The sequence below is a fragment of the Peromyscus leucopus genome, chromosome 13 (genome assembly GCF_004664715.2).
Source record: "Peromyscus leucopus breed LL Stock chromosome 13, UCI_PerLeu_2.1, whole genome shotgun sequence".
In the NCBI taxonomy this organism is placed as follows: Eukaryota; Metazoa; Chordata; class Mammalia; order Rodentia; family Cricetidae; genus Peromyscus; species Peromyscus leucopus.
In genome coordinates, this window is record NC_051074.1 from 33,451,619 (window position 1) to 33,523,707 (window position 72,089).

At 41.7% G+C, this 72,089-nt stretch overlaps 1 protein-coding gene, 1 non-coding gene and 1 pseudogene across 3 annotated transcripts; 1 reads left to right on the plus strand and 2 right to left on the minus strand.

Annotated features, from left to right (window-relative positions):
- Positions 1-27,233: 27,233 nt before the first annotated feature.
- Positions 27,234-27,312, minus strand: LOC114703334. The gene has a single exon (XR_003736127.1).
- Positions 27,313-49,994: 22,682 nt separating this feature from the next.
- Scg2 (secretogranin II) lies at positions 49,995-55,392 on the plus strand. 2 transcript variants are annotated; one of them, XM_028884099.2, is made up of 3 exons: positions 49,995-50,175; positions 53,087-54,053; positions 54,174-55,392. In XM_028884099.2, exons 2-3 carry the CDS (start codon positions 53,101-53,103, stop codon positions 54,958-54,960), a joined length of 1,740 nt encoding a protein of 579 aa, XP_028739932.1. In that variant the 5' UTR covers positions 49,995-50,175; positions 53,087-53,100; the 3' UTR covers positions 54,961-55,392. The 2 variants fall into 2 exon arrangements, with proteins under 2 accessions (XP_028739932.1, XP_028739930.1); XM_028884097.2 differs by having other exon boundaries at positions 49,996-50,175; positions 53,087-55,392.
- Positions 55,393-57,169: 1,777 nt separating this feature from the next.
- Positions 57,170-59,056, minus strand: LOC114703324 (annotated as a pseudogene).
- Between the last annotated feature and the right edge of the window lie 13,033 nt (positions 59,057-72,089).

Sequence of the window (72,089 nt, forward strand, 5' to 3'; positions counted from 1 at the left end):
GTTTCAACTTAGTGAAGTGGTTCTGTGGTGATATTTTGTTGTACTCTAATAAAGCTTGCCTGAAGATCAGAGGACAGAGCCAGCCACAGAGTTAAACATAGAGCTCAGGCAGTGGTGGCACACACCTTTAATCCTAGCACTTGGGAGGCAGAGATCCATCTGGAGCTCTGTGAGTCAAGGCCACACTGGGCTACATGAGATTGATCCAGTCTAGGAGAGAAACAGAGTCAGGCAGTGGTGGCACACACCTTTAACCCCAGTATTTGGGAAGCACACGTGCCACTAATCACAGCGTTAGGAAGGCTGTGACAGGAAGTGAAATGTCTGGGGTGGGCATGGGGGGAATAAAGGCATATAAGGCATGAGGAGACAGGAACTAGAGCCTTTTGGCTGAGGACTCAGACATTCCGTCTGAGGATTCCTGAAGACAGGATCGATTGAGGAGTTGGCGAGGTGAGAAGTGGCCATGGCTTGTTTCCTCTGATCTTTCAGTATTTACCCCAATATCTGGCTCCGGGTTTTTTTTCTAAGACCGTTTAGAATTCGTGCAACATGGTTCAAATGAATTTTTTCTCTCATAGTTTGGAACCTTGTCTCAAAGCTTTTTTTTTTTTCTTAGAACACTTCTTTTTCGTAGAACAGCCCTGTGAATGTAGAAGGCATACACAATTGAGGTGAATGTGTGATAACCACGTGACAGTCCTGAAAGTTTGCTTCATTGGAGTCTACAATAACATATTTAAACTTTTAGCTTTCTTTAAAAATAGTATGTGTGACATAAAGCTTGCTTGCCTAAAATAGGAGATTAGTTCCTCTAAAATCAGTATTAAGTATTGTGTGCATAGCTTGAAACATCTAGTCTATCTTACATACATTAAGTTAAATAAATAAATGCAAGTTTTCTGAATTACCTAGCTTTGGATGACTTGGGATATAAAATGAAAAAAAAAATCTGAAATAGAAATTGACCAAGACCTTCATTTTGAACATGGGGAAATATATTATTTTCTTAATTGGGGGAACTTAGTGAGGTTTCTTCCACAGAATCACAACTTGGTAAAGATCTTTTCTTGCTGATCGTTGTGCTGGTTTTTCCTTTCTAATAGCCATCATGAGCTTCTCTGGTCACATGCAGATCCTGTCCAATCTCCAGACAGAAAGCATTAAGTTGTCCCTATGTCTGCTCCCACTGTTTGGGGTCAGGGCGTTTTTCTTTGGGGGTTGCCTGTGTAGCTTTGAGGAAGAAAGAATGGGTGCTGTGAAGATGATGGATGATAGTTATCCTCATCGAGGGGGGCTTTGATTCTATTAACATGCAGTGAATTGCAAAACGGTGCTAAGAGAAAGCTCGCTTTGAGCTTCAAATCCTTTGCGTTTTCAAAAATCAAACAAACATAACTACAAAATGAGATTTCCCCTTTCCAACTGTGCTAAATACACAACATATGTGAAGATGAAACAATACTGATGAAAGAGTTTTGATAGATTTTTTTAGGGGATACCCTGTCTAAAAATAAAAAGAAACTTAAAGAGTAGCCAACTCTGAGTGCCTTCCTTTACAACTGTAAATGATTTGGTCCATTCCTCTTGATCTTCCCTTTGTAGATTCATTCTCATTTTATTTTAAGGGTTTATCCTGGGGTCATTTGGGCCTCTTTGGTGGCGTTTTCATTGACTCATTTCTCAGTCATGGCATAGGAGCTAAAAACTACTGGCTTTTCCTGTAACCCTCTGAACTATTTTGTTTGACCACTGTTGACATGTAAACACTTGGAAAGCCAATGTCCTAGGATAGAACACAAAACAAAATCCTCCTAAACACCAACACACTGTAACTGGACCATGGCTCTCCAAACTGTCTCATGTGTGAGAACCAGAGGCATTTGAATTTGAAGCTCCTGTTACTCAGCATGGGATTAGTTCTTCCTGGCATATATTAAAATATGGAATTGGTAGAAGATTAAAAGTAAGAGATATCTTGCTAACGTAACTGATTCTGTTGGGGTATCTGGAGGAATCAGGTATAAGGGAAAGGAAGACCAGTTTGATCAATCACATTAACCACAGACCTCTTTATAACTTGCATTTCTAAAAGAAGACAATTGCTTTCCACCCTGAAGTTCTCATCTCACAAGTATAGCCATGATCATAAATTCATGTGGCAGCATCAAGCTGGATGCTCTTTCTGATCACCAAAGCAGTACACTGTGGTGTTTACATGTATGGCTGCTTGAACAAGATTGCCTAGTCAAAATATGGCCCCATCATGTACTATGTGTGGAAGCTTCCTGGTCATAGAGGAATAAAAGCCCCATTGGTTCTACATGGTTTTTGGAAGGACTGGCAGAATAAACAGAAACCAAGACTTTAGGACATTTTTTGCAACTCAGTACTGCTAACATCTGGCTATTACTATCAGCTTGTTAATGCATCAAACATAAATAAAACTTTATTTTCTAGGGATTGTGGTAGGACCTAAATATTCAGCTGTAAACAAAGTCTACAGTCACTTTCTAAGAAGGTAAGCATCTTGTGTCAGAGAATTTTCTGAGCCCACACTAACTTGAGACCATGAAGATCAATGGACCTTCTTGGGGCTGATCATCATTATAGAGCTGGAAGTCTGTGTCAGTTACCACTTTGCCTTGTTTTTGTAGTTTTACCACCCCTCATCCACACTCCTGAGTACAATTCTTTGTTTTTTTCTCTTATAGTGATTAGTCTGTCTCTACCACATAAAGAGACTGAATTGTGTTGAGTCTAAAATTATGACATTTTGTTTACTCACTTTGATCCAGTCCAGGACTGGTTTGGAAGGCCTCATAGGCAGATACACCTGAGACATGTACTTTCACACCCTCACTGTACATTAGAGCAAACGGGCCCAAGAACACTGATGAGCTCAAGATTGCACAGCCAGTCTCAGAGGACAAACTGGAAGAAGCTTCAGATGGGAAAGGGGGCCCATGATTATCCTTCAGGACTCTTCCCACTACATCCCTGCTTCCACGCCGAATGACTCAAATAGGGTCATGCTTCGTCTATGGTCTTTTCCATAAAAGGCAGGGTTATTTGCCTGGGCATCATATGGGAAAAGGAAAAATGCCAATGAGATTGACTCACATGTTATCTTTATGCCTGGTTTTGTTATTCTACCTGTGCCAGAAGTGAGATATTCTCCCTTTAAAGCTATAACTTTGAAACTGTATAGTGCTAGAAACAGAACTGGACCATGTGATATGGAGCTAAGGGCAAGGACCAGCATTTAACACAGGGAATGGAACTGTCTCTCTTCCTATCCAGGGTCATTCCTATACAAATATCATTGACAAACACTACTGTAAAGAAGACAACAAAATTTGGAAACGTGTTTGTTTTTATAATGAAATATTGTTTTCTTTGTTGATAAGACACTTGAAATTGATGTTTTAAAGATAACATTAGATAACTCAGTTCACACATTGAATTGATAAAGCTGTTAACTCTAGGGATATGGCCTCACTTTACATGTACATCAAGCTCTTCTTAACATGAGATCTCTTCAGTTCTTTGATATAGGCACTTACTCTCAGGAACTTATGTTTTAGAATTGCCTTCACTGTGCCCCTTAGATTTGGGTATATTGTACTTTTATTTTCATCCAGTTCTCAAAAGTTTTAAATCGCCTTCTTGATTTCTTTCTTGATCCAGTTTTCATTTAAGTAGTGAGTGGCTCAGTTTTCATAAGTTTGTACACTTCTTGTCATTTCTATGGTTGTTGATATCTAGCTTTAATCCATGATGGTCAGATAAAATGCAGGGTGTTATTTCAATTTTTGCATATCTGGTGACACTTGCTTTGTGTTCTAGTATAGTCAACCTTTTAGAAGGTTCCATTGGATGCTGAGAAGAAAGTATATTCTTCAGTGTTTGGGTGGAATGCTTTTTGATGTCTGTTAGGTCCATTTGATTTATGATGTTATTTCACCTCAGCATTTCTCGGCTTAGGTTTTGTCCATATAATGTCCATGGGTGAGGGTGGTGTATAGAAGTCTCCCACCATCACTGTGTTAGGATCAGTATGTGATTCTCCTGTAGCAGTATTTCTTTTATGAAATTGGTTGCTCCTGTGTTCAGTACACAAATGCTTAGTCTTGCGATATCCTTTTGGATTTTCCCTTCAATGGCTATGTTGTGCGCTTTCCTATATCTTCTGATTAGTTGCTTTGAATCTATTTTGTCTGATATTAATATATATAAGTCCACTTACTTCTTGGTTCCATTTGCTTGATTTCAGTACCCTAACATGATGTCTGTCCTTGATGGTGAGTTGTATTTCTTGAATTCAGCAGAAAGATGGATCCTATTTTCAAATCCAATATGGTTTTTATACTAAAAACCATTCATTCATTCATTCATTCATTTATTTATTTATTTATTTATTTATTTATTTATTTATTTATTTATATATAGGCATTTAAAATTTATTTTTCTCTCATATAATATATCCTGACCACAGTTTCTCCTTCCTTTACTCCTCCTAGTTCCTTCCTTCCCTCCCCTCTCCCCCAATTCACCCCCCCTCCATTTTTTTTCAGAAAAGAGCAGCCCTCCCAGGGCTATGAACCAAACAGGGCATAACAAAGATACAATAAGACTAGGCACAAACTCTCATATCAAGGCTGGGTGAATCAGCCCAGTAGGAGGAAAAGGGTTCCAAGACTAGGTGAAACAGTCAGAGACATTCCCATTCCCACTGTTAGGAGTCCCACAGAACACCAAACTAAAAATCCTAACATAAATGCAGAGAATCTGGTGCAGATCCATGCAGGCCCCATGACTGGTGCTCCAGTCTCTGAGAACCTCATGAGTCCTGCTTCTTTGATTCTGGGGGCCTGGGTCCTGCTATTCTTCCTCCCGATCTTCATAGGGTTCTTGGGGCTCCGAGGGGAGGGACCTAATGGAGAGCTCCAATTTGGGCTCCCTTTCCACCTAATGTTTGGCTATGGGTCTCTGCATCTGCTCCCATCAGCTGCTGGAGGAAGCCTCTTTGATGACATTAATCCAATATGTTAGTCTGTGTGCTTTATTGGGTATAATTGAGACCATATATTTTGAAAGTTAATGGTTCCTGCTATTTTGTTGTGGTGGTATTTTCCCCCCTCTTTTGGTTAAGAAAGATTCAAGGGCTCTATCAACTCACACCCTCTTATTTACGGAGTCTGGGATTTCTTTTGCAAGGCTATTCATTAGTAAGCCAAACAGAGGAAGATCTCAGTTGAGGCCAGCCCTCTTTTCATTAGTCCTGGTTTACTTAGGCTTCATTTGGCTCAAAGGTATTAACAGATTCAGTACTCAAAGGATATTTGACAACATTTTGAATTTGTTTACAAACATTTTCTTAACCTTGGGGAAAGTATTTCTCTAAAACTCATGGTCCTTATGGATGGTATTCATTCCCAAATGCAACTTTTTTTTTGTTATTTATTATTAGTTGGAGGAGGTATGTGTTCTACACATACATGTGTAACAGTCAGAGGACAACTATACATAGGTTTCAGGAGTTAGAGGACACTTTTACCCACTCACTTGCTCCCAAATGTACTTTCACATCAAATTCTGAAATTTTGATTTATTTTAAGATCTAACATTTAAGCTCACATATCCTTCTGCTTACTGGTGTCTCTTTTCTCTATTGCTGTCAAATTCTACTTTTTGTTTTGGTTTTTGAAACAGAATAAGGCACATGAGAAGCATGCAGAAGATATTTTTTAACAGTGTTATTTTGTTACTGTATTATGGTCAAAGTAAATAAGTTTTAGTAGGAACAGTAATTCTAAAACTCATCTAGTAAGATATAATTTGTGTTCATGCAACATACTGGTTTGAACTGCTTTTATGAAGTACACAGAAGTAAATGAATGTGTTTGTAATTAGCTTTTCACATTACATTTTTAAAATCATACTTGCATTTAAAGAGTTATGCATTGTAAATTGAAAATATGTCAAGAAGAATGTAAAATGATACTATGATTTTGATGTTGACAAATTATTCAAAAGTGGAATTGATTATTTTAACTAAATCAGTCTAGTTTTAGCTTTCATTGGTTGCTTGAATTGACTCTCTCAATGTTCAATTTACCATTCTACTATGTATGGAAGACAAAAAGGGAGACATGCTGACTCCCTTGCAGCTAATGCAATGTGCATTAGATTAGTAAACTGATGAACTTTCATGGTATCTGAAAAACAAAAGGACATTGGGTTCATCTCTCGTTAGAGTATAGATGGATAATTAGGTTCCAAAGAAGTGAATTTTTAACAGTGGCTAGATTTCACATGCCACTCTGGTCATTGTGACCACATTGGCTTTGTGGCTTGAAGCAGTTTTGAAAGTGACCATAGTGGTGATGGCTGTATTAACTGCTCAACCTTGTATTGCCTTTGCAGTGGAGGAAAGCTCCCCCAACCCTCAAATCAATTTTGTGGACATTCAATCTTCTCCCAATAAATACCCTTTTAACTGATTTAACTTTATTGACAAACAATAAACCATATGGTCAACACAACTACAATTCAGTGCTCTATCCTTCATTCATTGCTCCTACCCCATGATTTACATGGGCGGGACTTACCCAGCCATTGAAAATGCCATGAAGCATGGATAAAGCTGCTACTTATGGAATTCATTGGATATACTCTCCAATCTGCCTGTTTGGACTCATAAGACCCAGGCCTTTCACTTGTGATTTTTGCACAAACTTTGCACAAACTTAGTGCCTTATACCTTACTGGTGTTATTCAAAAGCTGATGATGAAGTGGTGAAAGATAACATCCTTTGGCTTCATACATCTTTTAATCTCATGGCAGAACATGGGGAGTGAATACTGCAAGTGACTGAGAATAAAAATAGGTGATAACAAGAACCCTCAGGAGATTCTGTTGCAGGTGGTTTATATAGTGCTTAACACATATAGAAGCTCTCAGGTAATTAATTAGCTCCATATGATCACCAATCTGCTGGCCATGGTGGATACAGAACAGGAAGACCCAGACAAGCCTCTTTCACATTGAGATCTGAAGTTGAGAAATAGCATATGGCTGGGACCTTTGCTGGAGGTATAGGATTTTTTATTTTTTGAGACATGATTTCTCTATGTGATAGCCCTGGCTGTCTTGGAACTCGATTTGTAGACCAGGCCTTGACCTCACAGAGATCCACCTGCCTCTGCCTGTCTGAGTGTTGAGATTAAAGGCATGCATCACCATGCCTGGCAAGGATTTTTTTTTTTTTAATTAAAACATTTTCGAGTATATGTTTCAAAATACTGTCCCCATAGACCCCTTGGTGCAAGTTTGTTGTAAGAGTTTTCAATAAATCATTTTACAATATTCTAAAAATGTTTTAACTTTAGTTTGAAGCATAGTTAAAAAATAGTATGTTTCATTTCTGACAATTTTGACGTTTATATTTACTACCCACAGTCGATATGTAGGGTAATTAAAGTAAAATGTATACCTGATTCTCATACTAAATACTAACACAGGTTGGTATATTTCTCACTAATTACTTGTTACTTATTTGTTTTTACCATTAAATATAATGTCTAAACATTGCTAAGCAAGTACTCTACCCCTGAGCATAACTCTTCTTTCTACTTTTTTCTGAAGCAGGGTCTCACTAAGTTGCCAAGGTTGACCTTGAACTCATGTTATAATGTAGGCTTGTGGTGTTCCTACCTCAGGCTCCTGAGTAATTAGCATTACAAGCCTGTACCAAGAGTATGTCTTATACCTTTTAATATAAACTATATAAATAGAGGCTCTGGGTATTTAAACTTAAAATTGTCTCATGCACACCTTTAGCATTACCTATTTTTAGAAACCCATGACTTGAAGGAAGACATTGATGGCCTGTCATCTGACCCTGTACATAGTAATTTACAACTTTGGGCCACTCTGAATGTTCCAATTCGGTACTATATCATACTATTTCACATATTTATTCATTTAATAAATAAATATTGATGACAGCAGTTCAAGGTTCAGGACGAAAAGTGACAAAGCTAATTCAGGTCTTAGAGTTCGCACACTAGTCCATGGGGACTAGATGACAGATGAATGAACAAGCAAGATGCGGTGTCAGGTAAGTGCTACAAGGTGACTCGAAGTGCTGGGTGTCCGGTCAGCTGGGGCCTTGGCAATGTGCTCTGGAGACAAACGTGTGCCCCTCTTTCTGTCTGCACAAATGATGTCATATCGGTCACCCAGCAGCTTGAGACTGGCCATAGTGAAGACCTTTATTGTGCAGAAATGGATGAATGCCATAAACTGGAATGCATTTTATCTGGGAAAAGCCAATACTTAAACATCTTCGAGCTGAGTGCACATGAGAGGGTCTGTGTTAGGGGAGGCCTCATTTGGAGAACCACGAAAAAGGTAAAGGTGTGGACCACACGGATATCAAAGATCAGGAGCAGGATCCTTCAAAGGAAGAACAAGACTCTTGACAGTGTAATCAAAGAAAGGAGAGCAACATATCAGAAGCAATGTGAAACAGAACTGTAGGGCGTAAGCGGGGAAGAGGGGTGGAGAGTATTGTAGGCATCGGGGAGGAATCTGATGCTCTGTCTCAGCTGTGGTGAAGTGAAGTGGCAAGATCTGCTTCCAGAAGGGGACCATTTTGCAGCCGTCTTCATAACGTCGCACTAAACCCACCTCCTTCCACTTCCAAGTTTCCCATTTGCCTCTTAGGGATCAGAGTGACCCTATTCAATAGCGATTTGCTTCAGCCTTGCGTGGTGGACTCTGTCTCTGTCTCTCTTTGAATAAGTTCAGTCCATTTAACTAAGTTAAAGCAAAAATTACCTTTTAAAATGTCTCTTTGTTGGAGTCCACTCGGCAAATAAAAATTGTATCTATTTAAGGAGTACGGCACATACACATATTGTAAAAATGATCACCACAATCAATCAGATCCGTAGTTGTTGAAGGTGGGCCTGGAATAGGGAGGCAGATAGCTCCGTGAGACTGGAAACAGCTGCTACCAAGCAAGCGGCACGGAAGCATTTCATTATTTTAAGACCTCGCCTGACCATACCCCTGAATACTGGGCCTGGCTGTTATTCTGATGATTATTCTGGCAGACAAGCTTTCTTCTGGAGGCAAGAATCTGCTTATCACATTAAATAACTTCTTTATGCTGATGATACATATTTATATCTGCGGGCCCCTTCTGCTCTACTGTTCTCTCAACATCTCCGCTTGCATGTCTTATTGTCACACTGAGCTGAACACTTCCAAAGCAGAATTCCCGCTATCTTCCCTGAGGTCCTGTTCTTCTGGTCTTGGCGGTATCAGATGCGTATGGCATATTGCTTTCTCTCTGGATAAGAGAGCCGTGCACTGTAGTAATTGATAAGTGGTACCTTACCACAAACGTAGCATCAACAGATATAGCCTTAAAGGGACCCGTTGTCATTTGCTGGACGTGGCCTTGAGTAAGTCATCAGATTTAATGGACATGTCACTTCCCTGTTTTGATGCGAATATTGCAGGATGACTGTGCACATTCAAAGTGGGATTCAGGAAGGGGTCAGCACACAGTAGGCACGCGAATGGGATGCTCACATTTGTTGGAACTATGTCGATGTTAGAGTCACTTAGATTAAAAAAAAAAAAAAGCCAGACAACTGTGGGGTGGGCCATGGAGCAGGAAGTGAGAACTCTCCTTTGTTTTCTCCTTCAGAAACACATCATCTCTAGTGTGACTGGCTCACGTAGCCCTTAATTCTTCGTGCTCAGGGCATCCCTCCTCCTGTGCCCCCAAAATTATTTGCAGGGTCTTAATTTACTCACTTTCAGAGAGAAACATAATTTTTTTTTTTTTTATTTACAAAGCTTAAATCTTTGGAGAGTTAAAGACTTGAAAATAGGCAAAAAAAAAAAAAATTACTGGACTGTTTTTTATCTCCCTCAAATCTTTCTGTTAAATTTTAAGCCTCAATATGATGGTATTTGGAGATGGGGCCTTTGGGAGGCAATCAGGGCTGCATAAGGTAATAGATTCCTCCAGGCCTTTGTAACTTAGAAGGAAAGACTCCACAGAATTTGTACAAAAGGTGTCATATGAACACACAGGGAGATGGCGGCTGTCTATGGATTAAGAGAAGAGAACTCAGGATGATACAGATCTTGCTGTCACCTAGACCTCAGACTTATCACCACCCAGAACTAGGACTAATGAACTTTCACAATGTGAGCCACCCATTCTCTGTGTGTGGTAGCCTACATGGACTGAGACACAGTCCTAAGTGTCATCTCATGCAGATGCAGTGTGACAAGCTTCCAGAGACCCCTCCCTGCTGACAGTACCCCATCTTTCCGAGGGATAAATTCACTCCCTACTAACCAGTGATTTAAGAGTTTCACGACTCTGGAAAGGGAGGAGTCAGAATTTAAGAAAGGTCAGAGAGATAGCTCAGTGACGCCGGCTAAGAGCTCCTGCCACACTAGCCCAATGTCCTGAATTGGAGACCCAAGGGACTCCTATGAAAAAGAACCTGCTCTGGTGACATATCTGGAAAACAGCACTCAGTGTCAAAATGGGAGGCAGAGAAGTTCCTGGACAAGTTGTCCTGGAATATGCAGCAGAGCCCAGGAGAAACAAGAGAGACATCTTATCTCTGTGGGGTGTTTGGGGAGAGAGGTCTCCTGAAGGTTGTCTTGACTTCCACATGTATATAGTGGCATGTGCTCCATCTACAGACATACAGACACACACAAACACACACACACACACAAACACACACACACACATTGATGATGATGATGGTGGTGGTGGTGGTGATGTTGACAAAACAACATTTAAAAAGAAAGCTGCTAGCAATATGCTTTATATTTGTCCTTTTGGGAAGTACTTATCCATACAGGACAGATCATCCCCAGAGTCACAATCGCTGTCTAGGAGGGCAGTCACCAGTGTCGTAGCTATTAATAAACGTAGCCCAGCCTCCTATTGCCTATCTACTTCAATTCTTCTTTGAACCAGTAACACTATTTTACTGGTTCCTACATTGACTAAGGAGAGAATCTGACTCTTTCCACGTGTTCACTTGGCATTTATCTAAGAATTGTGCTTTCAACTTTTTGGAAGTCCTGTCTTGATGGCAGTACTAACGAGTGTTTGGAGAACAAGAAGTCCCTGTTTACAGTGTGGTACCCTGTTGCCTAGTGTTCAGAGAGCATTTGTCACTTTCAAGATGGGAGATGGAGATAGAAGAATTGCACAGAGGTCCCTGGGTCAGTTATCCTGGGGTGTGCCACGCATCCTTCTAATTAGTCTCCGCCTTTCAGGATGGACCCTGGTTGTCACTGACATTTCTAACCATTCTGGATGTGGATTTTGATTCTCAGTAGATCAAATGCAAATCTGACTGATTGAGGCATATTTTCCAGTAGGCAATGATATGGATCAATTGGTTCTGAACTTTTGTACAGGGACTTTTTCTTCCATCCCATGAGCTGGTTAAGTTTGTGAGCACTGAACTGGGATGTGCTCTTCACCACAATCCACCCAAATGTTTAAAACAGATAAAATGTAGTCACCAGAGTAATCCGTGGCTGTGACATTTCTGATTTTTCTAGTCCCACAGACTAATGGAAATAAATCAGATGCCACTCACCTTCAAAGTACTTTATTCCAGCCTAGCTGAGCCATGGGTGAGAGTCGGGATAAAATGCTGGGACTAACAGCTTGGTTCCATGATAAATTATGACAATTTTAGTGTTTTTGTCCTCATTCTTGTTTTAACACTGGACTGACTTACCAATTTCTCCTAAGGGTCAAAGAAGAAACAAATTCACCAATTTAAGCTGAAACATCCCCATTCCCTAGTGCTGAGTTTTAGGTCAAGGTCACTAAAAGCCTGGAGCAGTATGATCAGCAGAGGGTAATTTATTAACCCTGTGTAAACAATCCTCTTTTGTTTGCAGAGGTCTGCCTGCATTGATTTTGGTGGTGAAGGATAAGCCACCCCTTGCTTCTAGCAGATTCCACATTGGCTATAGAGTTTCCCCGTTGTACCGTACAGATCTCTGAACTTACCTGTCCTATATACTGGTACACAGCATCTCAGATGCTTATGGTTGGAAGCATGGAGTGAGAACCGTAAGTACATCAGCTAAGACTGACGGGGTAGTGGGTACATGCTCCTTAAAACAGTTTCTCATGTAATTTGGTACACCACCCATACTTTATTGAGAGTATGTTCTAGAAGATAACAGAAAGATTAAAAAAATAACTAAAACCATGAAAAATGCTCCAACGTGCAGTCCAGAGGGCTGAGGATGTGTCTATATATATAGGTTCAGCTCTTCTTATGTTCTTCTACCATATTAACCTTTTCGTCTGTATTTGGCACATTACTCAGACTTTTCGCTATTCACTAGTGTCTGCTACATGCTTAGCACCAAGTTGTCAGGAATTATTGACACCCTGATCTTTGAAACTTAAAGCAGAAGTCCACTTAATATTCAGGCATGTCCATAGCTAGGGGGGTTTTCAAATAACTAGGAGGCAATAGGGAGATGTAGATCAAAGGGCATAAACTTGCAGTGATGTATGATAAGTCTAGAGATATATATTGCACACCAGGGAAATGATAGTTCCTAATATTGTATATTGCAAACTTTCCTTGAGAGTAGATCTGATGTGCTTTAGACACACACACACACACACACACACACACACACACACACACACAGAGAGAGAGAGAGAGACACACACACACACACACAAATATGGAAGATGGAAGATAGTTTAATCCATCAGTATTAGGCCTTTAAACACACCTATGTATATTGAACCAGTTTGTTGTATGCCTCAAGTTTATAAAATAATTAAACCTTTAAATAAGTAGAGGACCAAATACAGAGGCATATACCAACTAGAGAACTCAGTCAAGGCAGTGTGTTACTTATAACTTAGAAAGGGGAGGACCACTGTGTGCCGAAGGCAGGGCAGGAGCCAGGCAGCATAAGATGGAGAGAGGGAAGTTACCAGCAGCCATCCAGTGGTAGAGTTGCATGTAGTTAGCAAATACTTCTAGAATGCTTGTGATATAAAAGGAGCTGGTTTTGAGTGCCTTAGAAATGCAACTCTTTTTAATACTTACAACAATCCCGTGAGGTAGGTACTAGCATCATTATGTTCATTTTTACAGAGGCACATAGGAAGCTGAGCAGCCTGCTGAGATCCCAAAGCATCAGGAAGCTGTGAGCCAGGACTTACCCTGGGTTGACACAGCTCCGTTTGTGCTTTCAACAGTTATCCAGGCTGATGCCTCAGCATCATCGAAGGCCCTGCATTGGAAAAGGACCAGAGCCACAGGGACTCAGCTGGTGTGCATGGCACATCAGAGTGGCCAGCTAGGTAGGCAGTCAAGGATGCATGTGGACAGGCGCTTGTTTGGAGAGCTGAAGCTGGAGGTACAGATCTAGAAGGGAGTGATATGCTGGGCACAGATGAAGCCAGGGATATTTGCATAAAGAGCAAACCTGAACTGTTCCCAAATTGGGACACGATTATTAGAGAGGAAGGAATATTTTCATTGCCCCTCCCCCCTCCCCCCTAGCATGTCCCAAAGTAAGAGGATGTAAAGCTGAGATGTGAACATGCAAACATATGTGCAACATGCTGGTCCTTGCTGTATCCCTGAGCCCAGAGCCACCAACAGGAACCCAGGCACTGGAAAAGGGGGGCAGGCTCTTTGAGGAACAGCAGAGCTTCGGGAAGTTGCTCGTTTTGTTTTGAGAGCAGAGACTGAAGTTATGGAAGGAACTCCTGTCAACTTTCACAGTATTTTTCTTTTCTAAATTTTTTTCAAACTCACTGCAAATCAAATCAAATGGCTAAAGAGTGCTTGAACTGCCGTGATTCCTCTGATTAACAATTCAAAGCCAGAGTTTGAATTATTCATGGTATTTAAATAACTTATCAATGTGAGCAAAAGTGATGGGAAGCCGTTTGCAATTAGAAAAGCTTACTTAAAGCCTGTAGACAAATACCCCTAATTAAATAATATTGCCCACTGGAGACAGAGTTTCTGGGAACCAAGGAAGAATTGGAGGAACGGGAGTCCAGGAGTGACAGGAAAATGAAACCATACAAAAGCCTATGTTTGACTGCGTCCTCTATGTACACAGATGCTATGAGGTCCCCTGAGAAATCATTACGCAGGGATCCGCAGAGGTCTGAGAAAAGTCTGGAAAATAAATTTTTTTACAGAAAAAAAAGATAAATATGTGGGAGGACTGGGAGAGTGGAGGGAGAGGAAATGGAGGTCGGGATGTAATGTATGAGAGAATGTAGCAGGAATCTTAAAAGGTCTTTTTAATAAAATCAAACCTGGGGCCAGGTATTGGGGTGAACACTGGAAGATCAGAGAAGCAGAACAAGCCACAGCTACCTCACCTCGCCAATTCCTCAGTTGATCCTGTTTTCTCAGATTGGAAGCCTCTGTGTCCTTATCCAAATGGATCTCAGCTGAACTGCTGTTCCAAAGCCTGAAAGCTTAACCAGCCTAAAGCTTCTAGTTTCTGGTCTGCATGCCTTATATACCTTCCTGCTTTCTGCCATCACTCCCTGGGATTAAAGGCATGTTTCACCATGCCTGTCTGTTTCCAATGTGGCCTTGAACTCACAGAGATCCAGAGGGATTTCTGCCTCTGGAATGCTAGGATTAAAGGTGTGAGTGCCACCATTTTCTAGCCTCTGTATCTAGTGGCTGTTCTGTTCTTTGACCCCCAGATAAGTTTATTAGGGTGCATAATATTTTGAGGAACACAATACCACCACACAAGAATAATAATTAAAAAAAAGTAGATGAGTGTGATAACATTCAACTTTCAATACCTTCTTGAAGAAAGGAAAGGTCCGCATTAACACATAAGTAATCAGAGTAGTAGGAAAAAGTCACCTAGAGTCAGTAAAGTTCAGCAAGGAGTGGAGAGGAGTCCCAGGCCATGTTGAGGGTGTGGCCTCAGAGTACCCAGTAAATACTGATGGTCTTCCTCCCTGGTTTTCTTTGAGTACTGGCCCTTTTTCTCCAGACTATGAAGGTCAAAAAAACAAAAAACAAAACAAAACAAAAAAAAAAGAAGAAGAAGAAACAAAACATGTTATGGACAGATGTGGTACTGAAATTGGGTCTGAAACTAAGGCAAAAAAATTCCTGGTTTTTGTTTCTTAAGTGGAGGTGCAGTAGAGGCATTGCAGGGTACCTGGAAACACAGCAGAGGACCCATGCCCTTGAAGGCTCAGAGAGATGAGTCCAAGTCTGAAGAGACTCAAGGTCACTAGGATTAGGGGCCCACGAGGTCCAAATGGATAACTCATCAAATTCCAGTCCTGTCCTTGAGTTCCAACAGCAAATAAACCCCTGATGGATGTAAATAGCAGTCAGTGGAAGGGGTGTTCGGATTATGGAGGACTAGAGAGGTGGGTTTCAAAAGGATGCAGAAGCAGAGGAGCTTGGAGGACAAGAGCAAGGCAGGGTCACCACATCACCTAATGACATGGATGGTACGCATCAGCATCGTTCAGACACTTGTCACCATGTCCCTGCTCTTTCACTCTTTCTGACAGTCTCTGCCTGTTGGTGTTACATTCAAAGCCTCTGCAAGATGTGGAGTTTGGTGTGTGAGCATCTGATTGGCTGGGCCTCAGTCACATGCCACAAAGTCAAGTTCGAGAAAGGCTTTGTTTTTACGAAGTGTAGACAGTTGGCACATATCTCTGTACCCATAGATGAGTGCATTTCTCAGCCCTTGACTTGGGGATTCTATTGACTCAGTGAAACGCCACAAATGAAAAGCAAGTTGGGGAGTAAAGGGCTTATTTGGCTTACAGTTCTATAACACTGTTTATGGAAGTTAGCAAAGGAAGCCAGGACGAGGAACTCAAACAGGACAGGAATCTAGAGGCAGGACCTGATGCAGAGGCCACAGAGGGGTGCTGCTTACTGGCTTACTCATGGCTTGCTCAGCTTGCTTTCTTATAGAAGCCAGGACCACCTGACCAGGAATGGCACTACCCACACTAGGCTGGGCCCTCCCCTATCAATCACTAATTAAGAAAATGCCGAGAGTGGAAAAAGATGGCGGAGACGAGCAGACGCAGGTAGGCCTGTGGCAGCGGCCCGCGGAGATAGACGGGCCAGCGGCGGCGGCCGACAGGGACATTTAGGCCCAGTGGCAGCTGGCGGAGACATTCAGGCCCAGCAGCGGCCCACAGAGGTGGACAGGCCCTGCAGCGGAGATAAGCAGACGGAGGTGGACGGGCCCCGGCGGCGGCCCACAGAAGTAGACAGGCCCGGAGACGGAGAGGAGCAGACGCAGCTTGGAGCGGGGGACGCCCCTGGCCCCAATACCTGGGGAAGAGGCTATCTCCGTGGGTCAGAACCAGGGCGAGTCTGGGCACTCTGTCTGGGGACAACCTAGGGCCCAACTGCTGATCCTGTGAAACCCAACAACTTGGAGGTGTTGGGTGGGACTACCCTGCTCAGCTGAAACCCATCTGGGAGAGGATTCAGATGCCTACAGTTTGAAGTCTGAAGAAACAAGATCAGCTGAGGAGTTGACAAATGAATAAAACGTGACCTGGGAACACAGAAGAAGGCGCTACCCAGCCACTAAACCAGATCACCAGAATTATAAGTATATAATTCACCGACTGAAATCAGCTGTCCCTGAAGAAACAGCCCAATAGCACCAATTTAACCAAGAACCCCTACTAAACCAAGACAAAATATTAGAACAAGAGAGGCACTCTCAGACACAGACACCACCTGCACCGCACAGAGGAAAAGATGAGTAGACGCCAGCGCAAAAATACAGGCAACAACATAAAGACCTATATGGCAACATCAGAAACTAGTGATTCTACACCTGTAAGACCTAAACATACCATGACAGAAGAAACAGAAGAAATCAACCCTAAAAATGACTTTAAGAAGATGATAGAGGCCCTTAAAGAAGAAATAAAACATTCCCTCAATGAGGAAATAAAAACTTTCCTTAAAGAGGAAATGAAAAACTACCTTAAAGAGGAAATAAAAACTTTCCTTAAAGAGGAAATGAAAAACTCCCTTAAGAGGAAATAAAAACTTCCATTAAAGAGGAAATGAAAAACCATTAAGAGGAAATAAAAACTCCCTTAAGAAATGGAAGAAAAAACGAACAAAAAATGGGAAGAAATCAAATCAAGCCAAGAAAAAGCAATTAAACAGATGAAAGAAACATTCCAAGATGTGAAAAATGAATTTAAGACAATAAAGAAAATACATGCTGAGGGAATGCTGGAAATAGAAATCCTGACTAAACGAACAGGAACTACAGAACAAGCATAACCAACCGATTGCAAGAGATGGAACAGAGAATCTCTGACACTGAAGACATGATAGAAAAAATAGATTCGTCAGTCAAGAAAACACTAAAGACAAAAAAGTCGTAACACAAAACGTCCAGAAATTTGGACACCATGAAAAGATCAAACTAAGAATATAGGGATAGAAGAAGGAGAAGAATACCACTCAAAGGCACAGAAAATATATTCAACAAAATCATAGAAGAAAACTTTCCTAACCTAAAGAAAGAAATACCTATGAAGATACAAGAAGCTTACAGAACACCGAATAGGCTGGATCCAAAAAAAAAGTCCCTCGCCACATAATAATCAAAACACTAAACACACAGAACAAAGAAAAAATACTAAGAGCCGCAAAGGAAAAAGACAAGTAACATATAAAGGTAAACCCATCAGAATAACACCAGACTACTCAATAGAGACTATGAAAGCTAGAAGATCATGGACAAATCTCATGCAGACACTAAGAGACCACGGATGCCAATCCAGACTATTATACCCAGCAAAACTCTCAATCACCATAGGCGGAGTAAACAAAATATTCCAGGATAAAACCAGATTTAATCAATACCTGTCTACAAACCCAGCCCTACAGAAAGCACTAGAAGGGAAAATTCAACCCAAAGAAGCTAAACACATCCATGAAAAATCAAGCAATAGATAAACCCACACCAATACACCACAGAAGGATAACACAACACAACCACAAAAAATAACAGGAATTAACAATCACTGGTCATTAATATCCATCAATATCAATAGTCTCAACTCACCTATAAAAAGACATAGGCTAACAGAATGGATAAGAAAACAGAACCCATCCATCTGCTGCATACAAGAAACACACCTTAACTTCAAAGATAGACACTACCTCCGAGTAAAGGGCTGGGAAAAGGCTTTCCAAGCAAATGGACCTAAGAAACAAGCTGGTGTAGCTATCCTAATATCTAGAGAAAAAGGATGTTTCAAAAGAGAAGAAGTCTTGTGGCAATGCCTCAGTGGTCCAGGTAACTACCAGAACTCGGAAATCCCCGACGGAGACTAAGGCAGCAGAGATCTAGAGTGGAGTGCTGAGTTCTGGCAAACAGCTGCATCTTTCTTCCAGTAAGTACCTGAACAGGGCTGATGTGAATTATGTACAGTCCAGATTTTAAGAATCATACTCTCTCAGGGATCTCCACAAACTAGTGGGTGTCCTCCCTCACTGCCCTGTGAGACAGTCTCTGTACGGGAGAGGCCTCACGTGACTTTGTCTCTGGTGTTCCTCTGGGGACACCTGTGTGAGAAACTGTATGCTCCAGAACCAGCTCTTGTGTCCTTTGGCCAATGCCGGAGTGTGAAATAGTCCAACGTGGGAAACAAAAGATGATCCAATCGGGAAACGTGACTTTTTTTTTTTTTTTGGATGATGGTCATGTTCTGTTTTGAAATAACCTCTGTGTATTTCATTTATTTTCTTTTACCTGGCGATCTCTGAGCAGGCTTCAGATTTTGACAGTTGATGAAAGATACAACAAGCATTAATGTGTGGGTGAAAAGCTTGGTGAAATTCTGAGTGAAGTTTTAGTTAAAGTTGGTTGAACTTGGGATTGACTGGGAGGCCAAAGATTTAAAAAGCAGAAGATTCTCTCAAGACACAAGTTGTGTGATAATAGTGTGTTTTGTGTGTGTGAATGAGAATTTGTAAATGTTGAATTCTAGGCTTCGACAATCATTGTCAGTGCAGATCAAGCTGCAAGTATTTATGTTTTAAAACTTAAATTACAAAGCTAGTTATGTCTTTCTAACAACTAATTTTAATGTTTATGAGCATATTTTACCTACATTACCTTTTCAGGATGTTGAGAAAGATGCATCACAAGCACAGACTGGAGGCTGGGGGCTAGATGGTTTTGAGGAAGAGGTCTTGGTGGACTCTTTCATAGAGCAAAGGGAAGCAATGCCTTCTGGGAAATGAGCTAAGTTTTAATCTAGTCTTTAAGATTAGAAGTCAAAAACAAAAATATTAAGAAAAGGAAAACCTAATTGATCTTTGAAGTATTGTTATGTGCAATTGAGTGGGACTTTTGAGGCCTTTCTTCCAGAAAACAAGGACTTGGTTGTCAGGCCTATATTAGGCCTAAACCTTGGTGCCATGTAGTTGTACTTAAATCATTTCAATGGAAAGTGTCTTAGTGATTGGAACTTCTAGTGCAGTTTGGAGTTCTTCTATTTGAAAAATGTGATATTTGCATGGGATTGTTTGAATCTTGTTTTCTAGTCCCTCCCCATCACCACCCTCATAGTCTGAAGGTAGATTTTTCTCTTGATAAAGGAACAAAAAAGTGAACATCTTGTTTGTAAATAGGTATCTAGTAACTAGTGGTAAACTTGAAATGGTAGAATTCTTTAAAGCCTAATTCTAGGTAGCCTTAAGAAATGTATCTTAATTATTTTGAACCTGTATTCACCTTGTTTTTTTCAAATATCTTAAGTTATATTTTCTTTTTCAGAGCTGCTTCTTATTTGGGGCTACTTTTTTTTTTAATTGAGGCGTAATTCATAAAAGGGTATATTGTTTTGATGAGACTTTTTACAACTGTGGCTGGATGTCTTTCTTTAGTCTTCCAAGAAGGGCTATTTTACTTTTTTAGAGTTACTTTTTAAAGTCATGAGGTCAACAACTTGAACTACTATGCATGTAAGTGCTAATGCAAATTAAAACCCAAGTTGACCTCCAGCAGCAGTTCATTCTATGTTGACAGTGAGAGAACACTTTGCCTGTTAGGATACTGTTACTCGTGGACTGAAATGCTGAAGAAACCCCTCCCCCTATTTTGTTTTTTGCAAAAATCAAGGTATATTCTAGGATTTCCTGGTTGACCTCAACAGATAAACTGAGATGATAGTCTTAGTTCAGAAATGATCTGAATGTAGATTTACAGTCTACGTGTACAGCTGGCTAAGTGAGATCGCTTTCACAGTTCTACATGTATCCCATCGGCTCCCCATTAGTCAGTGAACTCTTAAAACTGGTATTGTAACATTATCACAATGTTTTGCGTCAATTTTATAAACTTTACAGTGCAATATGTGTTCCTTTTCTGAGGCAAACCAAAGGTATATTTTTCAAGGTTCTGCTGCTAACAGCAGCGTTGATGGAGGACTTTTTATACATTTGTAATAGATAGAAATAAACCAGAAAAAAAGAAGAAAAAAGTGGTGGAGGAAAAGGTGAACACTGCAAGAATACTCAAAAGGGCTGAGAATTGCAAACGCCAAGAATGGCTTTGCATAGTAAATGGAATAGAACAGCTCTGAACTATAGCTTACTTTTCCTGGTTTGGTCTGACAGAATGATTGAAGGCTTTTGTACAAAAATCAGAGCCTTAAAAACAAGGATTTGGTGAGATTGTAAAATGGTGTGCCACTTTGGCAAAACAGTTTGGTGGTTGGCCAAAATGCAAAACATTGTTACTCTGTTACTCAACAATTCTACCCTTAGGAATATATCCTCAAACTACTGAAAATGTGCACCTATGAAACATGTACATGAAAGTTTACAGCAGTGTGTTGCTAATAGTAAAAAAGTTAAAACAACTCAAATAGCTATCAAATACTGGAGAGAAATAAAATGTGGCTTATTCATACAATAGAATATTATTAAGACATAAAAATGAATGAGAAACTGACAGATTAATTGACTTTGGTGAACCTTCATAATTTCATTTGTAGATCTTTCCATTTCTAATTTATAAATACATTTGGGGTTATAAATTATAAATGTACTGCCTCCTGTCAATATTGTATACTTCTATTTGATGATTTCTGTGTCAAACATTATATGGAAATGTTTCCAAGTATTTTCTGTATTAACTGTGAATGAATAGAACAAAATAAATTGCCTGTGATGGAAAAAAAAAAAAAAAGAAAATGCCTTACAGATTTGCCTATAACCCAAACTTAGGAGGCATTTTCTTAATTGAAATGCTACCTTCTCTCAGATGATTTTAGCTTGTGTCAAGTTGACATAAAACCACCCAGCATAGCCCTCATCAGAGAAGCTCCCTTTTACAGTGGATAGTGACTAATTCAGAAACTCACAACTCATCAAAGTACAGAGAATAAGCATTTGTGGAGTGCTCAGCCATGAATGACACATCTAGATCACACCACTGCCCCAAGGCTTAGGGAACAATACAGAAAATGGGGCAAAAGGATTGTAAGAGCCAGATCTTGGGGAAGATGAACAAAACAGTGTCTTTTGAACATGACAAAAACCTTTGTACTTATGAACTCAGCAGCTGCGGTTGCCTGCACAAGACCGACGTAAGATCAAGCCAATCAGTATTCTAGCATGGAATGGAAAGGGGATCCACAAGCCTCCACCTTCTAACTGAGGATCTGTTGACAGTCAATGACTTCTGTAGGAGGTGGGATTCCTGGTAGGTCCACCATGCTCCAGTGGGTGGTCCCACACCCATGAATATATAACCAGTGTGAACTGGACTTGGTGGGTTATAAAAAAATAAAGATGGCTTGAAGTTGGAAAAGGTGTGAGGGATGAATCCATGAGTCACAGGGATGAATGGGAGGTGAGTCTGATCAAAATATGCTGTATGGAAGTATGAAATTATCAAAGAACTAACAAAAATATTATATTAAGAAAACAAGCAAACAAAAAAAAATGTACCTTGTTTCCTCAATCTGCCTCTTACTTAAGTGGAGATTTCCCAAAATAAGGATGGATGTTGGGTTGCTATGGTGTACATCTTCACGAGCTCCTATCTCTAGCCAAATGCCTCTTCCATTAGCTCATTTAGGGAACTAGGCTCTCATGTACTTCAGGTTGACTTCAAACTCCCTGTGTAGGTGATAATGGTTTTATATTACTGATTCTACTATCCCTGCATCAGCAACTTGGATAAACTCACAGAGACATAATGAATGGATAAAACACAGGGAATGTCACACTGGGCAGAGTAGCACATGACTTTGATGCCAGCGCTAGGAAGGTGGAGGTAGGAGGATCAGACGTTCAAGTTCATTCTACTCTACATGTCTACATAGCAAGCGCTGGACAATAAGCAGGTGTCACTACACTATGTGTAAGAATGTAGAGATAATGAAGTTACCACTATTTTAAATATTATAACTATCCACTTAAAACAATCCAACAAGTACATTATCTAAACTATTCAAATTAATCAAGGGTTCAGTGTTTAAGGGTTTAAGCTTGAACTCCAGTGACAGTAGAGTTTCTAGACAAGCACCAAGTATAATGAAATTAAGATACCATACATATTAGTAACAAAATCCATAAGGTAATTAAGAATTAACTTATGCAAAAAGCATGAATTATCAAGCTTTAATTAAGAACATTTAAAATTCTATAAATAAATGAAGAGGTATTTATGTTAATGTTGATGTTTGAATATTGTAAAGATATCAGTTCTCACAAAATTAACCTTTACATTCAATGGAATGCCATTCATCACCCTAGTGTGCTCTAAACAGAACTTGCTAAGCCTCTGTAAGATTGGTTTACCAAGAAGACCCAAGAAGCCTAAATTTCTTAAAAACATTCAGTACACACTTCTCTTGATTGAGAGAATATTGAGCTATATTATTAAAACCACTATAATAAAAATTGGGACGTGTTCAAAAAACAGATTATCTAGAGTAGAATCCAACAGTGGGGAGACTGGTGACAACCCAGGAATGTACAGAACTCTGCATCAGGTGGATGCGGCACCAGAAGCAAACAGGAAGTTGGCAGCTTAGAGGTTGGGACAGGAGAACCTGATTAGTCTATGGATTTCTGTAACTGCTACTACTACTAAGTGGTGGGCGTGAAAGGGATTATTAAGAATTATAGACTCTCACTCTGGGCGGTGGTGATGCACGCCTTTAATCTCAGCACTTGATAGGCAGAGGCAAGAGGATCTCTGAGTCTGAGGCCAGCCTGATCTACAGAGTTCTAGGATGGCAGCGCTACACAGAGAAACCCGGGGGTGGGGGGGTGGGGTGGGAGAAGTAGATTCTCTTATTGACACAAGAATATGGGAAATCCTTTTACACAAAGCTTTCAATGAATACTTTAGTATAAAAAGGATAAATATGATAAATGAAGCATTTCTTGCAAAGATAGTATACATGAAGTTGATAGATGACATAATGAGATAAATAGGTTCAATATTTAGAACTTGACATGCTGTTCCCACCATATCAAGTAGCAAACTAAATAACCATAGCTGAAGGTTATAAATAGGAAAATCAGCAGTTCATTGAACCCATGGAAAGTGTCTGAGAATCATTAGCAATCAAATAGATGCAAACCCAAATAACAAAATATCACTTTACATGTATAAAGTTGACAAAAAGGAGGAGGATGGAAAATGTCACCAGTTGTCAAGAATGGGAAGAATGTGAGAAAGAAGAGCTCTTGAGAGCCTCTGGGGGAACAATTTGGCCCTTAGAAAAGCAGGGGTGCATGCAGATAGCATACATGCAGAGATGCTTCTGCAGCCCTGAGGAGACACAAGGCTGAAATCAGCTGTTGAGTCCATCACTGGACCAGTGGTCCAGCGAGGCCCTCCGTATTCACACTCCTCCATGCAAATCTGATCCACGTAGAGCAACCTGGACGAACCACAGGGACACAATGCTGAGTGGATACCGAACAGGAAATGTAACACTGAGCAAGGCAGCATGTATCTTTAGTAACAGCACTAGGGAGGGAGAGGAAGAAGGATCAGAAATTCCAGTTAATTCTTGTGAACCTGGGATGCACGAGACCCTGTCTTAAACAAAAACCAAAACAAAAATGGAAGGGAAACTTAACATAACAAGATTAGGCAAATTAAAAATGTGTATAGGGAACAGCCAAGTCCATCTTGCAAGACTACAAACAAAACACGCACATTAAATTAAGTATGCTTCCCTATCAGTGGTGGCTAAGTAGTAAAATAGGGCTATGAGGAGATTTTTATAAACTTGCCTTCCAGGAGAAGCAAGCTACTTAATTGGATTTGGGGGAAAGAATATTTGATATGATGCTCTCAGTCTGTCAATTAGAAAACACCAGGCGAGGTGTTTGGATGCGTCACCTCCTGGAGCTCAGCATCAGCATCCCTGAGGCTGGAAATAGAATCAGGAGCTCCAGAGACTGCCTCCCACTGATGGGGTCAGAGGTGCTGGATACTTGGTTTCTAATTGGATATGTTGTGTCAGAGTGCAGGGCAGGGCTGCTTGCACAGCACAGGAAGTATGTTTAGCCTTTATGACGCATTTTAAAGGTTATAAGAAAAACAACGACACCCATGAATCTTGTGATTAAGCCTTGGAAGTAACTGGGAGGCTGTTAACTTTACAATTTGGACTATATCAACCATCAATGGGATTGTGCTCCTAACTGCCCTTGAGGTTTGGTGGACACATTTCCTGAAGCAGGAAAACGCTTAGGGTTTTTCTAAGAACACAGAAGTCTCCTTTCACACAAATATTTGAAGTCTTGGCTATTTGTGACTTCCTCTTTAGAAAGTAGCACTATACTTTCTTTGTTTCTTAAAGACTTATTTTCTTTTTAAGTGTGTGTGTGTGTGTGTGTGTGTGTGTGTGTGTGTGTGTGTGTGTAGGGGTCAGGTGTTGGGGGCAGTATGTGCACCTGAGTGCAGGTACCCTTGAAGGCCAGAAGAGGGATCTCCTGGAGCTGGAGTTGTGAGGCTGTGAGCTGTCTGATGTGGGTGATGGGAAACAAATTTGATCCTTTGGAAGAGCAGCAAATCATTTTAGCCACTGAGCCCTGTCTCTTCCTGCCCCATGGAACTTTTTTCAGCTTCTTTCTGAATCAGGTATCATTGCAGCATTCCCATTTTACCCATGTTAGTAAAGACACACAGATACAGTGTTTGAGACTGTTTGAGAAGTCTGTTGAAACTTCTTCAAAGTGAGACATACTAAAATGCCTGTTCATTCATTGGCTGGAGCAGCCATATCTCCCCAAATCCCCCAGACCTGTTAACTATTCATGGATGCCCTTTACTAGTAAGTTAATGTGCCTGTCTGCAGTGGAATTGTACTGGTTTCTCCTGGGCGGTGGTGGTGGTATAGTCCAGAGCTGGATCAGCCAGCTAGCTGTAGCATGGATTGTAGTTGGTCTTATTAGAAAACCCAGAGTCAGGTATCAGGGTAAATGCTGAAAGATCAGAAAGACAAAGGAACAAGCCACAGCCAACAACTCCTCAGTCGAAAGAGCTGAGATCCTGCCTCTACCTGCCTTATAGTCCTGTCTTCACCTCCCTAGTGCTGGGATTAAAGGTGTGAGCCACCACTGCTCTGTTTCTCTTTTAGATTCAATCTCATGTAGCCCAGGGTGGTCTTGAAAGCCTAATTTTCCTGCTTCCTCCTCCTAAGCGCAGGGATTAAAGGTGGGTACCACAACTGCCTGGCCTTTATGGTTAACTAGTGGCTGGCTCTGCCCTCTGATCTCCAGGCAAGATTTATTTGTTAGAGTACAAACAAAATATCGCCACAGCTAGCCTTTCCCATTTTAGAGGCACACTGGACCCCTACCCACTTGGCAAGCCTTTACTCATACACATCCTGATCCACCAGAGTGGGGTTCTGGGTGTGATACATTTAGTCCTTCACATGGGACCAGACATATTTGTTCTTTGGTAGAGCCTCTTAGAAGTGCTACAGAATAGGATAAGAAGGTCAGCACAGACAGAAATGGGACCTTCTCCCAGGAAGCTTCCAGTCTACTTAAGGAGACACAGAAACAAGTCTCTGGGATGACTAAGAGAAGTCTTATGAGATCAAAGGAGTGAAAATGTGCCTCACGCTTATTTTAGTCAACATGGTAAGGGTGTGAAGAGCAAGAAATAGTAGATGTAAAGAAGTTTATACATGGAGCCCTCTATGTCTCTGAGTGTTTAATCTACAGGTTCCTCATGGATTCAACTAGACGCAGATAGATGGACAGGCTTAGAAAAAGGATCCTATCTGAGCTGAGCATGTGCAAATTTAATCTCTGCTCATTATTCCATGAACAGTACTGTCATTCGAATCTTAGACGGTCTTTTAATAAAAAACCCAGAGCCAGATATCAGGGTGAAAGCTCAAAGATCAGAGAAGCAGAGTATTCAGCCACTAATTCTTTCTTCTATGAAATCCTCAGCCTAAAGAGAGGGAATTCCTCTCTCCATCCGGCCTTATCACTTCCTCTCTCCACCCAGCTCTATCACTTCCTGTCTGTACAGACCTCCAGACCTCTATAGTTAACTAGTGGCTAGCTCCTCCCGATTTTCAGGCAAGCTTTATTTGTTAGAGCACAAATAAAACATCACCACACAGTACAGGGTAAAGACTGTTTACATAGCTTTTACATTGCATTTGGTAGGATAAATCACTAGAGATGGTTTTAATGTATGGGGTATGTGTGTGTATGTTGTATACAACATTAAACAATTTGTTTTATTACATTTTAATTAGTTAATTTGTAGGGGTGGGTGGCTTTGACAACTCTGGAAGTCAGTTCTCTCTTTGGACAATGTGGGATTGAACCCAGGACATCAGGTTTGTTAGCTGGTACCTTTACCTTGGATCCGTCTCAACAGCTCTATGCTATTTTATATAAGGGACTCAAGCATCCTCAGATTTTGAACTACTTGCAATGTGTCCTGGAATCAATAACCCCAAAGATACGAAGAGATGGTGTTTTTAGAGGTCTCTTGAAATGGGAGGCATAGCACAGCATGCAGAGTCACATAGGGAAGCCCCAAAATTGGCCAGGAGAGAGAGGGGAGGAGAGAGCAGGGTAGACCCAGAACTTTTTTTTTTTTTTTTTGGCCTCAGTGTTCGCAGCACACTCCATCACCTGGTTCCCAGAACTCAGATTGCGCAGTGGTCACGTCATCATCGGCAGGGCTCACAGCAGCCGGCGTAGGTACCCCTAAACCTGCAACCCTCCCCTCCCCTGGCTTCCCCTCCCCCTCGGCCCCTCAGCTCCCCGCCCGCGCCAGGTCCCCCGGCCCCATCACCTGCCACGTTTTCATAATCCTCTCAGGCTCCAGACCAGGACCCAGAACTTTTATTGGGGTTATTAAAAGAAAGAATGGTCGAGACAGGGTAGATACAAGAAGTAAGCTTAGGATTGGGTAGTCAGTAATTCTGGTGCTCTCTGGCCTATCAAAATGTCCTATAGTAGCCTGGAACTCGGCCCTTGGATAATTTAGATGGAGTGAATATGGGCTGATTCACAAATGTCTGATGAAAGAGAAAGAGATGTAGGCTTTGGATTTGTTGTTGGTTTGTACATTGAAGACATGGTTGCAGGGGAGCCATGTTTTTCTGTCTGTAAGAATTAGCTATCCCTGAGAGGACTGAGGCCCTATACTCTAGAGCATCAAGCACATCAAAAAAGAAAATATTATAAATTCAATAAGAAATTGGGTTGAGAGTCCATGAAAAAGGAGCCTGCTTTCACCTGGGAAGTCAGGGATGGCTTCCTTTGGGAGTCCTTCAAGATGAGGACTAAGGGCTGTATATATAAGCTTAGGAGGAGTGTGTAGTCCTGCTCCACATAGGCGACATAACATATGAAAAGTCCTAGAAGAGCAGGGAGCCTCAAACCTATGAGGAACATAAAGACTATGGTGGAAAGAGGTGAGGATTGAGAGGCCGGAAGGGCTGGCCGGCAGTGGGCAGGACTGGGGCGTTTGTCAGAGAGTAGGGCCCTCTCCTTGAAAAGCTTTAAGTTGGAGGTGCTCAGGACGCAGCAGGCTGGTTTTCCCATCTGACCTGGCTGTGAGCAGAGCACCCCTCTGGAGAGCTGTGTGCTGCTGCTATTCCTCTAGACACTAGACCACCAGCCGTTGGCCAAGTTCCCGAGGTCTCATGCCACTGGACACACAGCCTCTCAGCCAGGCCTGCATTTGCTCCTCTGACTGACTCTGTGGCACAGCCAGAGACAGGGCTTCCTCTGATCCCCTATCCTCTGGCTCTTGTCCCTCCATTTCAGCTCCTGTGGGGCTGTTGTCTCATCTAAGGGAGTGTGAACTGTGGTTCTTGAAGCCTCACCTACACTGAACTAACTTTCTCTCTCTCTCTCTGTCTCTCTCTCTCTTTTCCTTCCTTCCTTCCTTCCTCTCATTCCTTCTCCTTTTCTTCCTTCCTTCCTTCCCTCCCTCCCTCCCTTCCTCCCTCCCTTCCTCCCTTCCTTCAGTCTGACAATTTCATACATGTGTATAATGAACCAGTTGTTTACATATTCTCTCTCTCTCTCTCTCTCTCTCTCTCTCTCTCTCTCTCTCTCTCTCTCTCTCCCCTGAAACTCTTCTTCCCATATGTCTTTGTTAGGATTTCTATTGCTGTGAAGAGACACCATGACCACTGCAACTCCTCTAAAGGATAGCATTTAACTGTGGGTAGTTTACAGTTTCAGAGGTTCAGTTTATCATCATGGTGGGAAGCATGGCGGCATGCAAGCAGACATGGTGTTGAAAAGGAGCTGAGAGTTCTACATCTTGATCCAAAGGCAACAAGAAGTGAACTGACATTGGACGTAGCTTGAGCATAAGAGACCTCAAAAGCCCGCCCCCACAGTGACACACTTCCTCCAAAAAGGCTACACCTAGTCCAACAAAGTCACACTTCCTAATAGTGCCACTCCCTGTGAGCTCTCGGGGCCAATTACATTCAAACAACCAGCCTTCCTGCTTTCATGTCTTCTTTTGGTGTGTTGCCCACTGAGTTTAGTTTTTCACCCAAGCATGGATGGGAGGTGATTTACTGCAAGAACAACTTATCAGTGGCTACACCACTAAAAAAACTGACTCCCTCAACCGTTAAATGCCAATCATCCCTACACTGAACATTTTATAGAGGCTCATTTGTGGGAGCCCATCTGGGAGACCAGGTACTCTTAAGGAGTAAGGGATAAGAGATATTAGATAGAAGGATAGAGGGGAGAGAAACAGAAACACAGGACAGCCTCAGGAGGGCCTGGATCCTTATCCACCGGCCCCTTCTGTCTCTTCTAAAGGGCCTTTTATGGGAATGCCAAGGGGTGCAGGAAGAGACCTCCCCCTAGCACAGCCAAGTGTAGACTCTTCCAATCACCTGGTGACCACACATGTGGTCAGGCAATCCTCTAATGCAGCCCTTGTGAGTAAAGCAAGCTCGGATTTCACTAGGAAACCTTTGTGGGCCTCCACACTCGTTGACTGGATTAAAACTCAGGAATTGTGGGAAGCTTGGAATATTGCAGGTCTAGAGCCAAATATCTTAGCCTAACTTACCCCTGTAAATAGTCATTTATCACTCATTTCTTTGTGTGTCTTAATGTCTATGGCTATTAGATAAGTCCTTGGAATGTATAAACGGACTCCTAGCTTCCAAAACCACAATAACTGAGTATGTATGTCATCAGCCAGTGTTGGAGGTCCATGGTAGAGATCTCCCCATGTTGTTGTAACCCCTTTCCTTGATGTTTCCACAAGTGTGTTTGAAAAGTGTCTGGATTAACTTTCTTTTTTCTGTTACTGAAAAAAACCTTTTTGAAACTGTTTCCACGTTGGAGTAGGGTATTTGGGGTGATCTAAACCCAGGCCATGGTCACTCATATTTTCTCCAGAATTGAACTACTGTATTCCTTTTGAGGTCAGACCCGGGGTTCTCTCTTGACATCGACAGGCAGGAGATTCTCTTGGGATTTCTAAATGATCTGAACTTGCAGGAAGTTGCATGGCTTGCTGAGTGGTTGCTCTGTCAGGCTGGGAGGGCTCTGTCCCCCCGAGACGAGCCAGCTCAGAAATGAGCTGTTGCTATGCGAAGGAGCCCGACACTCAAACGAGGCAGACTTTCCCCCATTAAAAATGCATGGATAACAAGTTAGCAAGGCTTTAATGCAATTAGAGGCAAACCCTAATCTGGAACAATTAGGTATAAGGCAAATAGCTCCATGTGTCCAATTGGGAAGTTGGAGGAGCCGAAGTTTCATCCTCCTCCTCGGAGTCCTGTGCTTAAAGACACAGAAAGAACGTGACCTTCTGCCTGTGCTCCTGGGACCTCCCAACCTGAGCTGTTCCATTTAACTGCCTTCTGGGTAATTCAAGGTTCTTTACTTCAATTTGAGCTTTGAGTGAAAAGCAGAGAAAGAGGTTGTGGGAAAGGGAGATGCAGGAGTGTAAGAGTTGTGTCTGAGGCTCTTCTTGGTAGCCATGACAGCTGGAGCCTCCTGCCCCCCTCCCCCACTATTTGTCCTCCCCTGGCCAGAGGTCTAGTCACAAGATGGAAGCCTGGAAATGCGCTCCTGCTGTGTTAAATATCAGACTAGAGGTGTAGCTCAACTGGCAGTGTGCTTGCCTACCATGTATGATGCTTGGGGGTTCATTTCCAGCATTGTATAAACCAGACATAGGCCAAGGTTGGGGCCAGAGGGTTACACATATAATCCCAGCATTAAAGAAGTAGGAGGATCAGAGAGAGAGAGAGAGAGAGAGAGAGAGAGAGAGAGAGAGAGAGAGAGAGAGAGAAATTGGGGAAACAATGAGGTTGAATTTGATCAAAATACATTATATGTATACATGTATACATAAAGCTCTAACTCAATAAAAATTTTCTGGGACAAAAAAAAAGAAGCAGCAAGATCAAAATTTCAAGGTCATCTTTGGGCTACATAAGGAGTTGGAGACTAGCTGGGAGCTAGAACAAGATCCTGTCTTCAAAAGACAATGGGAAAACACTCCCCATCAAAATGTCTCCTGAACTCTACAGGGGTAGGGATCCAGAATCGGATAGGGCACAGGGCACTGTGTCCCTCTTCTGTCGCATGCCAGACTGAGATTTCAGGCCAAACAACTTCAACCGTCTCTTTCATTATGTGTAGAGATAAGAAACCCTTTGGTAGGGCTGGGCCAGATTCCTTTCCAGCAGTGAGCTATCTTCCCTAGGAGGGTGGTCTTGAAGCTGATGTCACCCCAGCCAACGTGATGGGATGTCTCTCATGTTTCAAGCTGCTTGAAAAGTCTGAACTTACAGCTTAGTTAAAAGTTCTGGCTTGAGGCATTCAATGTTCTCATTAAAATGCAAATTCATTCCGCACACAGCTGCCCCAGTTGTTTCCCCTCTTGTTATCATTTATTTTCCTTTCTCTCCTCAGAATGTTTGACAATAATGAAGCCCGGACGACTCCATGATGCGTCCCCATCCCGCTGGTGCGTACCAACGCTCCAGCCTCCGTCCTTTTATCACCCACTGGATGCATCTGCTCAGGCCTAGCCCCCTCGGTAAGATCTAAGCACACAGGCAGGTAGCATGGTGTCTTCCTGAATAATTTAATCGGCAGGCAAATGAGTGAATGAGAGCATGCATGAGCGGAAGGTCACCTAAAATGGCACGTCTTGTCCCTCTCACAGCGTAGTTTCAATGTAGTTGTTACTGAAGGTGGCCGAAGTCTGAGGTCTAAGATGTAAGCATAGATGAACAGGCTTATATGGGTCAAGATTAGGTGTAGTCCTTCTCTCCCAAGACGCACGCACGCACGCACGCACGCACGCACGCACGCACGCACGCACGCCCTTCTTCTTCCCTTCATAAAGAGGCCTGTAGTATTGGTTGGAGTTGACTGCATAGTTAAAAAAAAAAAAAAGGCTATCACAAAAACAATGCAAATCTGAATGTAGCAAAGCCAGTCACTGCTTTGCTGGATTTTGTAGCTACTATCAGTAATGGTTGTTGAGGGAGGGAAGTGTTTCTAGCAGAGATTCCCAGGGTATGTGAGAGACTTGGAGGAAGAATATTCATCAGGTAGGTTATGTGAAGCCCACAAGTATGGTCCAGCAATCTCCAGTTAGATATAGATTCATTCCTGGGAGAATCGACTTATTTAAAACATGACCACCAAATCCTCAAGGTTAAATTTATGTCACCAACCAACCACATTTTCAAGTTGAATAAAATAGTGACATTGGATGCTAGAGACATAATATCAACAGTGCTAAGGTTTCCTGTTGACATTCAGTACAAATAACACGATGCTCAGCTCTCTGCAGCTGGCCTGGGGCATTCAGGAAAAGACAGTAGCAGTGCAATGTCTTGGAAAACAACCCAGTCCCTATGCCTCCTGGGAAATGGCTGTCAGTGACATCACCCATGGGCTGCTCTTGACATTATTCTTTACTTGATGTTTTTCTTATGCTTTGCCCTGGCAGTTTTTGTCAACTTCTTAGTGGTCACTTTAAGCAGACCTGACAGGCTTACTCTAGATCTGTAGAAAGCCAACAAGGAGCCCCGTGGGCCTGGTGGCATATGCCTTTAATGCTTACTCAGGAGACGGAAGAATCTTGGGTTTGGCACCAGCATGGGCTGCATGGCAAGAATGGAGGTGAGGGGGAGAAAAGCAGCCATGGAGAGAAAAGTAACATCAAAGTAAATATCCCCTGCCAGCTGCCCTGTCTTGTACCTCAGTGGCCCTTCCAGGTTCTGTTTCTCATGGACGCCGGATTTGCATAGTCTGCTCATTTACATTCTTGCTCAGCCTCTCCCTCCTGGCCACCTCCCTGAGCCATCATGATTGATTTAGGTTGACTTTCTTGGCTCCAATCTAGCCTTCTGCTGAACTGCTACTGAAAAATGCTTCCTTCTTTCTTTCTTTCCTTCCTTCCTTCCTTCCTTCCTTCCTTCCTTCCTTCCTTCCTTCCTTCTTTCTTTCTTTCTTTCTTCTCTTTCTTTCTTCTTTCTTCTCTCTCTCTTCTTCTTTCTTTCTAATTTCTGGAAAAGAGCCAGATCTGGTGTTCTGCCTGGGGTACCTGCCATGAGGCCCAGTTCCTGGTTCCCCAACCCCTTGATTACCTAGAAGTGGGATGGCCTGATTATTCTACCTTCCTTCCTTCACATACGGCTACTTGTTACAGACAAAAGAACACTGCAACCTGCCCAGGTGCCAGGTGCCTTACACAGGACTCCATTTAAGCCCCCAATACCCTTACAGGCATAGGAGGGATCAAGAGATATTTCCAAAAACCAAAACTAGATAGTTTGACCACAGGTTGCCTTTGTCTATTCATGACCCTCAGTTTCTTCATCAACAAGGTTTTAATGGTATTAGTATGAACATAAGAAATCGTCAATGTTTTTTTTTTAATATCAAAATGGTAAGTTAAAATAACTTATTATATAATATTCTCAATAGGTTATCTGTAAAGATATAGTAATTATAAAAGAGGTAGCACATATTAAAATTATTGAACATGTGCTGCAATTACAGACACATTTTACTTTTCCTCACCTAAAAATTTCTGAAAAGCAGTTAGTGTTGCATTATGGCTACTTGGTAAAAACTCTAGGAGATAATTCTAAGGCCCAAATACTGGGATATATTGACAAAATACGGTGACCTCTCTGTCAAAAGTCTGGACACTTTTTTTAAAAACTTGGCTTGATATGTTTGGGCTCAGGGCAACAGCTAGCTCCTGCAATACGCAAGGTCAGCTGGAGGAGCAAAAGTGTAGACCCGAGAGAAGGCTTCAGAACTCATATGTACTGAGTGGGACTAGACCCAACTGGCGAGGAAGCTGAGATGAATCACACGTTTCTATCCTCCAGGCCAGCTTCTGGCTAACTTTGATGGCCATATTCAAAGGTTCCCTGGTATCTCCCTCCCTTCTAGGCAACACCAGTCATGGTGTCCCTGTACATCACTGCTTCTGTTTACACATTTGCCCCAGATCGCAGTGATTAACAGCCTTCCAGTCTTCCCACCCTGTATCCTAAGACGATGCATGTTAGGCACATTGGCACAAAGATAATCATCATTAACCGTGTTTCTGTAATAATCATGCTGTATTTACCGAATGCTTGCTGTGCTGTTGAAGACGTACAAAACCCCACGAAGCTCCTATTCTGATGATTACTGTTTCATAGAAAAGGGAACAGAGGTACACAGAGAATCATGAAGCGGCTCAGGGCTCCTCACTGCTTAAAATACAGAGGCAGGGTTCTAAGCCAGGCAGGCTGGCACCAAAGCCTGCCTGTTAACTGTTTCTCTCCTTCTAATAGATGGATGATTCTTGGCTTCTGGCAAAGATGGAGATTAATGAAGCAGAGTTTAAGGGGAAGAACTCCACCATTCCAATGGAAAATAGGAATTTATCTCGCTTTGGGTTGCTATTTCGAAAAGACCTGTCTCCATCTTCAACAGATGGATGCTAGCCAGCCAGACACAGGTAATTTAGAGACTGTATTGCTAGGATCAGGAAACAGATACCCAAAAAGGGACTCTGAAGAGATTCATTCACCCAGACTCCTCTAATTGGCTGAGCAGCGAACACGACTGGCAGTCTTCGATATGGCTATCATCCCCAGGGTGGTGTGCAAGGTCTCTTCCCCGTTACTCAGTGTGACTGCGTCATCAGCATCCTGTATCTCTTCCTTCAGAAGACGCAAAAGTGTCGTGACATTTAAGCCTTGCTCCGGAGCCTCATTAGGACAGAGCCAGGGGAGAAATGTAATGAATGGCTGTGTCTCTATGAATGTGTAATGAGCAAACTGCTTCCCCCAAGCCAGGCTATACAGAGACTGACGATTAAAGCCGTGAAGCCGGCCTTGGGCTGAGGGGTCTGAATGAGGGGCTCGCTCGCTTTCATTCATCTCTGCCTCGGATTCCTCGGCGCTGCGCACACAGCCCCAGAGGAGCGTGACTCACTTAGCTTTGCGTTTTCACTTAAAAATCCAGCCTTCTGACGCCAAGTCTGGCTGAAGTCAAGGCCGATTGTACCCTCGGCAACCTCCCCAAGATGCACCACCTCCGCATGCCAGAGAGTGGAGCCTGCCTCCAGCCATCACGCAGACGTCTTTCTCTTTCCTGCTTGTAATTGAGGAGAAGTTGCCGGTGGCTAGCCTGAGTCCGGAAATCGATTCTAATCACATCAGTACCAAGGAAATTATTTTCTAGGTTGGTTACAGTTTTAACATTCAGGTACAGCAGGCCCTGTTTCAGTGAATTCTCTGGGAGTGGGAGATGAATGATGATTAGGTGTGCCTCTGCTGAATGCCTGGAACTTTCCAAAGCCTCCCTACCTTGCTTGCATAATTGAGTCCTTTAAAACATCCTCTGAGGCCCTCAGTCTTGCTAATATGTCCTTCATTTGGCAAATGTAGAAACTGAGGCTCAGGGAGGTTGAGGAAGCAGGTTAAGGACACACCGCTAGACAGAAATCCAGAATTCTACCTTCAGTCCTAGAAAATCGCTACTGAATCACTAATGAATTTGTTCTCCAGGGCATTTTGCTGTGGAACAAAACTGTTCCTTTAAATATTTATTTTGAAGCCCTAGAACATTTAATGTCTTGGATACAGGAAGAATAATGAAAGGAGAATAGATAATTGATAGATTTGAATTTTAAAAAAGGACTTTAAGCTGGATCCAAGGTTAAGCTACCATATAAAACAACATTTCCAGAAAAATCAGACACTTGAAGCATTACTTTGCCTGAGCATTACTTTATGTTCTGTACTATTAATATTTTTTTCTGTGTCAAATGTCTTATGAAACCTAAATAAAAGGTTTATATCATTGCCTTAACCTGAGAATTTTATCGCCTATACCAGTTCAAACCATAAAGCCAACAAAATGTGAAAATGTTAGTAAATATCTGGTTAGATCCTGTAAGCTTCGGGAAAGGGCCAAGAAAGAGGATTTTCGAGCACTGAAAGATGGGGAAGATATACTAAGCCCCAACTGAGTTTCTCTTTATACATCCAAGAGGATTGTATAAGGAATGAGCTGCACATTGCAGAAAATGGTGTTACTTAATGCAGTGTCTACACCAGGAGAAAAGTCATTTGCAATAGCCCTGTGGATGTGATGTCTATCCTCTGGGAGCCATTAAGGCACCCTAGAGGAGAAGAACCTCCATGAGAAAACAAGATAAGAGCCTGGCTTCTCTGTGCTGCTCTGAGTGAGATCGTGCCTGAAGGACAGAGACATAGATGTGTTACAGAGATGCTTCACAACAACTGAATTCAACATTTTTAACCACCAGGAAAGACTAGATTATATGCGGTGACAAACAACCCATGGAGATTAACGGCTTAAACAGCTGTATTTCTTGTTCACTCTTCATAGTTGTGAAAGATTTGGAAGGTATCTGTCCCTGGCAAAGTCTCAGGGACCAAGTCAGTGGACTAGTCAGCACCCCCAACCTTGCCTGCCTCTGTGGTGAAGGAAAGTGAGTGTTGTTGACATGTCATTCTGTGCTAAGCTCATTGGCTAGAACTTGTCAGGTGGTACCTCTTGATCCCAGAGTATAAGAAGTGAGAGTTGACTGAAGACCCAAAAGCAAGGAGAAACACAAATATCTGGCACCCAGTACTGAGAGCTGCACTGTCTTATAATCATGAGACTCACATAAGCATCCCTTTGTATCTCTCTGAAGCTGCTTGTGTGGGAGGTGTGTTGGGGGAAGCACATCATATTCTCATAAACATAGGGTATTATATGCTTAGTTTGGATACTAATTAAGAAAGATTTAATTAAGGAGATGAACCAAGAAAAACATTTTTTTTTTTTTTTTTTTTTCCGGAATGCAAAAGCAAGGTTTAATTCTGGATATCCAAAAGCAATACAAGCCTAGGCAGGGACTTCGTCCAATACATCCAACGCAGTGGAGGCTGGAGGAAGCGCCCACCTGTCTGCAAGCTCAGTTTTTAAAGGGAAAAGTCACAAGGTTACATCATTTAGGGGTGCTAGTACAGGTACAATTCTGATTGGCTCGCTTCTAGGGACTTCTAGAAATTACTTCTAAGGGAGTGGTTGCCCGCCACCATTTCTCATTGGCTGCCCTCAGGTGGAGGCATTTCTGTGATCAGTTACCCTGGAAACCAGGGAGAGGACATTCCATAGTCTGGCAGGCATTACCTCGTGACTATCTTGTGGCTCTGTATTTTTACACTTCCTGGTTTCTGGAATCTGAACTGACTGGTCTCAGTAACTTCTGGCCTGTTCCAGTAACTTATGGCCTGTAGCTAAAAGGAGCAGTCTTAGGCCTTTAGTTTTGGGGTGAAAGCATTTTGGTCTTATTTCTAAGATGGCTCATTTTGGTCTCACATTTCCCCCTTCTCATGTGCCTAATGGAACCCAATCATGGGTTTTGGACAGTTAGCTCCTAAGTATCCCTCTCTAATAATGGCCATGTATAGTTAGCCATCTTGTCTCTATGCCAGGGAGTTTTCTTTTGACCAGCATTTCAGCCTTTTCTGAACAGGGAATATGGGTGATGTATTCTCTTCTGGAACTGCTTCGAGCTGGCATTGGGGCGCCGATGTCGGGGGCCCCAAAAGGCTGAAAAGCTAGTCAAAGACTGGGCAAGGGGGCATTTGTCAGAAGCATGTAGCTGCCTGACCCCATAGGGACAGGGAAGAACCATGTTAGCTGGGCTGGTCCACATCAGCTTTTAGCAAGTCTGGAGCTCACAGTTGTCTGGAGCACACAGTCGTCTGGAGCAGTGGAGTCAGCGACTGAAACTGGAGGTGAATGCCAGCTGAGTAGAAATCTGTTGAGACAAATTTAAACTAGGAACAGAAGTTAAAATTTATGAACTTATTTGGAACCCTTAGGTCCATACCCTTAGTAATGGGAAAATCAGTAGCCTCAAGACCAGGAGAGAGGAAAAATACCATTTTTAGGAATACTTATCTGGGGTCCTTTCAACCTCTGTGAAGTGGGTCTAGGTTTTTATGGCTCTTTTGATCCTTTGAGGCCTACTTACAAAATGACATAAAGGTTTTAGATACATTAGTATTACCAATCTGTACTGAAATCCATATTGTAGACAAAGCAGGTAATGGGTATCTTGTAAAACCCAGAAGTGGACTCATACCTTTGAGTCCCAACAAGTTACATTTAAATATGACATCTAAAACAAATCCAAAATATTGAGCTTGTGACTGAACAGTAAGTAGTCATTGCTCTACCAGCTCATCAGGACTCCTAAATGTTAAGCTCTGAACCATAGAACAGGAGAGTAATCTGAAACTTATCTCATTTTAGACTCATATCTGAACCTTTATGACTTACTTAAACTTTTATATCTTAGAACATTTTCCTAAAAGTGAGCTAACAAGAAAGCTATAGCCTTGCATGAGGATCTGGTTGATGCTGCCATGCTGACAAAGTTAGAGCTAGAGCTAGCCTGGCCATCAGTACTGTCAGAGATCTGAGAAGGATAAACTATATCTGAGTGTAGACCAAGAAGCTTCCAATCCTATAAATTACAGGGACCAATCCCTACCCAGGTCTCCATACCGTTGGAGGCACCAGTCAGAACAGCATCAATCTTCTTCCACCATCAGGTCCATAAGGCAGAGTATTTTTTTTCTGTGGAATAGGGACATGGAAGACTGACCTTGATCAGGCAAAAGGGTGCAATCAATTCCAGTGTCCTACTGCTCATCCACAGTCTGGGCTGGGTCCTGGCTGCAGGCGTTTCACTGGGGCATCTTGCCCTGTGGTCAGCGTTGTCATATTTCAGGCAGAGACGTTGTGGTGCCTCGTACGTAATCTTCTTTGGAGACCTTGGGTCACTGCTAGGATCTGGAAGCCTGTCTGATATAGTAAGCTTTTAGATCAACATTTAAATGCCATATTCTGCAAATCTCTGAAGTATGAGGGCTGTCCAGGTATATCTGAATAGACAAACTTTGTTTCTAATTACTTGTTTCAAGCTCAACCCTAAAAACATATGCAAGAGACTGAGTAAATGAGTAAACTTACATCAGTACTTACTTACCCTGACTACAATTAAAAAACTTGATTACTTATGACTGACTATTTATGTTCTCTAACAGTCTACAAAAGTAGCCTAAAAACAATGCTTTTAAGTTGAAGCTCTTCTAGCATCAAATACAGGTTCAGTAAAGAAACCAAAACAAAATATCATTATACAGCATTCTTAAGCCTGAACGTACCTTGGGTAAGAAGAAACATTTTTTAAGCCATTGGTTTTTAACTATAAAAACTGTTCTTAAAAGACTGAGATCTCTCAAATGTCTTCCACCATTGCAACTAGACTCTTTTTGGAACTCTAGTCCTGCCATACATTTGCTAACCTCAGCTGTTTCCTATGATTCCTTTATGTTGCAAAGTTTGGCTGCCAGAGCAAGGTATATTTCTGTGTATAAAAGCATTGATGTGCAGCTTTAATAGTAATCAAATAAACATATGTTGCCATCTATTTAAATTCTCTAGAAACTTGCTGTTGAACACTTGGTAAAGACATAAGTATTAGGTGTTAACCCGAGTAGATCTTTATAACCTTAGTAAAAGATGGCTGCCAGCCACATGGCTGCCCATGAGGTCACCAGCCAAGATGGAGGGAGCCACGTGGTTGCTGTTTAAAGCTCGTTTTTCTAAACAATAATTACTTGCACACATACACACAGTTGGATCCAAGTTACACACATACATACATACAGTTAAAGCTTGCTTACATTTTCAAGTCACATGCCTGTATACATACACACATAAGCAGTTTTCAGAATCATTAGCCATTCTTAAGATGAAAACCAACCGGAATCAACTTTTAAATTCAGTATTTGCAGGTATAAGAAACCTTAACAGTTTACATCACATCCCCTCTGACCTTCTACAACCTTCCATGAACCCTCAGTCCGTTCCTTTGATCCCTCAGACATTTACTCCAGACAAATTGTGCTTTTTCTTTTCCTTTAAAACAGAAACTCTTACCAAAGTCTTTCTTGTGATTTCCCTCAGTACTCTAGAATATATTGTAAAGTTACAATATTTTAAACAAGAACAGAAATACATGCATACACCATAACAAGAATAACTCTCAATTTGCATCAGCACTGTACCGCAGACAAGAAACTGTTGGTGACATTCCATTCTTGGAGCCAGACCTTGATTGAGTTTTAGCCCCAGGGCAGGTCTTGGGAGCCCCACCCAACAGCATGGAAGAGAACGGGGAAGGCATGCACCATGGAGACAAAAGATTGATGTTAACCTCAGACCCTCAAGTACACGAGAATGGCAGACTGAAAGTGACTCCATGCCCTGGCTGGGCCCACAGACCTGTAGGTCACTCCTCAGCTGTGACCCTGGAGGGGCAGTTAGTTCTCCACCAGCCCCCACACTGAGCTCCTTGAGGCTCCTGCTGGCTCCTGCCAGCTCTGCCCCATGTCCACACAGGAACCCACAGTGCTCACAGCCCGCTCTAGCACAAAGCCATGCCTAGTTCTCATGCAACCAAGCCTCTGCTCCACAGCTTTTTGAGCGAGCTGGGGCCCCGAACCCACTGCATCTAGGCCCCGTGATGCTCACGGGCCGCCTAGCCCTCTCAGCGGCATCCTGGGTCTCCGAAGTAGCAGCTGTGCAGCCGCAAGCTTTCTGCTGCCTGCTGCCTGTGCTCTGGTCAGAGAGAGCAAGGAAGCAATGTCAGGTTAGTCTGTGCCAGTTCAACCACCAAAGGGGTCTCCATCCCTTCGGCTGGCAATCGGCCCACAAGTCCCAATGCACACACAAGCTCAGGCATAAAACACTCACACATGTGGCCACAGTTCTCACACATTTATACATTAACAAATAACACTGACGAACAAGATAGGCAGACAAAAAGAAAGAACAAGGGCCCTACAGATGGTCCAGGCAGACGAGAGTCCGGAGAGGGAGCCTCGATAATGCCAAAGACCTACAGATGGGACAGGGACAATTCAACAGAGTCTCCCGATCCCCAGATGGATCCAAACAGACGGACCCCTCACGGGCATCTCCCGATCCCCAGACGGATCCAAACAGACGGACCCCTCTCGGGCGTCCTATGACGGGGGGACCTGTGAGGACCCCCGCGTCCTGATGAGGGGTTGGAACGTCTTCCAACTCCTCCAGGTCACCTTACAGGCGCGTCCGCCAAGGTGAGCCTGTCAGATTCAACCGCCGGCTTCGGATAAGAAAATGAAAGTAAAAGGAAAGCAAAGACAAGAAAATTGAGCGCTCTTACTGATCAATGCAGATGGACCTCCGGAGCTCTTAGGGGTCCCGGCGGGGCGTCTCTGGGGATCCCGGACGAGCCCCCAAATGTTGTGCCCAGATCGTGACCCCCAGAGAGACCACCAAAGACGAGCATTCCGGAATGCAAAAGCAAGGTTTAATTCTGGATATCCAAAAGCAATACAAGCCTAGGCAGGGACTTCGTCCAATACATCCAACGCAGTGGAGGCTGGAGGAAGCCCAAGAAAAACATTTTAAATGAATCAAAATGATAGAGACGAGGAGGTAGAATATGTTCTGGGCAAAGGATGAAGATGAATGTGAAACTGAGAAAATAGAGAGGATAAAGAGCCAGAAAGACATGGGAAACAAAAACAAACAACCCCAAGCCAAAACCAAAATAAATACCGAATAAAATAGCAAACAAATAAACAACAACAAAACAGTGGAAGACTCTGAACTGTGGGAAGTTATCCCAGTAAACACCAGTAAATCAGCAGAGACTCATGATGGAAAAATATTAAATATAATTTGCTGTGATGTATTTAGGAATTGACTCCCTTTCTTGTACTTAATAGTCAACTGACATAAATTACATTATTGATTTTTTTTATTATTGTTGAACATCTCAGTCATCCAATCAATAGCGCTTAAGTCCTGATTCAGGTTAGAAATAGAAATTACTTCTCTTAAGGTGTCAACATCTACTTTCCTGGAGTAAAAAGACATGCATGAAAGGAGATAAGTGAGAGACACTAGCTGGAGAGGCAGGGAAGAAAATGCTGAATAGCTAAACATAAGGAAATCTAAGAGAATGGATATATCAGAAAGGTGCAAGAATTAGCAAAAGTTGAGGACTAAGTCATGTGGGAGTGTTGTGCCCACCTTGAAAGACACCCCCCCCCCAGCAAGACCACCACAGAGCCGATATCTGATGCAAAACACACAGGGGTTTATTGATTACAAGCAAGCTTGGGCTTGGTCTGTGTCCAACACTCTGGCACAGTGGGTGGAGGAGGACGGCCTTGAGCTCTCAGAATGAGGGTTTTTAAAGGGAAAACCTGCAAGCAGGGTGGTACAAGCCTTTGCGTCATATGATTGGGTGAGGTTATGTAACCTTTGAATTTACTGGTTGAGGGGTACAGTTATCATTTTGGGGCAGGCTTGGACAAGTCCCAGGCTTTGTCCTTGAGCTGCCATAGAGGTTGACTGGCCTAGCACATACTGACTAGTTGGGGGGGGGGGCGCGGCTGACTTAGTGGCCCAGGCTCTGTCCTTGACTCATGCACATAGCTCTAAGTTGGTGAGGGGTCCCAGATAGTAAACAATTGGCTGAACCTTGAGCATCACAGTACATGCAGAAAGGGAGCTAGTGCAAGGACTATGTCTTTTGTTCATGGCCCTCCCAGAAACTGCTTGCTCAAGTCTCAGGAAACTGAAATTGAGGCCCGATCTCTGAGGGAAGACTGAGCAGCTTGTTACTGTGTCTGCTTGGTCCTTTCATGAGAGAGTAGAAGGAATGGGAAGGGATACAGTAGTGAGCTGGATGATAATGGTCTCATGGTTGAAACCGAGGGCCAGCTATTTTAATTAGTCATGTAAGGGCTGAGCCACTGATGGGTTTGCTTGTAAATGTTATTATTTTAAAGCTGGGTTTGGATAGATCCTGTGTATAATGTACGAGAAACAAAACAAGGTCCCTGAGATAGGAGATACTAAACCAACTAAGCAAACAATAGCAGAGGAAACTTAACATTACAAGTATAATAAGTACGTGTGTGAGACAGACGTGTTTCCACAAAACCGGTGTCTTGGTTAGGGTTACTATTGCTGTGATAAAACACCATGACCAAAGTGACTTGGGGAGGAAAAGCTTTATTTGTCTAACACTTCCTCATCACTGATCATCGTTGAAGGAAGTCAGGACAGGAACTTAAACAGAGCAAGAACCCAGAAACAGGAGCTAATGCAGAGGTCATGGAGAAATACTGTTTACTGGTTTACTCACTCTGGCTTGCTCATTTTGCTTTCTTATAAAACCAAAGACCACCAACCCAGAGGCATTCCCACCCACGATGGGCTGGGCCTCCTCCATCAATCATTAACTAAGAAGATGCCCTATGGGTTTACCTTACAGGATCTTACAGAGGCATTTTCTCAATTGAGGCTCCCTCCTCTCGGGTGACTTAAGCTTGTGTCCAGGTGACATAAAACTAGGTGGCACCACTGGCTTAGTCAACAAAGATTCTATTGAGTAATGAGCTTCTTTTGGAACACAAGGTTGCTAAAGAAAAGCAGGCAGTGTGTATTCAAGGAGCAGAGAGACAGGAAGGAAGGATGTTCACTGGGAATGAGAAGTAATTTTAGTCTTATATTGCATTAAATAAAAAAGAATGTACCTTTGGGTTAGGAATCAGCACTGTGACGCCTGAAGAAAATTTAACAGAACCATTTCACTTATGGAAAGCAAGCTATTAGGGGAAGTATATGAGCCTGATCTCAGAAAGCTAGGTAGAGTTCAGAACTGGAATCCATGGTGAGAGGGGAAAAGTACTCGGTACTTAACAATAATGTCTAAAATTGGTATAGGAAGCACTTGGAGGCATTGGGTTACTGCCCATTGGGGAACTGTTGACCCTCTTGCTCGTAGGTCCTCTTTCAGTAGACGCAATCACTAGTAGATTGTTAAAATACTTGAAAAACAATCATGTCCATGTTGGACATGCACAGACTTTCTCTAATTATCATCATGTCCTAGCAAGACATTATAACAATTCTTTACCAAAGTGTTTGTATATAGGAAGAGGGTGTGCAGAGGCAAATAAATAAATAAATAAATAAATAAATAAATAAATAAATAAATAAATAAATAAAAGCCCGTAACAACTCACAGTGGCCAGGTTTTGGAGAGAGAAAGCTTTGGGGCCAGGAACCTTTATGCATCCCCCACCTCGTTGTCCATATGCAAATGTGCCACATCTAGAAGTAATGTAGTCCTTTCTCTGAGGGAGTAAACATCTGCACTCGCAGCCAAGGTTGAGTGAACTGTGAAAAGTCGTCTGGAGAATCTGTGGGAGCCCTGGACACAGAATGCTGAATTTAACTCCGAAGACGCTGTGCTGTAATCTTGAGTACCCTTTTGTCCCCCTGGGCTGCTGATTAAAAGGAGGGATAGGAGAGTGTAGGTAGGTGACTTCCTTTTTCAAGCAGAAAATATCCCTATTGAAGTGTTTGCATGTAAATGATGAAATCACTGATTCACAAAACAGTTATGCCAGGATAATTTGAAAGACTGAAACATTCTCGGTCATTTTAAGCAAAGTAATTAACTTCCAGGGCATAAACTTCCCTCTTGAAATCTACTGAGGGAGCAGATGCCCAAATATTCGTGGTATCAGACTGAGAGAATGATACTTTCGTTTCCTCCAAGCACCAGATGGCTCCAGAATCCAAAGTCAATGGAGAGGAAAGCCTGGCTTTGTTTGGCTTTCAAAGTTGTCATTGACGGTTTATGAGAAAGACACATTTTAATACCGATGTAGACAAATGCAAGGTCATTTTACAACAGATTCCTATTGCACAAAGAAAAACAGTCCAGAGGTAGAGGAAGCTGGAAATGATACTGACTTTTTCTAGAGCCATCCAGAAGGTGGTAAATTGGCAAGCAAGTACCAAAATCACAAAAAATAATGCTAACAAAAGGAATTCATTTTACTTTATATGTTCAATTCCTAACTCAACTACTAGGAAAACATTTTGCCAAATAAGGGAAAGTATAGGAAAACATAGTTTAGCGAGAAAAATTTTCCTTTCAAGAAAAAAAAAAAAGTCTAAATGTGATTTACCAGTATGCCTTGCAGCTGAGATGAGTAAAGACAGTTCATTTGCATAAAGACACTTTGAGAGTGTTAAAAACTTCCAAGAGGAACTGTGTGAAGCTTTGGCAGGAGAACTGAGAATCAACTAAACACACTCTACTTTTGGCCAGCGCTTATATCCAAGGTTCAGGGCTAGGCACAGGGGTATAATGACAGACAGAGGTCCCACTTCTCAGAAGCAATGGGATTTTATCTGTGGAATTACGGTATAGCATTAAATTAAATAAAAACATACCCTGTTTCTGTTTTTCTTTTCACTCTCTAAGAAATTTGATGGGCCATGGCCTTTCAAGGGAGGTAGAAAAATACTTCACTGTTATTTTTTAAAATTTTATTGTTAATTATGTGTATGTGTCTCCGTGTGGGTGTGTGCACATGAGCTCATAAGCCCACAGAGGCTGGAGGAGTGTGTCAGTTCCTCTGGAGTTGGAGTTACAGGCACTGGTGAACCATCTGATGTGGGTACTGAGAACCAAGCTTGGGTCTTCTTCAAGAACCGCACGCACTCTTAACTGCTGAGCCATCTCTCCAGCCCCTTATTCATGTAGAGTGAGGTTTTTTGTTTTTTTAAAACTCTATCTTATGACGAGAACATTTGCTTACAAAAGTAAACATAGAATTCCTATAGGAAGTTCAGACACAGAAGCAAAACATCCGGGGAGTACAGAAGTGGTCCCAGAGGTGGAAGAGCCAAGGAGTCAGCGGGAGACAGAGAGGTGAGAGTAAGCAATGAAAGCTAGCCGAGGTCTGGAAGGCTCAGCCTCCCTTGCCACTCACAGCCTGGAGACCTTAGGAGGGCCTTAACTCATGGGTATCATCGATGGAGTCCTAGTCCTAGAGGTGTCTCTCTTAAGAGATGGAAGGCCAAGGAAGGAAGCAGACTAGAGAAGAAGAGAGACTTAGAAGGGGACTTTTAAGACACATTGGCTTTCAGGATCTTAATTGGTTTCACATAAATTGAAATGAAATGAGAAATGCAATGAAGTGGAAGAAAGGTCCTATGTTAAATAATTACTAAGGTAGGGGACTGCTAGTAAAAATGATAGGAAAATTAAAATCTTGGTCTGGATGAATATGAAATTTAATATCACAATAAAGTGACCAAAATTTGAAGAAATTCTGAGGATAGAAATAAATTAGTCTAGTCTAATTACCTAAATTGTGAATGATTAGCTTGACCTTGGTGGCACCATGGTGAGGCTGCAAGCTAATTTAGTAAAAACCATTATCTTACATAGTGCATAATTATGTTGAAAATGTTCATGATACAGAGATTCATTTCTTGAAGGCTATGATACTTGGGAACTCAAACTGAACTGAAAATTAAATTTCTGTAAGAAATGTTTGGAATGTTCTTCTCTCAGGCTCAGCACTGTAAGATATGTCTAGGTTATTTTTAGTGCTTTGCACATGCTCAAATATTTCCCGTCCATAAAGAGGTTGCTTTCCACATAGTATTCCATTTTAGTTCCCTCTCTAAGGAGATTTCTCATGGGGAGCAGCTCCATTTAGAAACCAATAAGTACTGGGGAAAATTTCACGACTTAGAGAAGGTTAAATGTAACACACTGAAGAAACTATTAAAAAGAAACCAGGCTGGTGAACAGCGTTTTCCAAAATTCATATGTATATTGTCATTTAGGAGATAGTACATATTCTCACATCAAAGAGATAACCCACTGTTAATTGTTGCTTTGACTTTGGGCTGCTCTGGATAGCAGTCCAAACTATGTCACTTCAGCAGTGACCAGATAGTCCTTGAGAATTTTCCTCCAAGTTTTAGTCTTGGGTCGTTAATGCCAGTCACTCCTCTGCTGATATCACCTAGCCAGTGCCTGAATCATAATCTTTATTGAGGACATACTTATGGAAAGATCTAGGTTTTAATCTTACTTTTATCAATTATGAGCTGGGAAATCATAGTTCCTTTATTTATTTATGAACCTTAGTTTCTTAATTTGTAAAATAGATACCAAAAATAGTTATCTCTTGTAGTTTTTAGGAAGACTAAACTAGGCTTAAAGTATGATGTATAGAATACAATAGATCTCAATTTAAAAAAGGGATTTATGGAGGTCTAAAGGGATGGCTCAGTGGCTAACAGCACTGGTTGTTCTTCCATAGGACCCTAGTTCAATTTCCAGCACCTTCATGGCAGCTCACAACTGTCTGTGACTCTAGTTCCAGGGGAATCTCATGCCCTCTTCTGGATTCTTCAGGCACTGCATGGACTTACTGCACAGACACACATTCAGGCAAAACACATATCAAACAAACAAAACAAACAAACAAAATAAAAAAGAATCTATTATTAGCATCATAAGGTAGGGGAGCTCAGTTACCTATCCAATGGCTCTCCCTGGATCTTAACCCTGGTGGAACTAGTCCATCTCAGTGGTCTACACTTGACAGCTCACTTCTTGAGCACTTGGATAAAAGTTTGCATGCATGGTGGGCTGTTTTTCTATGTACACACGTGTATGTTCTTGTGATTGCATATGTATTCATGTGTGTAGAAATCAGAGGTTCACACTGGGTTTCTTCCTCAATTGGGCTCCACTTCTTTTTTTTCCCCACCGAATCTGGAGCTTGATGACTTAGCAAGCTGGCTGGCCAATAAGTCCCAGGAATCTATTTGTCTCTGCCGTCTCAGTTCTGGGGATAGAAGTCACATGCCTTGCCCCTGGCTCTTACATGATTGCAAGGGATTGATCTCAGGTCCTTATGCTTGAGTAGCAAGCATTTTACTGAGCCGTCTCAACTGAACCTGTCTTTTCGATTATTAAAGACATTTGTAGGTAAGAGGCTGTCTTTCAGAACTTTAAAATACTATGGTTTTTGGTCTTTGCTCAATAAGTTCAGAAGAGTATGAGTGAATTAACCTGGACAAGAGTGACTTTCTGGATGGAGTTTTGGATCTACGCTGAATCAACTCATCCTTTAAGAATAACTAACCATGTGGAATTCTCTAAGGCTATGTTGATACTGGTGAGTTCAACTAAACTTAGAGAACTGCTAGACAAAAAATTAGGTGGAATTCAGACTGACTATTCAGGTCTTTGTTAAGACTTGGAGAATATAATATGTGTATAAAGCTAAGACACAAGCGAATGATCTGATATCACTAAGATGTTGCCTTGATAAGCAAGCCCTGTGTGCTCAAATCTCTTCAGCATAGCACTTGATCGTGCTATAAAAACTCATTGTGAAGCACAAATACATCAGTAACTCTAGAATGTACCGGCGTGTTCCATGTGAATCCATCCATACCTGAGGGCAGCAAATAGGGATCAATGAGGACAACCTCCTGGGTGATTCTTTGAACTTTGTAAGTTTTTAACTATTTCAGTATTTATTTTAAATTCTTAAGATTTGGACGGTTCAACAGTGTTTTGATTTGTCTAGAAGTCTTACAAAACTGAGGCTGAGAGATCAGCTTAGGCCTATTTATCCAGAGGTCTTCCCTCCACCAAATAGAGTCAACTAGTAAATGACAAAGCTTTCAGATCCTTCTGGCTAACCTACTCCTTGGTGCTTGCCAAAGTCCATTAAAACAATCTGTCTTTCATTCCCTCTGATTGACTAAAGTCTTCATAAAGCCAGAAAGCTATATTCATTTTTCTGTCCCCAGAAGTTCACAATATATCTGGCACCTCATTAAGCATAAGTTAGTTGGTGGGTAGATAAAATCAGAATGTGATTGTTCAGCTAGCAGAGCCTTTTAAAGGCCCTCACAGAACAAGATTCGTTCATGTTCTCAAAATAGATTTCAACATAGAGGGTTGGAGGACCCACATCTTTAATAAAATGAAGTTAAAATTTGAGACCTATATAAATTATTGAAGTACATAATCAGGTTTTATGGCAAAGCTCAACCATGGCTATGAATTATAAATCCAAGAGGCTGTGAGTTAACTTCCATATTATTCCTTGGATTGGTCTCATTTGTTGAAGGTATTCAACTCAATTTATTCAACCAAAAAACAAAACTATTTTTGTAGTACTCTTGATGACAAGAGGATTCCAGTCATATGCATGTCCTTCTTCCCCCCTCTCACAGTGAAAAAAAAGAATGCCTTTCTCCCCTTCCTGGTAAGCAGACATGCTTTCTTGAGCACACAATTTCTTAGCCACCTCTTGCAACACCAGATATTGTTAAAGATTTGAATGTTCCCATATGGAAGTATCAACTGCTGAACAGGAACATCTATGCACAAAACACGAATTTCAAACACTGTGCTGAAGGTGTTTGAGTTGATTTTCATATAAAAAGTAAGCATCTTACCTTTTTGTTGTTGTTATTCAAACAAACAAGAATTTTAAAAGAATGTTGCCTGGAGTCATGACATTGAAATATGGTCTTTCATAGTCTCAATGTTCTGTTCATTGTGGCTGCGCCAGGAAATGAGAATGCATTTCTTTATGGGTAAGAATAAAAAGATAGTCATTATCTGTAAAACTCTTATGACAAGGACATGGAAACAGTCACAAGAAACCTTTCTAAACAAGGCGTGAAAACACAAACGAAATGGCTTTGCAATTAGTCATGTCTAGCTGACAGATTTCTTCTAAGGGAATTTGTGCCGAACATTTTATTTTGAGCCTCGGAGATTCTGATAAAAGAAGAAAAAAAAAGTGTAGTTTTTGCTACATAAGACAGGTGGCGTAAGCACGCAACGCTGAGAAAAAAAAAAATATCTAAAGTGATTATTTTCTCTCAGATTCTTTGAAAAAGCTTGCCTGCGCTGGGGTTTGAGGCTGAGCCGGTGACGTCAGCGTGGATGCGGAGTCAGGCGCCCAGACTCGCTATAAGCAGAGGAGCTGTCCGGTGCTGAAACTGCCCGAGACCTCACCCAGCGGCGGCGGAGCAGGCTTAGAGCCATCATCCAAGCCTTCTCAGACCGAGGTAAGAGGGCTTTCTCTTCGATTTACTGGAAAGTTCTCAATTGCCTGTCCTTCTTTGGTTTCCCAAATGAGAGAAAAAAGACCGTTTGGCAAGCTTATATTGATAATATGACTGAAGGGCAACCTGCTGCTTTCCAGGCAAGGATACTCTATATGATTGCATAAATGAGAGAGAGTCTGTGATTTACAGGATTGCCGGAGAATATTCATTAACTATAATGTTATTGAGAAAAACTGTATGCAAGGAGAGTGGAAAAGTTAAGGATTTTAGTGTCAACATGCCGATTAATGTAAAGTTAACCAAGCCTGATGTTTTGATTCTTTTTCTAATGTGTTGTTTTTCTCCCAAGAGGCAGATACAGAACCAGGAATATAATTTATATGCTTAATATTCTTCACAGTTAGTTTACAGGGATTCAAATGTCGTTAACCACATGAGTCACAGAGGCAAACAATTTGAATTTGTATTTTTTATTTGATGTTCACCTTATGGGAACTCTGAATTAACTATTAATTATTTTATGAACTGGTATATTCCAGAAGGGCTTCTGTTATTATGCACTAATTTTAGTTCCAAGAAAGTAGCTTAGAATGATTTTGAACATTTATTTCTTCCCTTTTCAAAGGTGAATTATTACCTTGGAGGAAAGGCTGTATGTATGTGACTATGAAGTACGGAGAAATGATAACTTTGAATCCAGGAAAGAAAACACAGAGAGCTGTATAGATTATGATTGTAATTACTATGCTTTGGTTGGAAAAGCTGATATGTTACTTTGCTGAAGAGGTTGACTGAAACACATTTATTTTTGTTTATCTTAACTAGTTGAGTTGTTTGGATTAGATACATTCGCATGTGTTAGTGCTACAGTGTCAATGTTCCCAGCTGACTTCATCGGAAAGACATTTTTACTCTAAGAGGATTCAATAACAGCTGTCCAGGGAGGAAACAATGTTCCTACCATTTGGATTTCAGAACATTAAAGTCTAAATCAAACAACACCAGATAAGATATTAGAATATTAAAAGCATCTTCACGTCTTGCAAGAAATGCTACAGGGGAAATGAAGTCATTTGAGTTTTAAAGGCAATAACAGTGTCATCCAAAGTAAACCTGAATTCAGGGATGAAATGGCCATGCTGGTCAGGCTCTGGTTCAAACTGCAATGAGCATTCTGTTTTAATCCAACAGAAAAACCTCCCTTCAAAGTAATGGTTTTACAAATAATCTTGTAACCTACATGATAAGGTGTGTTAAGAATGTCAAGATAATGGCTTCAAATCAAATACACTTAATATTGGTTTTATAGATTACATTTAAAATGACAGTGGTGAAAACTGATTGTCAAAGCTAAATCAATTCTGAAATAATATAAAGAATATATATATGTATAGAAAGTACCTTCATTTAAAGTACATCATATTACCCAGAATTTTATGAATAAAATTACTTGAAGCAAGCATTTATTTATTTTGAAAGCATTCTCTGTATGCTTAAATAACCCACTTAGTGATCATTTTAATCGGTCTGTGTATCTATGCTAATGAAGTTTCTATATTTGCAACCATTTGACAGCTCTAAAAAATTTATAACATTCATTATCAGTAAAGATCTGCTAAGCAATATTTTGATGTCTAATCTAAGAGACAATTGTGTTCATATAACTTTGCTTATCTATCACAAAACCCGATGAAGTTGAAGTCATGAATAAACTTGTAAACTTATTTACATGCATTTGTTTACAACAGAATTGGTAAGGATTGAAATAGCTTCTCCAGTATCAGCATTGCCAAACAGGAAATGTACAAGCGATTCCATTTGCTAATCCATCTGTGAGATTTTTAAAATATTGGAGAAAAAAATGAATGAAGATTTTTTTAAGTAGGAAGAATTCAACACATTGTCTGTGTTTATCTAAATTGGGAGTTACATAGTGGTTATTTTAAGATTTTTCTAACAGTGTGAGTCACTTAAGATTTCACAGGTCCTTACAAAAATAGACACAGACATAAGACAAACTGCATCTGAGCACTCACAAGCTTAGAAATAGACTAGTTAAGTAAACTTATGTTCTCTCTGCAGCATCTGTTTATTTACTATACACTAGAGGGAAGATGAAAACTATAACCATAATTGCATTTTGCAAGTCAGTCATAATACAATTATTAGAAGATTGGAGCATAGAAGATTTTAAAACAGTATAGGTTATTAATTTAGCAGGCTTCTACAAAAAGCTTCCTTGGTTTAGCATACTAGCTGAGACCAGGGAGGTCCCAGGTTCTAGGGGTTTTTAACTAACTGCTGGAGCTGTTGTTTGGTGAGTTGACCAGGACTCGTGTACTAGGTACTCAGTGTTATTGACACTAATATATTGTATTATATGATCATATATAGCCACTGCATTTCTAAAACAAAATTGGATGGCTAATTCAGAGAATAAATTAAGTGGGCTATTATTTTGGCACAACTTTATGGGCATAATTGTATGTATATGTGTATGTATCATAAGAAATTATTTTGTGATAGCTTTTAATAAAATGCTGTTTGAAGTAATTACAACATTTTAAAAAGTCTTTGTTTCATTTAAAAGAAACACAATAAAAAAGTCAAACTACTAGTTTGTAAATGGAAGACACAAAATTTGAGAACCCCCCATGTCAGTGTTTTTCTCTTTTAAACCAAGAGAATACCAGACAAGCCTGATGCAAATGACTAATCGCTTTCCTATAGATATTCCTATGGTTAGCTTCTGAGGGTCATATAGGAGATATTCATGAATTTTACATAGTTTTCCTAGGCATAGTATGACATTATTTCTTTATTTCCCCTTGTGACAAGTGTTTCTCTTTCCTTCCTATCATGCCTTCTAGCTTGTATCATTTGTGCTAACTCATGTTTTCTGTGCTTTAAGGAAATCTTTAAGGCATGGCAGAAGCTAAGACACACCAATTTGGAGCAGTTCTGCTTCTTGTCCACTTAATTTTCCTCATTCCTGGAGCCGAAGTAGCTTCCTTCCAGCGAAACCAGCTGCTGCAGAGAGAACCAGACCTCAGATTGGAGAATGTCCAGAAGTTTCCTAGTCCTGAAATGATCAGGGCTTTGGAGTACATCGAAAAGCTCCGACAACAAGCTCACCGAGAAGAAAGCAGCCCAGACTACAACCCCTACCAAGGCATCTCTGTTCCTCTTCAACTCAAAGAAAACAGTGAAGAAAGTCACTTGGCCGAAAGCTCCAGGGATGCTCTGAGTGAAGACGAGTGGATGAGGATAATACTTGAGGCTTTGAGGCAGGCTGAAAATGAACCTCAGTCTGCCCCCAAAGAAAACAAGCCCTTTGCCTTGAATCTGGAGAAGAACTTCCCAGTGGACGTGGCTGAAGACTATGAGACGCAACAGTGGCCGGAGAGGAAACTCAAGCACATGCGATTCCCTCTTATGTATGAAGAGAATTCCAGAGAAAACCCCTTCAAACGCACAAATGAAATAGTGGAAGAACAATACACACCCCAGAGTCTTGCCACCCTGGAGTCTGTGTTCCAAGAGCTGGGGAAACTGACGGGGTCAAACAACCAGAAGCGTGAGAGGGCTGAGGAGGAACAAAAGCTCTACACGGATGACGAGGATGACGTGTACAAGACCAACAACATTGCCTATGAAGATGTGGTGGGGGGAGAAGACTGGAGTCCCATAGAGGAGAAAATTGAGACTCAAACCCAGGAAGAGGTGAGAGACAGCAAAGAGAACACAGAAAAAAATGAACAAATCAACGAAGAAATGAAACGTTCAGGGCAGTTGGGGCTCCAGGATGAAGATAACCAGAAAGAGAGTAAAGACCAACTCTCAGAAGATGCCTCCAAAGTCATCACCTACTTGAGAAGGTTAGTGAATGCTGTGGGAAGTGGGAGGTCACAGAATGGGCAAAATGGGGACAGGGCAGCCAGGCTTCTAGAGAAACCACTTGATTCTCAGTCTATTTATCAGCTGATTGAAATCTCCAGGAATTTGCAGATACCCCCTGAAGACTTAATTGAGATGCTCAAAGCTGGAGAGAAGCCAAATGGGTTGGTGGAGCCAGAGCAGGATCTGGAGCTTCCTGTTGACCTAGATGACATCCCAGAGGCAGACATAGACCGTCCAGACATGTTTCAGAGTAAGGTGCTCTCCAAGGGTGGGTATTCCAAGGTACCTGGTCGTGGTATGATAGAGGCCTTGCCTGAGGGGCTCAGTGTTGAGGACATTTTAAATCTTTTAGGGATGGAAAATGCAGCAAATCAGAAGGCCCCATATTTCCCCAATCAATATAGCCAAGACAAGGCTCTGCTGAGGCTCCCCTATGGTCCTGGGAAATCTAGAGCCAGCCAGATTCCCAAAGCAGCCTGGATGCCAGATGTTGAAAGCAGACAAGCACCCTATGAAAACCTGAATGATAAGGACCAAGAATTGGGAGAGTACTTGGCCAGGATGCTAGTTAAATACCCCGAGCTCCTGAATTCCAACCAACTGAAGAGAATGCCCAGCCCAGGCTCCTCGGAAGATGATCTTCAGGAAGAAGAGCAACTCGAACAGGCCATCAAGGAACACCTGGGTCAAGGAAGCTCCCAGGAGACCGAGAAACTGGCCACAGTGAGCAAAAGGCTCCCTGTAGGATCCCTGAGGAATGATGACACCCCGAACAGACAGTACTTGGATGAAGATATGCTCATGAAAGTGCTGGAGTACCTCACCCAAGAAAAGGCAGAGCAGGGGAGGGAGCATCTTGCCAAGCGGGCCATGGAAAACATGTAAACAGCTTCAACTACTGCCCGATTTTCCTTCTTTCCCCTGAGTGAACACCCTACATTTCTCTTCAGTGTGTTGACCTCTATCTTGTTAACACTGTAATATCTTTAAGTGATGTTCAGGCAGATGACTCCAGGTCATTTTGGGGATCTGCCTCACTTACTCTGAGCTGTGACCTTGTGTATGGATATGTGTAAATGTTATGATTCCCAGATTAAAACTTTATGTCCTTTATTCAAGAAAGATATCTATGATAGTGTTGAATAGTGTATCTAATGGTCATGACATTGACGATTCTCACATATGATAGAGAGTGTCCTATAATTATCTTGGAAATTTTTCCACATTTATTGAATTATTTTGTTACTGTCTGTAGTGTTTTGTGGAGTTCTGGAGAAAAACCAATAAAGCATTATAAATATATAGTTTTACTTATAAGGCCTTTTCTATTGTGTGCTTTATTGTTGATTAATAAATGTTATTTCCGGAAGCCTTTGGACTCTTCATTCTGGAAAACCAGAGACAAGTACTATGGACCAAGCAGCCTGAGGCCAAAGAAGAAAATTATTACTGTTAACAGGCACTCCAGGTAAGAAATTATGAATATCATATGCGATTATAGTTTCTTCCTGCAGGATGCTGTGAACACTCCCCAACAGCCTGAAGCTTCTTCATGGTTTCTTCATGTACCTCATTAACAAAAATAAGTCCGTGGGTATAATCAATACACTTTATCTTAATTTACATGAACAAAAGAGATTAAACTTTCCACACCCACAAACAACATCAAAAGGAAAGAAAAGAGAGAAGAGAGGAAAAAGAGAGGAAGGGAGTGAGGGAGGAGGGAGATGGGACAGAAGAGAAGGAAAGAACAAAGACAGGGGGGAGTGGAGGGAGGGGGGACAGAGGGAGGGGGATGGAGAGGTGGGACCAAAGGAGGGAGGGGGAAAGAGGGAGGGAAGGAGGGAGAGAGGGCCATGGAGAAAATCAGAGAGAGGGGAGGAAGGGAGGGAGACAGGGTAGGAGGGAAAAAGAAAGGGAGAGAGGGAGGGAAGGAGGAAAGAAAATCAGTTGCTATGTACCTGACAATCAGAAATGACTACAGATTTGGAAGCAAGCTGCACCTCCTCAGGTCACACTGCTTCCCGGAGACAAAGCTGGTTGCAGAAGAAGTAAATCATCAGACCATGTGCCCTGTGTCTCCTGCTCTGGTGGATCAGGCCATGACACACAACTATCCCAATGAACATCACCACAGTGCATGACACCAGTGTGCTGATGGGTCAGTGAAGGATCATCAATAACAGCCAAATCAATAGCTGCAAGAAAATATGGTGGGAAATAAAATAATAGTGGTTATAAACAATTAGTCAATGACAGTTATGTGTAGGAATACCTCACATACTTTAGCTCACTGCATTCTCTCTACCTCACTGTCAAAGATGGATTTTAATCTCCTTTTAATCGTATCTGGAAAAACAAAACCAGAGACATTTAGTAATATTCCAAAAGTCAACCAGCATTATGAGTTGTGAAAAATCTATATTTTTAGCCCCTTCCTTATCCTGCCTTGAAATATTGGCTGAAGGGCGGGGCAAGGAATGATGATAGGCTCATGAAATTTTTTTTTTGTTTGTTTGTTTTTGTTTTTCGAGACAGGGTTTCTCTGTGTAGCTTTGCGCCTTCTGGACTCACTTGGTATCCAGCTGGCTCGAACTCACAGAGATCCACCTGCCTCTGCTTCCCGAGTGCTGGGATTAAAGGCGTGCACCACCACCGCCCGGCTGGCTCATGAAATTTTAATAAGGGTCATTTTCAAAAAATGGTATATGTGTATGTATGCATGTGTGTGTGTATGTGTGTGTGTGTGTGTAGTGGCATAAATGCATGTATGTGTGTGCTTATGTTTGTGTCTCAGTTCCCTGAGCTGCCAAAAGGTAGTGGGGGAGTTAGGAGAAAATACTGAATACAGCTTTTTTTGCTATTTTTTCAGATTCTTGGTCCAATTATCTCTCAATTTCATGAACTTCTGAAATCTATAAGCAGAAGAAAACTTAGAGGTGATTTTTCAGCACAGACTATCTAACTCACAGTTTTTATTCTCAAGTATGTTCAAGATAGGAATGGTCTTTGTTAGAAAGCAGCCTTATGAATGGTGGAATGGGGCTTTAATACATCACTAACCATAATACTCATGCACACGCCCTTCTATGGTTCTGGGGATTTATGAAGTTTGGAGTCAGATGCAAACAGACATCCAGGAACATGCAGGCTACTTCAAGAGGAGGGATCCAGGACATTTGTATGGCCTAAAACTAGACAACTCTATATGTCACAGACACTGCCTACACAGTATACACTCTCCAATTATACACATTGTGCATTAGCTTACTTATTGGAAACTGAGTTAATTACACGACTCTTTCCTTTTTTGGGGGGGAGGTGCAGTGAACTTTATTGATGGTGTTCTAGAGAGTAGGGCTCCCTAAGCCCCTCCTCTTACTCTGGGGGTCTGGGATGGAAACTGTGAGGGAGATGCTCAGTATCGGGGGCTGAGTTGGGACAGGGACTGCTCAGCAGCCAAGGGCCTCTTTCTTGCTCTCATGTCCTTGCTGGAGTGAGCGATCCAGGGCTGACTTCTTACTCCTTGGAGGCCATGTAGGCCATGAGGTCCACCACCCTATTGCTGTGGCCGTAATCATTGTTATACCAGGAACTGAGCTTTACAACGTTGTCATTGAGAGCAATGCCAGCCCCAGCATCAACAGTGGAAGAGTGGGCATCACTGTTAAAGTCCCAGGAGAAAACCTGCTCCTCAGTGTGGACCAGGATGCTCTTTAGTAGATCCCCACATGCCTGCTTCACCACCTTCTTGATGTCATCATACTTGGCAGATTTTTTTCAGATGGCATGTCAGATCCATGACAGACACATTGAGGGTAGGAACATGGAAGGCCACACCTGTGAGCTTCCTGTTCAGCCCTGGAATGACCTTGCCCACAGCCTTGGCAGCACCAGTGGATGCAGAGATGATGTTCTGGGCAGCCCCATGGCCATCCCGCCACAGCTTCCCAGAGGGTCCATCCACACAGTCTTCTGGGTGGCAGTGATGGCATGGCCTGTGGTCTTGAGTCCTTCCACAATGCCAAGGTTGTCATGGATGACATTGGTCAAAGGGGACTAAGCAGTTGGTGGTGCAGGAAGCATTGCTGGCAATCTTTAGTGGGTTGTCATACTTCTCATGGTCCACACCCTTCATAGACATGGAGCCATCAGCAGAAGAGGTAGAGATGATGACCCTTTTGGCCCCACCCTTTAAGTGAACCCCAGCCTTCTTCATGGTGGTGAAGACACCAGTAGACTCTACTGTATACTCAGCACCAGCATCACCCCATTTGATGTTGGCAGGATCTTGCTCCTGGAAGATGGTGATGGCCTTCCTGTTGATGAAGAGCTTCCTGTTCTCAGCCTTGACTGTGCCATTGAACTTGCCATGGGTGGAGTCATACTGTAGTCATACTGGAGCCTGTAACCCATGTAATCGAGGTCAATGAAAGGGTCATTGATGGCAACAACATCCACTTTGCCAGACATGAAGGCAGCCCCGGTAACCAGACATCCAATATGGCCAAATCTGTTCACTCTGACATTCACCATCGTGTCTCAGGAATAAGGCTGCCACTGCATGAAAAGATGCAGCAGTCTCTGGAACAGGGAGGGGCCGAGAGCCACATGACTCTTTTAATACAAGTCCTGAGCAGAAACATAAATGTGACATCCTCATCTGACCTAGTAGATTTTTGCTTTTACCATAATGTTAATGTTTCAACAGTCTGCCAAGATGTTGGACAGTGAGAACGAGCTGACAGGCATAGCCAGTTACTCCAGAATGGAGTAACACACATGTGGGTGGGGTGTGATGTCATACTTCTGTTGTACCATGCTGCATCTCTCTTAGTCTCAGCAAGGCTTGATGTTTCATGACTCTCTGATGGAGGCATTGTAGGTGTTAGTATTGGCATTTGGGGTGATACTTTAACTTGGAATATACATTCTTCGCCTGACCTCCCCCAGACATCAGTCAGCAAACATCTTTGCCCCTTTTTTTTTTTTTGCAGTACTACCATATCCTCAGCTATTGATTCATCAGACTTACTTATTTCTGATTCATTTTCTTCATAAGTACTTCAGTGTGTTGCTCTTTAGCATAGGAAATGAGGCTCCAAGTACCATTCAAGGATGTAGATGATAAATTAATTGGAATTAGGGCAATGTTGTCGCTCTCTCAGCCAGAAGCCCCCTTCATCAGAAATCAAGCTCTCTAAGTATATGCCCTCCAAAGGTTAACACTGGGAGGGGAAACTCACCCCACCCTTCAGAGGAGTCCATGTCTCTACCAGTGAAAATCAGATGGGGCCCTGGCATTCTGTCTGCTCTCAGTCTCTCAACAATCCAGATCTTCATTCCTTTCAGTGCCCACAGCCTATCCACTTAGCTGCTGTGGTGATTTGATTGAGAAATATTCTCCATGGGCTCAGGTATTCCCACACTTGGTTCCCAATGGGTGATGCTCTTTGGGGGAGGCTTAGGCATGTGGTATGGCCTTGCTGCCTGAGGTATATCTCTGGGAGAAGGGCTTTGAGATTGCTAATACAGCCTTACCTCATTTCCAGTCCATTTTCTGTGCTTGTCTTGGAAGGTATGAGCTCCCCACAGTCTGTTCTTGCTGCCATGCGGCCATGACAGGCTCCTATCCTTCTAGAACCATAAGTCAAAATCAATTCTCTCTTCCTTAAGTTGCTTTCAGTCATGGTGGTTTGTCATTGTGAGCGGAAAGTAGCTAAAACAAGCTGCCTTGGCGACAGTTAGCACCAATCTTATTTTTTTGTGCTCTTCCTAACAAGACTTCAAGTCATCCTCATCTCTCACATCCCAACCTCCCTAAACTTGACTTTCACTTTTTGGAATCTCAACTCCTCATAGTCTACATCCTTCTACTCTGTTGTCTTTGATACTCAAGTCAATCATAAACAGAACAAACACCTCAGAACAGCTTATGTGAACACACCTCCTACTTCTTCCTCCAAGGGAACCTAATTAACCCTTAAAGTCCCTTCTTCCTTCCAGTTCTCATCCTCATTTCTGTTCTACTGCCTGTCCTGCACCCCCCCCCCCCCAACCCTTCGCCCAGCTGTGATTCTCACATAAGCACACATTATGTCTTGCTGCTGTGGTCACTTGTTGCCCCAAGTTACTTCCCCTCACCTGTGACAGAGAGCAATTATGATGGCTAGTTTTAATTATTAACTTGACATACACTAGAATCACCTGGGGGAAAATTCTTGAGGGATTTTCTAGATCATCCTGGCCTGTGAGGGATTTTTTTTTTCTTAATTGGGTAATGGGGAAATATCCAGCCCATTACGGGTAACGCCATTCCTTAGGCTTGGGTCCAGAGTTATGTCAAAGCACAGAAAGCTGAGTGAGAAGGCATGTGTATTCATTTACCCCCTGTTTTTGCTTGTAGCTGGGCATAGCTACCTAAAGTGCCTGTCCTGACTTTCGCACAATGAGTGACCTCCCCAGGAAGTGTAAGCCCAATAAGGCCCTTTCTCCTTCAAGTTGATTTTTGTCAGAGTGTTTTTCTTTTCAATCACAACAATAGAAATGAAAATAGGGCAGGAGTTTTGCTCAGATTGTAGCTCTGCTTCTGTCTGAACACCTTTTGATTGCATCGTCCATGAAGACGACAGTTTCACCTGTCTGGGCACCATAGTTTCAGCTGTCCAGTCTCCAGCCTTCCCTTGTCTTGGTAGGCCTACGATCTTGTCTTTATTAGTCGAGAAACCTCTCCTAAATTAAAAGTTGCAACACATCGTTCAAACATTTCAGCTACAGATTTTCACTCTGTATCCCAATTCCAATAATCCTCCCAGCCGCCACTTCCCAATATAATCTACTTATCCTCTTTCTAGGCTCTCCTCCCTGTTGTTCTTTCCCACCCACCTTGTCAAGCATACATCAAATGGTTAGTCATTATAACCATCCCTTTGCAAACATTTTTAACTGTCTTCTGTACATGTCTCATTGTAGTTTCTTTGATAAACAACAACTTTACTTAAATCCAATTCTCTACCCACTCATCTCTCTCCCCCTACAGCTGAACATAACAAGAGCCAGACACATAACCACACTGACATATTTAATTTTCCGTCCTTTCTCATAGCCCCCCAGTGACCCACAATGGTCTCCTGTAGTACTCGTATATCTCTAATCTGTTCAGTCTCCCACTCCTTACTCTAATATACTTTTCTTTCCGTAGAGAATAGTCAACACTGTCTCCACAGTCCTTGGTGCCAGATGGTTGCCTGACTTCCCGATTCACTGAGAAAAGATGAATCGACATAAAAAGGAAGGTCAGGAGCTTCCTGCTTTCATCTCTGTTTTCTCATTTTTGATTTTGTGATTTAAAATGTCTGGTCTATTCTCTTGCCTTTAGAAACCTTCCAGCTCGTGGACTGGATTTGTTCTCTTCTTTCCGAGGGAAATTGATCTAACAGTTCTCTTCATCTTTAATTGTGGTTGTCAGTAAGCAAATAGCCTGCTTTTTAAAAATCCTTTCAAGGAGTTATGTGCACATGTCAGTTTTTACACATTCTCAAATCCCCTTTAGTTAGACCTTAGCTATCATCTCTCCACAACAATGGCTTACTAAAACAGGCAGCGACCTCCACATTACAAAACTTGGTATCAATTCTGTGTCCTTGAAATATTTGAATTAATGGCTGTGATGGTTAATTCTGATTACCAACTTGATTTGGATTGGTAAGCACCTAGGGCATAATGAGATACATCTTTGAGTGTGTCTGTGAGGTCATTTCCTAGAGGTTGAACTGAGGAGGTTAAGACTTATCCTGAATGTGGGTAGCAACATTCAGGCTGGGGGTCCAGACTGAATATAAGGTGAAAATGGAAAAAGCCATTTGCATCCTTATACCCCATTTACTGCTTCATGGTGGATAGCACAGATCAAGCCGATCCTACCACCATGTCTTCTCATCACAATGCACTACAGCCCCTGAATCAGGAGCCAAACAATCTTTTTTTTTTTTTTTTTTTTTAGTTTTTCGAGACAAGATTTCTCTGTGTAGTTTTGGTGCCTATCCTGGATCTTGTTCTGTAGACCAAGCTGGCCTCGAACTCACAGAGATCTGCCTGACTCTGCTTCCCAAGTGCTGGGATTAAAGGCAGAAACCAAATAACCTTTATCCCTTAAGTTATTTATTGTCAAGTGCTTGCTCAATGCAGAAGATTGGTACTGAGATGTGGAACTGTTGTTGCAATAAACCTGACTACATGGTGCACAGGTTTTGGGAAATGGTTTTCAGGAAGGATATGTAAGATTCTGGCAGTATGCATTAAGGAAGCTATAGAAATCTGTAGAGCAGAACATGCAATAATGACTGCAATAAACCTGATCATGAGAGTCATATGTCTTTGGAACTGGTTTGTGAGAGGACTGTGGAAAAAATTTGGAGAAATGGGCAGGAAAAGCCCTGAAGTAATTTAAAAAGAGCTCAGTGGGCCACTCAGGTTGGTGTTTAGAGGACCAGAATGCCTATAACTGTGGATAATAGAGGCTGTGCTCATGAGATTTCAAATAATAACAAGAATTCTATCAGGAATTCATATTATTTCTAAAAAAAAAAAACAAAAAAAAACTGGCTATATTCTCCCTGCGTCCTGAAAATTGGAGTGAGCCTGAATTCATAAGTAATAGGCTAAGTTTTTTAGTGGTAGAAATTTAAAGACAGAATAGCACTCAGGCTGTGACATGGTTACCGATTACCATGTAGAGTTGGGTTTATAGTAAGATTGCAGAACACGAAGCAGAGAATAAAGGCGTTTTTGAATGTACATTTTGGCAAGGGAATGAGAGGCAGTAAAAGTTCCAGACAGAGCATACAAAGCAGATGTACATAAAGTGATTATCACTGTTAAAAGATTGACAATTTTAAAAAGAAAATTTTCATTCTGCATGGGGGCATTATCAATGGTGCCTTGAGGGCACGATTCCACTCATTAAAAGCTCCAGTTCATAAAAATATAAGTTCATTTGACAGGATAGTGTCCCAAAAGAGAGTGTATGAGATGATAGAGTGTTTTGGGCATCCTGTTGCAGACGAGCCACCTAGAAACATATTAATCCAGATTGATAATCACAGGTGCCGTTGTGATCGCATATTTCTGCTTCCTGGTGTCAATTTTCTGTGTTAATTTTTTGCTTCTCTTTGCTGTGCTAAAATACCATAGCAGCTTAAGGGAAGAAAGATTTATTTTGGATCACAGTTTGATGGTACAGATGGTTATCATGGGGTGAGGGGAAGCTTGGTGCAAGAGAGCCTTACTGCTGTGACTCCAGTAGCGTGTGACTGTAGCTCACATCTGAGTGGATCAGGAAGGAGAATGTGGGATAGGAAGCTGTGCCAGCCAATGCTCACTCCCAACAACCTACTTCCTCCCATGATGCTTCGCCTTCCAGAGGCCCCCCACCTACCACAGCACCCATCTTTGGATCCAATATTCAAACAGATGAGCCTGTGTGGAACAAGGCACACTATAGCGCTATTACATCAATAGATAATCTTACTGTATCAAAAACAGATTTGGTAAAAGCCTATTTTTAAATGTTCACAGAATGAAATAAATGGGAGAAGAGACAACTTTTGAATTAGACTCTAGTATGTCTGTAGTTTAACCAGAAGCTAGACAAGACTCCAGCTCATGGAAACTATGTATACTTATATTTAGAATATAACATTACAGTATCAAAAGAGTCCTTGTTATGATTAGGCAATTTGTTCAGATGTAAGAACTTTCTAGCATAACAAAATTATATCTACTTGTTTTTTTAATCAATATAGGTAAAAATTATAGTTGTTTTTCCAATAGAAGAATAAAAGTTACTGTTATAATAATGGTATGGGCAATAGCCACATGTTGATGAAAGTTATGTCAGTTAGACTGTGTGGCTATTGAAGCTGATGCTTCTTATTCTGTAGCTGGTATTTCTGACTGTTGGAAGGCTAGAATGTCCTGGGGGCTTTGATCTTGGAACTTCTAATGGGTGAAAAGAACCAAGGAGGGAGAATCCCAGCTGGCTTTACTGCCTTTGATCTGGAAAGGAGATGGCAGCTTGTCTCCAAGTGTTCCCTAGTATTTACCCTCTAGATGGCTCATCATAGCAGCTATCAGTAATTGTTTTTTTGTGGAAAGCCAAAACCACACATGTATTTGTATCTAATTTCTATATGCTTGCAACCACTGATTTTTATTCCCAGGCCATTTTTCACATAAAAATGTATTGCTGATGCCTTGAGGTTTGTTATTTTATCAGACTCTCTCTTTCTTATTTTTCTTTCACGTATCACTGATGTGAATTCTGGATGGTCCAGAGATGCAATGGGTGGAGAACAGGAGTATTAGTGAGCATCAGGCCAGGGTCTGTGCAAAACATGACGATGGAGCAGCTGTTGTGTTTCCTCCTGTTGCCATGGCACTCGGTTATATCCGGACATATTGGCTGCTCAGCCTGTTAGTCTCAGTCCCTTATGCTGTTCCTACTAAGAGAAAGTCTTTGGTTATGAAGCAAGACATTCCGATTCTAGCTGTCCTGGGGTCCGATTTCATTCATTCCGGCTCCTGAGAAATGTTGAGAGGTTTGTGGGTGGTAGGAACCAATAATTCAAGTTTATATTAGGTTTACAATCCCATTTTATTCTAAAATTCGCCCAAGTGGGCAAGGAAAACTGGTGACATGAAGTGTCCACATGATATGGTTATCTTTTCTACTATTATTGCCTAAATCCCTTCATTTTGTTAAAGAAAACTATATGAGACAATAAAGACTTAATTATCAGGTTTATTCGTGTCTCTGACCTGAAGGTGAGAAGCTGATGGGAAGATAATTTCTACAGACTCAAGGATACTTGATAACAAGGTTTTTGTTTGTTTGTGTGTGTTTTTAAGTGTAATTTAGGAGCTACTAAGATGACTCAGCTTATAAGGGTGCTTGCTGCCAAGCTTGACAATCCCAGGACCCACAGGAGGAAAGAAGCAGGAAATCAAATCCTAAAAACTGTCCTCTGACCTTGACTTTGTGCCATGGGATGCATACACTTGCTTACACACACACACACACACACACACACACACACACACACACACACACACACACATTAAATAAAATATAATTTTAATTAAAAATAGCAAATCATTCTTCCTTGATTTTACCATCTGTGGGGATTACATTGAAATAACTAAGGAGCAAATAAAATAGATGCCTCTACCCTTCCTCCTTAGTGATAATCCCATAATTTAATTCATTCTGAGCCAACAGGTTGCTATGGTAGCAGGAGAGTCAGGGTTACAGCTTTGCCTGGTTCTGCGATGTGGAATCAGCCCTGTGCAGGATGAACTTCAGAATACACAAGACCAATGGAAGCAATTTCTGCCTTGACCTTGACTTCCTGCATCCTTAAGAAAACAAAACTAAGCTAGTGTCAGTACCAGGACAAGCCTTCTGAGTAGGTCAGCTGCCCTTCCACGGTGTGGAGTGGAGGAAGCCATGATCTCTGTCTCTTTATTTAGCTTAGGATTTGATCCTCAAAAGACTCATTATGTAAAGGCAAGTTACAATCAACAACAGGAACAACAACAACAATAACAACAACAACAAAAAAGAGTGAGAAGAATTTGTGTTTTTATGGTCTATGTTTCAGTTCACTTCCCCTCCAAGCTCAGTTTAAGGTTTAATTTCTAAAAACATGTGTGCTCATACACACTGAAACCATTTGAGAAGCACAGAATTTTACAGCACAGAATTCAGTATGAAATCTGCGTTGTGAGATCTGCCCATTATGTGAAAACTGCCTTCCTAATACAAGATTATATATTACTCTATTTTATATATAATATTAATCACACATTAACATATGTGATATGTAATATGCATGGAAAATACGCATATGTACTTTACACATGTTAACTGTATATATATGATATAATTTAATATACATGTCCAACTACTAAAATCAACAATTGTTATTGTCTTCTGATATACCCTCTCCACATTCTTTCCATGTAGATTTATTGTCTTCCCCTTGTCCAGAGGAAAGCCTAACTTTTCTGTGGATATACTTGTGACATTAAAGAAGAATGTCCATAAAAGACAAGTACATGATGGATCAGATTTTGTAAATGCCATTTATTCTTAATTGTTGTGAAATGAAACTCTTTTGAGACTGGAGCACATTAGGGCTATAGATATATAGGGTCTGACCCAGTGGTTCTCAATCTTCTTAATGCTGCGATCCCTTAATACAGTTCCTCATGTTATGGTGATCCCCCAGCCATAAAATTATTTTCATCATTATTAAAAAATTACTACTTTACTGGGCAGTGGCAGTGCAAGCCTTTAACCCCAGCACTCAGGAGGCAGAGGCAGGTAGATCTTTGTGTAGCCAACCTGGTCTACAGAGTGAGTTCCAGGACAGTCAGGGCTACACAGAGAAACCCTGCCTCGAAAAAAAAAATTACTACTTCATATCTGTAATTTTGCTACTGTTATAAACATTAATGTAAATATCTGTAATCATAATGCAAATATGCAGGATATCTGATATTCAACAGTTCATAAATGATTTCCCAAAGGGGAAAGGGTTGAGACCTGCAGATTGAGAACTCCAACCTTTCTGAAATTAAGCACACCTTCATGCAGAGCATTTAGGGGAGGCCAAGTTTTCGTTTTGGGGAGTTTTAGGGGTCAGTGACTCGGCATATTCCATTTTTCCCCTCTACATGGCATGCCACTGTCATCTTTCTGCCGGAGGTCTGTGGAGTCATCAAGAGCCAACTTGATCAACATCTTTTAGACATTGCTATCTCTTTCTTCCTGCCTTATGTCCTCTGCCTTCACCGTCCTTCCAGGTTTAGTCTTTTCCTTCTTAGTGGTTATGTCTCCAACAGTACTTACAAAATTCTCCTGAAACAGAAGACAAAAGAAAAATAAAAAAGGAAGCAGGATTGAGGATGGAACAGTGGGAAAATGTGAGCGACAAAGACCCGGAAGTCACCGTGGGGACACTAATGGACCAGTGTAGGTTCCCCATTTCACCTTCCTCAGACTTCACACACAGTCGCTGAAAGAAGAACATAAGCGGGTGTGGACTCTTGCCTTCCCCACACATGGATCAGAGCTACCCAACAGAGTGGAACTCCGCTTGGAAGCTGAGGCAGCCCTCAAAGGAGCTAAAATGTTCAGGTTCTGGGCAAGCCCATGCACCTGCACTGAGATTTGTTTCTCAAACTGGGATACAAGAGAGCAGGGTGAGATTATGACATTACAGCAGAGGACCCCATTTCCTCTCTTTGCCTCTCATTACATGTAACTCTTGTGTTTGCCATCTAGGATACAAAGCAGGCGCCATTATAAAGGAAGCAGAACATTAGAGAACTTCATGTGTTTAAAAAATGGAAGGCTTTTTCCTAAGGAGAGGATATGTTTCTCTACTTGGCATTGGGTTAATTTGGTTCTCTGATAATCTGGTGGTTAGGGCTGAAGACAAAGAGTAGGCTAGCTACAAGGAAAATTAAGATAACCCAATTTTTTCCTCATCCATAAGAAGTAATTATGTTCGGACCCTGTGATGTATATTATTATTACTTTAAGATTCATAATGTGGAACCAACAAATAGCTGCAGAAAAGTTTTTTTTTAATTGTTTATTTGTTTTCTGCAAGGTTTGTGCAAAGCACTTCCAAGAAACAGTGATTTTTAACACTTGTATGTATTTTACAACATTTTCCCTTTTACATATTGGACAGTGGGGAAAAGAAAGCAATTCTCCTTCATCTCTATTGCCTCTGATAATGTTTCTTCCCTTGCATGTGTATCATCAGGGAAATATGTGTGAAGGCAGATTGGATGCTTGCTGTGAAAGTGTGTTGGATACCAAATCAAACCTGAGATGTGAATTATTGATTGCAAGTTACAGTCAACGATGCTCGTGCATTCTCACTGCATCCCAGGGTCCAGAAACAATCAGTCTGGCTGACTGTAATGGATGAAACAACTCAAAGTCTACTGTGTCATGTGACTAGGGCAGGCTTCAAGAGAAATAGCAGTAGTATATCAGAGTAGAAGCTGGAAGGAAACTTAGCTCTTTCCTAAATCCTTTCATCACTTGTAGCTAGAGTTTTCCTGCCTTGTCCATGGTCAGGACAAATCTCTGTCACCCGCCAGTCCCACAGCCGCTCAGACCCAACCAAATAAACACACAGAGACTTATATTACTTACAAACTGTATGGCCATGGCAGGCTTCTAGCTAGCTAGTTCTTATATCTTAAATTAAGCCATTTCTATTAGTCTATAAGTTGCCACATGGCTCGTGGCTTACCGGTACCTTAACATCTTCTCATGGTGGTGGCTGGCAACGTCTCTCTGCCTCAGCCTTCCACTTCCCAGAAATCTCTTCTCTCCTTGTGGCGCCCAAAGAGGGGAAGGACGACATTGGCAGCTAAGGGTAAGAAAGGCGGTTTTTTTTTTTTTAAACTTTTAGAGAAGATGTTCATTTTAGAGAAGTACAACTTATGCTCTTCTCATTTACACACATAACAATTATGAAGTACTAGAGGAAATTTATAGGAAAAATTCTTAGTTCTTATGTGAGCTGTGAATTGATGCTTTAAGAGACATCAACATATCTGGGAGTATGAAAGTGGTTGCTGATATTCAAAACAAAACAAAAATAAACAACTCTGGGCTGGAGGGATGTCTTGGGGGTTAAGAGCACTTAATGGTCTTCCAGAGGACCCAGGTTTGATTCCCAGTGTCCACATGAGGGCTAACAATCATCAGTAACTCCAGTTCCAGGAGATCAGACACCCTATTCTGACCTCCATGGGCACTGCACAAGACACTTAAGACAGGTAAAATGAAAATTATAAAAGTCCCTACTCATTGATGTCTCATGCATCATGTTGTACAAATATTATATTTTTTTTCAATATATTGAAAAGGTTTTAAGTCTCAGCTCTCAGCTACTGCTCTGACCTCTTGGGCTTTTAACTCTGCAATTGGCTCTGTGTTTCTTATTTAATAAGACTGTTCATCTACAATCATTCACTCATCTTCATCTTCATTTGGCTGTTTAAGTCATTCATGATTTCATTGCTCATTACATTTAGGTGACCAATGACTAACATGAGGAAAATAAACCAAAAAAAAAAAAAAATGGAATTTTGCCTTCTAGTTGCTCACAGTCTAGTTAGAGAAATGGCTTTATCAATGTGTGCATTTGGAAAAAGCTATAAAATGAAGCTACACATAAGTCCAAAGGGTAGTGTGAACTCTGAAATATTTAGGGGTAATCTGTAGAAAGGCTTTGACTTTCCTGCATAGACAGAAATACCTGAGATGGACAGAGAAAACACACCACATCAAATAAGAAAAGAACAGAGCCAGGCATAGTAGCACTAGGCTGCAACCCATTGCAATCAAACTGTTCAGGCAGCGGGTGCTCTCTCCCCTCTACCTCTTGTGTCATGTTTTCCTGTCCTCTTTAAGGATGTGGAAATGATGGAAGAAGCCCTAGAACCAGATTGTGAAGTACTATGTATAGTATTGTGTCAGAAGAGATGCTGGCTGTCATTTCCATAGGCACCTACGGAAAGCAGAGAGTATCTGTGAGTAAGAGGTCGCATCTGGCTTCCATGAGCCTTACCTATGTTGCCCTGTGCTCCATATACTTAAGTGATCATAGGAGCACTTGATCATAGGGGTCTTGTAAATTTTTTAAAATAAAAATCCTCTTTTCTTTTTGGTACTTGGGATTAAACCCAGGGTCTTGTGCATTCCAGAGAAGTGGTCTGTTACCGTCCTACATGGCAGTCCCAGGAATCTGTCAGAATGTAGACTGTGGTTAGGTAGGTGTTGGGTCTGAGATTCTTAGTGTAGGTGATGAGGATGGACTGTGTTTGAGGAGCAAAGTTTCAGGACAGACTGGATGAAGGAAGCAGAGACAGGCCCTGTAACTGTATTTCTTCTCTCAGATATTGTAATTAGTTTGTGTGAAATTGAGATGAAAATGAAAAATTCGGGCTTAACTGGTTCTTCTAATTAAAAAAAATTCCTCCCCCTGGGACCACTTTATGGCTCCCATTGGCCTCCAATTTCCCTACAATTTTCACCTTTATCTTCTTTCTCTAAAAATAAGAGGGATCAGAAGAGCCAGGTTCTTGTCACGATAACTATACATATTCAGTAATTTTCCTTTGTTCTATTTGCGCATTCTGTGTTTCCAGAGCCCACCCATATCAACACTAATCTTTATGAGCTAAAAACGCTTTATCCACGAAGCAATCAGTGTCATTTTAGACTGTGGCATTGATCCTTCACCAGGACGATTGCATTGGATTTGTACTTATCTCTCTCGGTGGAGGGAAAAGCTCAGATCTCTGATAATAGACTGACACAAATAGCAAACAGGAAGTGCACAGGAAGGATATCCCTCCCAAGGTCCCAGCGCTTTTGGTGTAGAAGTGGCCTTTCCCTCCAAGGGTCCAACTTTTGTTCTACGTGAGAATAAGGACAGAAGTTAAGATTTCGCCATTTATTGAGAGGAACAGCATTACTGAGCCTTCTTTCACAGTAATGGGAAGGCCATGAGTGGGAAGGAGAGATCCACAGTCATGCACCCACAGCCCTGTCCTGGCCTTATAATCACATTCATTACTTGTAGAAGGAACACACAGGTGACTCAGGAGATCTTTCATAGGTCACTCGGTGGCAGGAAGCACAGTTTCTGCTCTGAAGCTAATGGAATTGATTTATCTAATCACACACACTGCAAGTTAAACATGCTCCCTGTCTCCAGTGTTCTGATCATGCTTTTGATGAGCAACTTCCTTTGACTGCTGAGAACAAATCATTCTCCTAGAAATGAAAAAAGTGAGAAGAAACAGGGCCACCCAGTTCGAAGGGACATTACTATAAAAAGGAACTAGAACAAACATGTTATTAATTTTCTGCCTTGTGCATACACATTGCCTCTGTAACACTGGGGGTTACCTCTAGGACCATGACAGTGCTGTATACATATCTTTGGGCACCTTGCAGTCTTATTTTGTCTGGAAAGAAGAATTTATTGGCATATCTTGATATCAAAGACTTATAACCCAGGTAACCAAGGGGCTAGACTTCAAAGAAAAGGTCACTGTAGCTTCTAGAGGTGGAGCCCAGATCTGAATGCCAACAGCGATTCTTCTCCTTAGTGTTTTGTGAATTAGTACATGATTCGGTTTCCTACTCCCGAGGCCTGCATTCTTTGTCTATGGGTTGTGACCCCCGGGTGGACCGTAGGGAGCTACAAACAGAAGACCCTATATTTCAATTTGCCAAGAGCAAAACAGATCTGGTCCCATTGCTCTGGTGTTCCTTTCTTGGAGTTTTCCACGAGGTATGACAATTAGGAGGTACATATAGATAAATTAAGAAGGGTTTTTTTGTAAACATTTCCTATGTGCTTCTGGCTTCTGTTGTGACCACAGAGTTTTTAGATCCCTGTGCAGAGGACAGTGTTGCCCCCACCCCTGGAGCTGAGGACCGAACCCAGGGCCTTGCACTTGCTAGGCAAGCTCTCTTCCACTGAGCTAAATCCTCAACCCCTGTTTGTTTGTTTTTAATACATGATTAAATCGGAAAGATTTTTAGCAGTGGTCCGGTTCTTTCTCTAGCTCTCTTTGAGAGTCATAGCATAGACACTTTCCTTAAAGAGACAGTATAGAGTATAAACGAAGTACACCCAAGCAGGAGACATTGAGATGCTGAGTCTTCTAGAGTCCCAGTGGTGGTAGAGAAATAGAAGCTGTCATTTTGCTAGCTTCAGTTGTAATGACAATGTTAGGCCAAGACTTCCCATCTGATCTGGGAGATCCAGAAGCTCATCAAACTGCTAATTGGTGGAGGCTGAGACTAAGTAGGAAGCTTCAGAAATTACTGGCTAGGAGAATGTGAAATGCATGTGGCAATAATGACGAAGCCTTGCTGTTGGACAACGTTTAGCTGCCGGGACTTC

Bases quoted from the DNA above. Each gene is read 5' to 3' on its own strand.
- Scg2 (XM_028884097.2), top strand. From the start codon at position 53,101: ATGGCAGAAGCTAAGACACACCAATTTGGAGCAGTTCTGCTTCTTGTC.